This window comes from Gorilla gorilla, chromosome 14, assembly GCF_029281585.2.
Source record: "Gorilla gorilla gorilla isolate KB3781 chromosome 14, NHGRI_mGorGor1-v2.1_pri, whole genome shotgun sequence".
Lineage (NCBI taxonomy): Eukaryota > Metazoa > Chordata > Mammalia > Primates > Hominidae > Gorilla > Gorilla gorilla.
This window is the reverse complement of record NC_073238.2, coordinates 13,375,192-13,447,280: the sequence shown is the minus strand read 5'-3', so window position 1 is coordinate 13,447,280 and position 72,089 is coordinate 13,375,192.

Sequence of the window (72,089 nt, the reverse complement as noted above, 5' to 3'; positions counted from 1 at the left end):
ATCCATTCCATTCCGTTCCGTTCAACTCGGTTACATTCCATTCAATTACATTCCATTCCGTTCTACTCGGTTACATTCCATTCCATTCCATTCCATTCCATTCCAATCCATTCCATTCCATTCCATTCCGTTCTACTCGTGTACATTCCATTCCATTCCATTCCATTCCATTCCATTCCATTCCATTCCATTCCATTCCGTTCTACTTTGGTACATTCCATTCCATTCCATTCCATTCCATTCTATTCCATTGCATTCCATTCCGTTCTACTCAGGTTGATTCCATTCTATTCCATTCCATTCCATTCCATTCCATTCCATTCCATTCCATTCGATTCCATTCCATTCCATTCCATTGAATTCCATTCCATTCCATTCCATTCCATGGAATTCCATTCCATTCCATTCCATTCCATGGAATTCCATTCCATTCCATTCCATTCCATTCCATTCCATTGAATTCCATTCCGTTCCATTCCATTCCATTGAATTCCATTGAATTCCATTCCATTCCATTCCATTCCATTCCATTCCATTCCATTGAATTCCATTCCATTCCATTCCATTCCATTCCATTCCATCCCATTCCATTCCATTCCATTCCATTCCATTCCGTTCTACTCGGGTTGATTCCATTCTATTCCATTCCATTCCATTCGATCCCATTTGATTCCATTCGATTCCATTCAATTCCATTCGATTCCATTCCATTCCACTCCATTCCATTCCATTGAATTCCATTCCATTCCATTCCATTCCATTCCATTCCATTCCATGGAATTCCATTCCATTCCATTCCATTCCATTCCATGGAATTCCATTCCATTCCATTCCATTCCATTCCATAGAATTCCATTCCATTCCATTCCATTCCACTGAATTCCTTTCCATTCCATTCCATTCCGTTCCGTTCCGTTCCGTTCCGTTCCGTTGCGTTCCGTTCCGTTCCGTTGTGTTCCGTTCCGTTCTACTCGGGTTGATTCCATTCTATTCCATTCCATTCCAATCCATTCCGTTCCATTCCATTGAATTCCATTCCATTCCATTCAATTCCATTCCATTCCATTCCATTCCATTCCATTCCATGGAATTACGTTCCATTCCATTCCATTCCGTTCCGTTCCGTCCCGTTCAGTTCCGTTCCGTTCCGTTGCGTTCCGTTCCGTTCTACTCGGGTTGATTCCATTCTATTCCATTCCATTCCATTCGATTCCATTCGATTCCATTCGATTCCACTCCATTCCATTCCATAGAATTCCATTCCATTCCATTCCATTCCATGGAATTCCATTCCATTCCATTGAATTCCATTGAATTCCATTCCATTCCATTCCATTCCATTGAATTCCATTCCATTCCATTCCATTCCATTCCATTCCATTCCATTCCATTCTACTGTTGTCCATTCCATTCCATTCCATTCCATTCCATTCCATTCCTTTCCATTCCATTGCATTCCATTCCATTCCATTCCATTCCATTCCATTCCATTCCATTCCACTCCACTCCACTCCACTCCACTCCATTCCACTCCACTCCACTCCGGTACATTCCATTCCATTCCATTCCATTCCATTCCATTCCATTCCGTGCTTCTCGGGTACATTCCGTTCCGTTCCATTCCATTCCATTCCATTCCATTCCGTTCCAGTGCACTCTACTCCACTCCACTCCACTCCACTCCACTCCGGTACATTCCATTCCATTCCATTCCATTCCATTCCATTTCCATTCCCATTCCATTTCCATTCCCGTTCCATTTCCATTCCCGTTTCTTTTCCATTCCCATTCCATTTCCATTCCAGTTCCATTACCATTCCCGTTCCATTTCCATTCCCGATCCATTTCCATTCCCGTTCCTTTTCCATTCCCGTTCCATTTCCATTCCCGTTCCGTTACCATTCCCGTTCCACTTCCGTTCCCGTTCCATTTCCGTTCCCGTTCCATTTCCGTTCTCGTTCCGTTTCCGTTCCCGTTCCATTTCCATTCCCGTTCCATTTCCGTTCCCGTTCCATTTCCATTCCCGTTCCATTTCCATTCCCTTTCCATTTCCATTTCATTCCATTCCGTTCTGCTCGGGTACATTCCATTCCATTCCATTGCATTCCATTCCGTTCTGCTCCTGTCCATTCCATTCCATTCCATTCCGTTCCATTCCGTTCTACTCGGGTAGATTCCATTCCATTCCATTCCATTCCATTCCATTCCATTCCATTCCATTCCATTCTACTGGTGTCCATTCCATTCCATTCCATTCCATTCCATTCCATTCCATTGCATTCCATTCCATTCCATTCCATTCCGTTCCGTTCTACTCGGTTACATTCCATTCAATTCCATTCCATTCCGTTCTACTCGGGTAGATTCCATTCCATTCCATTCCATTCCTTTCCATTCCATTGCATTCCATTGCATTGCATTGCACTCAATTCCATTCCATTCCATTCCATTCCATTCCATTCCATTCCGTTCCGTTCAGCTCGGTTACATTCCATTCAATTACATTCCATTCCGTTCTACTCGGTTACATTCCATTCCATTCCATTCCATTCCATTCCAATCCATTCCATTCCATTCCATTCCGTTCTACTCGGGTACATTCCATTCCATTCCATTCCATTCCATTCCATTCCATTCCATTCCATTCCATTCCATTCCATTCCGTTCTACTTTGGTACATTCCATTCCATTCCATTCCATTCCATTCCATTCCATTCCATTCCATTCAACTGGTGTCCATTCCATTCCATTCCATTCCATTCCATTCCATTCCATTCCATTCCATTCCATTGCATTCCATTCCATTCCATTCCATTCCGTTCCGTTCTACTCGGTTACTTTCCATTCAATTCCATTCCATTCCGTTCTACTCGGGTAGATTCCATTCCATTCCATTCCATTCCTTTCCATTCCATTGCATTCCATTGCATTGCATTGCACTCAATTCCATTCCATTCCATTCCATTCCATTCCATTCCATTCCATTCCAATCCATTCCATTCCGTTCCGTTCAACTCGGTTACATTCCATTCAATTACATTCCACTCCGTTCTACTCGGTTACATTCCATTCCATTCCATTCCATTCCATTCCAATCCATTCCATTCCATTCCATTCCGTTCTACTCGGGTACCTTCCGTTCCATTCCATTCCATTCCATTCCATTCCATTCCTTTCCGTTCTACTTTGGTACATTCCATTCCATTCCATTCCGTTCCATTCCATTCCATTGAATTCCATTCCATTCCATTCCATTCCATTCCATTCCATTCCATTCCATTGAATTCCATTCCATTGAATTCCATTCCATTCCATTCCATTCCATTCCATTCCATCCCATTCCATTCCATTCCATTCCATTCCGTTCTACTCGGGTTGATTCCATTCTATTCCATTCCATTCCATTCGATCCCATTTGATTCCATTCGATTCCATTCAATTCCATTCGATTCCATTCCATTCCACTCCATTCCATTCCATTGAATTCCATTCCATTCCATTCCATTCCATTCCATTCCATTCCACTTAATTCCTTTCCATTCCATTCCATTCCGTTCCGTTCCGTTCCGTTCCATTCCGTTGCGTTCCGTTCCGTGCCGTTGTGTTCCGTTCCGTTCTACTCGGGTTGATTCCATTCTATTCCATTCCATTCCAATCCATTCCGTTCCATTCCATTGAATTCCATTCCATTCCATTCCATTCCATTCCATTCCATTCCATTCCATTCCATTCCATGGAATTACGTTCCATTCCATTCCATTCCGTTCCGTTCCGTCCCGTTCAGTTCCGTTCCGTTCCGTTGCGTTCCGTTCCGTTCTACTCGGGTTGATTCCATTCTATTCCATTCCATTCCATTCGATTCCATTCGATTCCATTCGATTCCACTCCATTCCATTCCATAGAATTCCATTCCATTCCATTCCATTCCATGGAATTCCATTCCATTCCATTCCATTCCATTGAATTCCATTCCATTCCATTCCATTCCATTGAATTCCATTCCATTCCATTCCATTCCATTCCATTCCATTCCATTCCATTCCCTTCCATTCCATTCTACTGTTGTCCATTCCATTCCATTCCATTCCATTCCATTCCATTCCTTTCCATTTCATTGCATTCCATTGCATTCCATTCCATTCCATTCCATTCCATTCCATTCCATTCCACTCCACTCCACTCCACTCCACTCCATTCCACTCCACTCCACTCCGGTACATTCCATTCCATTCCATTCCATTCCATTCCATTCCATTCCATTCCGTGCTTCTCGGGTACATTCCGTTCCGTTCCATTCCATTCCATTCCATTCCATTCCGTTCCAGTGCACTCTACTCCACTCCACTCCACTCCACTCCACTCCGGTACATTCCATTCCATTCCATTCCATTCCATTCCATTTCCATTCCCATTCCATTTCCATTCCCGTTCCATTTCCATTCCCGTTTCTTTTCCATTCCCGTTCCATTTCCATTCCAGTTCCATTACCATTCCCGTTCCATTTCCATTCCCGATCCATTTCCATTCCCGTTCCTTTTCCATTCCCGTTCCATTTCCATTCCCGTTCCGTTACCATTCCCGTTCCATTTCCGTTCCCGTTCCGTTTCCGTTGCCGTTCCATTTCCGTTCTCGTTCCGTTTCCGTTCCCGTTCCATTTCCATTCCCGTTCCATTTCCGTTCCCGTTCCATTTCCATTCCCGTTCCATTTCCATTCCCTTTCCATTTCCATTTCATTCCATTCCGTTCTGCTCGGGTACATTCCATTCCATTCCATTGCATTCCATTCCGTTCTGCTCCTGTCCATTCCATTCCATTCCAATCCGTTCCATTCCGTTCTACTCGGGTAGATTCCATTCCATTTCATTCCATTCCATTCCATTCCATTCCATTCCATTCCATTCCATTCCATTCCATTCCATTCCATTCTACTGGTGTCCATTCCATTCCATTCCATTCCATTCCATTCCATTCCATTGCATTCCATTCCATTCCATTCCATTCCGTTCCGTTCTACTCGGTTACATTCCGTTCAATTCCATTCCATTCCGTTCTACTCGGGTAGATTCCATTCCATTCCATTCCATTCCTTTCCATTCCATTGCATTCCATTGCATTGCATTGCACTCAATTCCATTCCATTCCATTCCATTCCATTCCATTCCATTCCATTCCATTCCATTCCGTTCCGTTCAACTCGGTTACATTCCATTCAATTACATTCCATTCCGTTCTACTCGGTTACATTCCATTCCATTCCATTCCATTCCACTCCAATACATTCCATTCCATTCCATTCCGTTCTACTCGGGTACCTTCCGTTCCATTCCATTCCATTCCATTCCATTCCTTTCCGTTCTACTTTGGTACATTCCATTCCATTCCATTCCATTCCATTCCATTCCATTCCATTCCATTTCATTCCATTCCATTCCATTCCGTTCTACTCAGGTTGATTCCATTCTATTCCATTCCATTCCATTCCATTCCATTCCATTCCATTCCATTCCATTCGATTCCATTCCATTCCATTCCATTGAATTCCATTCCATTCCATTCCATTCCATGGAATTCCATTCCATTCCATTCCATTCCATTCCATTCCATTCCATTCCATTCCATTCCATTGAATTCCATTCCATTCCATTCCATTCCATTCCATTGAATTCCATTCCGTTCCATTCCATTCCATTGAATTCCATTCCATTCCATTCCATTCCATTCCATTCCATTCCATTCCATTCCATTCCATTGAATTCCATTCCATTCCATTCCATTCCATTCCATTCCATCCCATTCCATTCCATTCCATTCCATTCCGTTCTACTCGGGTTGATTCCATTCTATTCCCTTCCATTCCATTCGATTCCATTCGATTCCATTCCATTCCATTCTATTCCATTCGATTCCATTCGATTCCATTCCATTCCATTCCATTGAATTCCATTCCATTCCATTCCATTCCATTTCATTCCATTCCATTCCATTGAATTCCATTGAATTCCATTCCATTTAATTCCATTCCATTCCATTCCATTCGATTCCATTGAATTCCATTCCACTCCATTCCATTCCATTCCATTCCATTCCATTCCATTCCATTCCATTCCATTGAATTCCATTGAATTCCATTCCATTTAATTCCATTCCATTCCATTCCATTCCATTCCATGGAATTCCATTCCACTCCATTCCATTCCATTCGATTCCATTGAATTCCATTCCATTCCATTCCATTCCATTGAATTCCGTTCCATTCCATTCCATTCCATTCCGTTCCATTCCGTTCCATTCCGTTCCATTCCGTTCCATTCCATTCCGTTCCGTTCCATTCCATTCCATTCCATTCCATTCCATTCCATTCCATTCTACTCGGGCTGATTCCATTGTATTCCATTCCATTCCATTCGAATCCATTCCATTCCATTCCATTCCATTCTACTCGGGTTCATTCCATTCCACTCCTTTCCGTTCCGTTCCGTTCCACTCCATTCCGTTCCGTTCCGTTCCGTTCCGTTCCGTTAAGTTCCGTTCCACTTGGGTTGATTCCATTCTATTCCATTCCATTCCATTCGATTCCATTCGATTCCATTCGATTCCATTCGTTTCCATTCCATTCCATTCGATTCAATTCCATTCCATTCCATTCGATTCCATTCCATTCCATTCCATTCAATTCCATTGAATTCCATGCCATTCCATTCCATTCCATTCCATTCCATTCCATTCCATTCCATTCCATTCCATTGAATTCCATTGAATTCCTTTCCATTGAATTCCATTCCATTCCATTCCATTCCATTCCATTCCATTCCATTCAATTGAATTCCATTCCATTCCATTCCATAGAATTCCGTTCTATTCCATTCCATTCCATTCCATTCCATTCCATTAGATCCCATTCGATTCCATTCGATTCCATTCGATTCCATTCTATTCCATTCCATTCCATTCCATTCCATTCCATTCCATTCCGTTCTAATCGGGTTGATTCCACTCTATTCCCTTCCATTCCGTTCCGTTCCGTTCCGTTCCGTTCCCTTCCGTTCTACTTGGGTTGTTTCCATTCTATTCCATTCCATTCCATTCGATTCAATTCGATTCCATTCGATTCCATTCGATTCCATTCCATTCCATTCAATTCCATTCCATTCCATTCCATTCCATTCCATTCCATTGAATTCCATTCCATTTAATTCCATTCCATTTTCCATTCCATTCCATTCGATTCCATTGAATTCCATTCCATTCCATTCCATTCCATTCGATTCCTTTGAATTCCATTCCATTCCATTCCATTCCATTGAATTCCATTCCATTTAATTCCATTCCATTCCATTCCATTCCATTCCATTGAATTCCGTTCCATTCCATTCCATTCCATTCCGTTCCATTCCGTTCCATTCCGTTCCATTCCGTTCCATTCCATTGAATTCCGTTCCATTCCTTTGAATTCCGTTCCATTCCGTTCCGTTCCGTTGCATTCCGTTCCGTTCCGTTCCATTCCATTCCATTCCATTCCATTCCATTCTACTCGGGTTGATTCCATTGTATTCCATTCCATTCCATTCGAATCCATTCCATTCCATTCCATTCCATTCCATTCCATTCCATTCTACTCGGGTTCATTCCATTCCATTCCTTTCCGTTCCGTTCCGTTCCATTCCATTCTGTTCCATTCCGTTCCATTCCATTCCATTCCATTCCATTCCGTTCTAATCGGGTTGATTCCACTCTATTCCCTTCCATTCCGTTCCGTTCCGTTCCGTTCCGTTCCCTTCCGTTCTACTTGGGTTGATTCCATTCTATTCCATTCCATTCCATTCGATTCAATTCGATTCCATTCGATTCCATTCGATTCCATTCGATTCCATTCCATTCCATTCAATTCCATTCCATTCCATTCCATTCCATTCCATTCCATTCCATTCCATTGAATTCCATTCCATTTAATTCCATTCCATTCCATTCCATTCGATTCCATTGAATTCCATTCCATTCCATTCCATTCCATTCGATTCCTTTGAATTCCATTCCATTCCATTCCATTCCATTGAATTCCATTCCATTCCATTCCATTCCATTGAATTCCGTTCCATTCCATTCCATTCCGTTCCGTTCCGTTCCGTTCTGTTCCGTTCCGTTCCGTTGCATTCCGTTCCGTTCTACTCAGGTTGATTCCACTCTATTCCATTCCATTCCATTCTATTCCATTCGATTCCATTCTATTCCATTCGATTCCATTCCATTCCATTCCATTGAATTCCATTCCATTCCATTCCATTCCATTCCATTCCATTCCATTCCATTCCATTCCATTCCATTGAATTCCATTGAATTCCATTCCATTTAATTCCATTCCATTCCATTCCATTCCATTCGATTCCATTGAATTCCATTCCACTCCATTCCATTCCATTCCATTCCATTCCACTCCATTCCATTCCATTCCATTCCATTCCATTGAATTCCATTGAATTCCATTCCATTGAATTCCATTCCATGGAATTCCATGGAATTCCATTCCATTCCATGGAATTCCATTCCATTCCATTCCATTCCATTCCATTCCATTCCATTCCATTCCATTCCATTGAATTCCATTCCATTCCATTCCATTCCATTCCATTCCATTGAATTCCATTTCATTCCATTCCATTCCATTGAATTCCGTTCCATTCCATTCCATTCCGTTCCGTTCCGTTCCTTTCCGTTCCGTTCCGTTGCATTCCATTCCGTTCTACTCGGGTTGATTCCATTCTATTCCATTCCATTCCATTCGATTCCATTCGATTCCATTCGATTCCATTAGATTCCATTCCATTCCATTCCATTGAATTCCATTCCATTCCATTGCATTCCATTCCATTCCATTCTATTCCATTCCATTCCATTCCATTCCATTGAATTCCATTGAATTCCATTCCATTTTATTCCATTCCATTGAATTCCGTTCCATTCCATTCCATTCCATTCCGTTCCATTCCGTTCAATTCCGTTCCATTCCGTTCCATTCCATTGAATTCCGTTCCATTCCTTTGAATTCCGTTCCATTCCGTTCTGTTCCGTTCCATTCGGTTCCGTTCCGTTCCATTCCATTCCATTCCATTCCATACCATTGCATTCGATTCCATTGAATTCCATTCCATTCCATTCAATTCCATTGAATTCCGTTCCATTCCATTCCATTCCATTCCGTTCCATTCCGCTCAATTCCGTTCCATTCCGTTCCATTCCATTGAATTCCGTTCCATTCCTTTGAATTCCGTTCCATTCCGTTCTGTTCCGTTCCATTCGGTTCCGTTCCATTCCATTCCATTCCATTCCATTCCATTCCATTCCATTCCATTCTACTCGGGTTGATTCCATTTTATTCCATTCCATTCCATTCAAATCCATTCCATTCCAATCCATTCCATTCCATTCCGTTCTACTCGGGTTCATTCCATTCCATTCCTTTCCGTTCCGTTCCGTTCCATTCCATTCTGTTCCATTCCGTTCCACTCGGGTTCATTCCATTCCATTCCTTTCCGTTCCGTTCCGTTCCATTCCATTCTGTTCCATTCCGTTCCATTCCGTTAAATTCCATTCCATTCCGTTCTAATCGGGTTGATTCCATTCTATTCCCTTCCATTCCGTTCCGTTCCGTTCCGTTCCATTCCGTTCCGTTCCCTTCCGTTCTACTGGGGTTGATTCCATTCTATGCCATTCCATTCCATTCGATTCCATTCGATTCCATTCGATTCGATTCCATTCCATTCCATTCCATTCCATTCCATTCCATTCCATTCCATTCCATTCCATTGAATTCCATTCCATTCCATACCATTCCATTGAATTCCGTTCCATTCCATTCCATTTCATTCCATTGAATTCCATTCCGTTCCGTTCCGTTCCATTCCGTTCCGTTCCGTTCCATTCCATTCCGTTCCATTCCATTGAATTCCGTTCCATTCCATTGAAATCCATTCCATTCCGTTCCATTCCATTGAATTCCGTTCCATTCCGTTCCATTCCTTTCCATTCCGTTCCATTCCGTTCTACTCAGGTTGACTCCATTCTATTCCATTCCATTCCATTCGATTCCATTCCATTCCATTCCATTCCATTCCATTCCATTCCATTCCATTCCATTCCGTTCTACTCGGGTTCATTCCATTCAATTCCGTTCCGTTCCGTTCCGTTCCATTCCGTTCTGTTCCATTCCGTTCCATTCAATTCCATTCCATTCCATTCCGTTCTACTCGGTTTGATTCCATTCTATTCCACTCCATTCCGTTTCGTTCTGTTCCGTTCCGTTCCGTTCCGTTCCGTTCCACTTGGGTTGATTCCATTCCATTCCATTCGATTCGATTCCATTCGATTCCATTCGATTCCATTCGTTTCCATTCCATTCCATTCGATTCCTTTCCATTCCATTCCATTCAATTCCATTGAATTCCATGCCATTCCATTCCATTCCATTCCATTCCATTCCATTGAATTCCATTGAATTCCTTTCCATTGAATTCCATTCGATTCCATTCCATTCCATTCCATTCCATTCCATTGAATTCCATTCCATTCCATAAAATTCCGTTCCATTCCATTCCATTCCATTCCATTCCATTCCATTCCATTAGATCCCATTCGCTTCCATTCGATTCCATTCGATTCCATTCTATTCCATTCCATTCCATTCCATTGAATTCCATTCCATTCCATTCCATTCCATTCCATTCCATTCCATTCCATTGAATTCCTTTCCATTCCATTCCATTCCATTCCATTCCATTTCATTCCATTCCGTTCTACTCGGGTTGATTCCATTCGATTCCATTCCATTCCATTCGATTCCATTCCATTGCAATCGATTCCATTCGATTCCATTCGATTCCATTCGATTCCATTCCATTCCATTCCATTGAATTCCATTCCATTCCATTCCGTTCCATTCCATTCCATTGAATTCCATTCCATTCCATTGAATTCCATTCCATTCCATTCCATTCCATTGAATTCCGTTCCATTCCATTCCGTTCCGTTGAATTCCATTCCATTCCATTCCATTCCATTCCATTCCATTCCATTCCATGGAATTCCATTCCATTCCATTCCATTCCATTCCATTGAATTCCATTGAATTCCATTCCATTGCATTACATTCCATTCCGTTCTACTCGGGTTGATTCCATTCTATTCCATTCCATTCCATTCGATTCCATTCGATTCCATTCGATTCCAATCGATTCCATTGCATTCCATTCCATTCTATTCCATTGAATTCCATTCCATTCCATTCCATTCCATTAAATTGAATTCCATTGAATTCCATTCCATTCCATTCCATTCCATTCCAATCCACTCCACTCCACTCCACTCCACTCCACTCCACTCCACTCCATTCCATTCCATTCCATTCCATTGAATTCCATTGAATTCCATTCCTTTGAATTCCATTCCGTTCCTTTCCGTTCCGTTCCGTTCCGTTCGGCTCTACTCGGGTTGATTCCATTCCATTCCATTCCATTCCATTCCATTCCATTGAATTCCATTCCATTCCATTGAATTCCATTCCATTCCATTCCATTCCATTCCATTCCATTCCATTGAATTCCATTTCATTCCATTCCATTCCATTGAATTCCGTTCCATTCCATTCCACTCCGTTCCGTTCCGTTCCGTTCCGTTCCGTTCCGTTCCGTTGCATTCCGTTCCGTTCTAATCGGGTTGATTCCATTCTATTCCATTCCATTCCATTCGATTCCATTCGAATCCATTCGATTCCATTAGATTCCATTCCATTCCATTCCATTGAATTCCATTCCATTCCATTGCATTCCATTCCATTCCATTCCATTCCATTCCATTCCATAGAATTCCATTGAATTCCATTCCATGTAATTCCATTCCATTGAATTCCGTTCCATTCCATTCCGTTCCATTCCGTTCCATTCCGTTCCATTCCGTTCCATTCCATTGAATTCCGTTACATTCCTTTGAATTCCGTTCCATTCCGTTCTGTTCCGTTCCATTCGGTTCCGTTCCGTTCCATTCCATTCCATTCCATTCCATTCCATTCCATTCCATTGAATTCCATTCCATTCCATTCCATTCCATTGAATTCCGTTCCATTCCATTCCATTCCATTCCGTTCCATTCCGTTCCATTCCGTTCCATTCCATTGAATTCCGTTCCATTCCTTTGAATTCCGTTCCATTGCGTTCTGTTCCGTTCCATTCGGTTCCGTTCCATTCCATTCCATTCCATTCCATTCCATTCTATTCCATTCCATTCTACTCGGGTTGATTCCATTGTATTCCATTCCATTCCATTCGAATCCATTCCATTCCAATCCATTCCATTCCATTCCGTTCTACTCGGGTTCATTCCATTCCATTCCTTTCCGTTCCGTTCCGTTCCATTCCATTCTGTTCCAATCCGTTCCATTCCATTAAATTCCATTCCATTCCGTTCTAATCGGGTTGATTCCATTCTATTCCCTTCCATTCCGTTCCGTTCCGTTCCGTTCCGTTCCGTTCCGTTCCCTTCCGTTCTACTGGGGTTGATTCCATTCTATGCCATTCCATTCCATTCGATTCCATTCGATTCCATTCGATTCCATTCGATTCCATTCGATTCCATTCCATTCCATTCCATTCCATTCCATTCCATTCCATTGAATTCCATTCCATTCCATACCATTCCATTGAATTCCGTTCCATTCCATTCCATTCCATTCCATTCCGTTCCATTCCATTCCATTCCATTGAATTCCATTCCATTGAATTCCATTCCATTCCATTCCATTCCATTCCATTCCATTTCATTCCATTGAATTCCATTCCGTTCCGTTCCGTTCCATTCCGTTTCGTTGCGTTCCATGCCATTCCGTTCCATTCCATTTAATTCCGTTCCATTCCATTGAAATCCATTCCATTCCGTTCCATTCCAATGAATTCCGTTCCATTCCGTTCCATTCCGTTCCATTCCGTTCCATTCCGTTCTACTCAGGTTGACTCCATTCTATTCCATTCCATTCCATTCGATTCCATTCCATTCCATTCCATTCCATTCCATTCCATTCCGTTCTACTCGGGTTCATTCCATTCCATTCCGTTCCGTTCCGTTCCGTTCCATTCCGTTCTGTTCCATTCCGTTCCATTCAATTCCATTCCATTCCATTCCGTTCTACTCGGTTTGATTCCATTCTATTCCACTCCATTCCGTTTCGTTCTGTTCCGTTCCGTTCTGTTCCGTTCCACTTGGGTTGATTCCATTCCATTCCATTCCATTCCATTCCATTCCATTCGATTCCATTCGATTCCATTCGTTTCCATTCCATTCCATTCGATTCCATTCCATTCCATTCCATTCAATTCCATTGAATTCCATGCCATTCCATTCCATTCCATTCCATTCCATTCCATTCCATTGAATTCCATTGAATTCCTTTCCATTGAATTCCATTCGATTCCATTCCATTCCATTCCATTGAATTCCATTCCATTCCATAAAATTCCGTTCCATTCCATTCCATTCCATTCCATTCCATTCCATTAGATCCCATTCGATTCCATTCGATTCCATTCGATTCCATTCTATTCCATTCCATTCCATTCCATTGAATTCCATTCCATTCCATTCCATTCCATTCCATTCCATTCCATTCCATTGAATTCCTTTCCATTCCATTCCATTCAATTCCATTTCATTCCATTCAGTTCTACTCGGGTTGATTCCATTCTATTCCATTCCATTCCATTCGATTCCATTCCATTCCAATCGATTCCATTCGATTCCATTCGATTCCATTTGATTCCATTCCATTCCATTCCATTGAATTCCATTCCATTCCATTCCATTCCATTCCATTCCATTCCATTCCATGGAATTCCATTCCATTCCATTCCGTTCCATTCCATTCCATGGAATTCCATTCCATTCCATTCGGTTCCGTTCCATTCCATTGAATTCCATTCCATTCCATTGAATTCCATTCCATTCCATTCCATTCCATTGAATTCCGTTCCATTCCGTTCCGTTCCGTTCCGTTCCGTTCCGTTCCATTCCTTTGCGTTCCGTTCCGTTCTACTCGGTTGATTCCATTCTATTCCATTCCATTCCATTCGATTCCATTCGATTCCATTCGATTCCATTCGATACCACTCCATTCCATTCCATTGAATTCCATTCCATTCCATTCCATTCCATTCCATTCCATTGAATTCCATTGCATTCCATTCCATTCCATTCCATTCCATTCCATTCCATTCCACTCCATTCCATTCCACTCCACTCCACTCCATTCCACTCCAATTCCCTCCACTCCACTCCATTCCATTCCATTCCATTCCATTGAATTCCATTGAATTCCATTCCATTCCATTACATTACATTCCGTTCTACTCGGGTTGATTCCATTCTATTCCATTCCATTCCATTCGATTCCATTCGATTCCATTCGATTCCTTTCGATTCCAATCGATTCCATTCCATTCCATTCCATTCTATTCATTGAATTCCATTGAATTCCATTCCATTCCATTCCATTCCATTCCATTCCATTCCGTTCCATTCCATTCCATTCCGTTCCGTTCCTTTCCGTTCCGTTCCTTTCCGTTGCGTTCCGTTTCGTTCCGTTGCGTTCCATTCCGTTCTACTCGGGTTGATTCCATTCTATTCCATTCCATTCCATTCCATTCCATTCCATTCCATTCCATTGAATTCCATTCCATTGAATTCCGTTCCATTCCATTCCATTCCGTTCCGTTCCGTCCCGTTCCATTCCGTTCCGTTCCGTTGCGTGCCGTTCCGTTCTACTCGGGTTGATTCCATTCTATTCCATTCCATTCCATTCGATTCCATTCGATTCCAATTGATTCCATTCGATTCCATTCGATTCCATTCCATTCCATTCCATTCCATTCCATTGAATTCCATTCCTTTCCATTCCATTCCATTCCATTCCATTCCATTGAATTCCATTCCATTCCATTCCCTTCCATTCCATAGAATTCCGTTCCCTTCCATTCCATAGAATTCCGTTCCATTCCATTCCATTCCATTCCATTCCATTCCATTGAATTCCATTCCATAGAATTCCATTCCATTCCATTCCATTCCATTCCGTTCCATTCCATTCCATTCCACTGAATTCCATTCCATTCCATTCCATTCTATTCCATTCCATTCCATTCCATTCCATGGAATACCATTCCATTCCAATCCATTCCATTCCATTCCATTCCATTGAATTCCATTCCATTCAATTCCATTCCATTCCATTCCATTCCATTCCATTCCATTCCATTGAATTCCATTCCATTCCATTCCATTCCATTCCATTCCATCGAATTCCATTCCATTCCATTCCATTCCATTCCATTCCATTCCATTCCATTCCATTCCATTCCATTCCATTCCATTCCATTCCATTGAATTCCATTCCCTTCCATTCCATAGAATTCCGTTCCCTTCCATTCCATAGAATTCCGTTCCGTTCCATTCCATTCCATTCCATTCCATTCCATTCCATTCCATTGAATTCCATTCCATAGAATTCCATTCCATTCCATTCCATTCCATTCCATTCCATTCCATTCTATTCCATTCCATTCCATTCCATTCCATGGAATTCCATTCCATTCCAATCCATTCCATTCCATTCCATTCCATTGAATTCCATTCCATTCCATTCCATTCCATTCCATTCCATTCCATTCCATTCCATTCCATTGAATTCCATTCCATTCCATTCCATTCCATTCCATTCCATTGAATTCCATTCCATTCCATTCCATTCCATTCCATTCCATTCCATTCCATTCCGTTCTACTCGGGTTGATTCCATTCTATTCCATTCCATTCCATTCGATCTCATTCGATTCCATTCGATTCCATTCGATTCCATTCGATTCCATTCGATTCCACTCCATTCCATTCCATGGAATTCCATTCCATTCCATACCATTCCATTCCATTCCATTCCAATCCATTGAATTCCATTCCATTCCATTCCATTCCATTCCATTCCATTCCGTTCCATTCCATTCCATTCCGTTCCATTCCATTCCATTCCATTCCATTGAATTCCGTTCCATTCCATTCCATTCCGTTCCGTTCCGTCCCGTTCCGTTCCGTTCCATTCCGTTGCGTTCCGTTCCGTTCTACTCGGGTTGATTCCATTCTATTCCATTCCATTCTATTCGATTCCATTCGATTCCAATCGATTCCATTCGATTCCATTCGATTCCATTCGATTCCATTCCATTCCATTCCATTGAATTCCATTCCATTCCATTCCATTCCATTCCATTCCATTCCATTCCATTCCATTCCATTGAATTCCATTCCATTCCATTCCATTCCATTCCATTCCATTCCATTGAATTCCATTCCATTCCATTCCATTCCATTCCATTCCATTGAATTCCATTCCATTCCATTCCATTCCATTCCATTCCATTCCATTCCATTCCATTCCATTCCCTTCCATTCCATAGAATTCCGTTCCCTTCCATTCCATAGAATTCCGTTCCATTCCATTCCATTCCATTCCATTCCATTCCATTGAATTCCATTCCATAGAATTCCATTCCATTCCATTCCATTCCATTCCATTCCATTCCATTCCACTGAATTCCATTCCATTCCATTCCATTCTATTCCATTCCATTCCATTCCATTCCATGGAATTCCATTCCATTCCAATCCATTCCATTCCATTCCATTCCATTGAATTCCATTCCATTCCATTCCATTCCATTCCATTCCATTCCATTCCATTCCATTCCATTGAATTCCATTCCATTCCATTCCATTCCATTCCATTCCATTGAATTCCATTCCATTCCAATCCATTCCATTCCATTCCATTCCATTCCATTCCATTCCATTGAATTCCATTCCCTTCCATTCCATAGAATTCCGTTCCCTTCCATTCCATAGAATTCCGTTCCATTCCATTCCATTCCATTCCATTCCATTCCATTCCATTCCATTCCATTGAATTCCATTCCATAGAATTCCATTCCATTCCATTCCATTCCATTCCATTCCATTCCATTCCATTGAATTCCATTCCATTCCATTCCATTCTATTCCATTCCATTCCATTCCATTCCATGGAATTCCATTCCATTCCAATCCATTCCATTCCATTCCATTCCATTGAATTCCATTCCATTCCATTCCATTCCATTCCATTCCATTCCATTCCATTCCATTCCATTGAATTCCATTCCATTCCATTCCATTCCATTCCATTCCATTCCATTCCATTCCATTCCATTGAATTACATTCCATTCCATTCCATTCCATTCCATTCCATTCCATTCCATTCCATTCCGTTCTACTCGGGTTGATTCCATTCTATTCCATTCCATTCCATTCGATCTCATTCGATTCCATTCGATTCCATTCGATTCCATTTGATTCCATTCCATTCCATTCCATTGAATTCCATTCCATTCCATTCCATTCCATTCCATTCCATTCCATTCCATGGAATTCCATTCCATTCCATTCCGTTCCATTCCATTCCATGGAATTCCATTCCATTCCATTCGGTTCCGTTCCATTCCATTGAATTCCATTCCATTCCATTGAATTCCATTCCATTCCATTCCATTCCATTGAATTCCGTTCCATTCCGTTCCGTTCCGTTCCGTTCCGTTCCGTTCCATTCCTTTGCGTTCCGTTCCGTTCTACTCGGTTGATTCCATTCTATTCCATTCCATTCCATTCGATTCCATTCGATTCCATTCGATTCCATTCGATACCACTCCATTCCATTCCATTGAATTCCATTCCATTCCATTCCATTCCATTCCATTCCATTGAATTCCATTGCATTCCATTCCATTCCATTCCATTCCATTCCATTCCACTCCATTCCATTCCACTCCACTCCACTCCATTCCACTCCAATTCCCTCCACTCCACTCCATTCCATTCCATTCCATTCCATTGAATTCCATTGAATTCCATTCCATTCCATTACATTACATTCCGTTCTACTCGGGTTGATTCCATTCTATTCCATTCCATTCCATTCGATTCCATTCGATTCCATTCGATTCCTTTCGATTCCAATCGATTCCATTCCATTCTATTCCATTCTATTCATTGAATTCCATTGAATTCCATTCCATTCCATTCCATTCCATTCCATTCCATTCCGTTCCATTCCATTCCATTCCGTTCCGTTCCTTTCCGTTCCGTTCCTTTCCGTTGCGTTCCGTTTCGTTCCGTTGCGTTCCATTCCGTTCTACTCGGGTTGATTCCATTCTATTCCATTCCATTCCATTCCATTCCATTCCATTCCATTCCATTGAATTCCATTCCATTGAATTCCGTTCCATTCCATTCCATTCCGTTCCGTTCCGTCCCGTTCCATTCCGTTCCGTTCCGTTGCGTGCCGTTCCGTTCTACTCGGGTTGATTCCATTCTATTCCATTCCATTCCATTCGATTCCATTCGATTCCAATTGATTCCATTCGATTCCATTCGATTCCATTCCATTCCATTCCATTCCATTCCATTGAATTCCATTCCTTTCCATTCCATTCCATTCCATTCCATTCCATTGAATTCCATTCCATTCCATTCCCTTCCATTCCATAGAATTCCGTTCCCTTCCATTCCATAGAATTCCGTTCCATTCCATTCCATTCCATTCCATTCCATTCCATTGAATTCCATTCCATAGAATTCCATTCCATTCCATTCCATTCCATTCCATTCCATTCCATTCCATTCCACTGAATTCCATTCCATTCCATTCCATTCTATTCCATTCCATTCCATTCCATTCCATGGAATACCATTCCATTCCAATCCATTCCATTCCATTCCATTCCATTGAATTCCATTCCATTCCATTCCATTCCATTCCATTCCATTCCATTCCATTCCATTGAATTCCATTCCATTCCATTCCATTCCATTCCATTCCATGGAATTCCATTCCATTCCATTCCATTCCATTCCATTCCATTCCATTCCATTCCATTCCATTGAATTCCATTCCATTCCATTCCATTCCATTCCATTCCATTCCATTCCATTCCATTCCATTCCATTGAATTCCATTCCATTCCATTCCATTCCATTCCATTCCATTCCATTCCATTCCATTCCATTCCATTCCATTCCGTTCTACTCGGGTTGATTCCATTCTATTCCATTCCATTCCATTCGATCTCATTCGATTCCATTCGATTCCATTCGATTCCATTCGATTCCATTCGATTCCACTACATTCCATTCCATGGAATTCCATTCCATTCCATACCATTCCATTCCATTCCATTCCAATCCATTGAATTCCATTCCATTCCATTCCATTCCATTCCATTCCATTCCGTTCCATTCCATTCCATTCCGTTCCATTCCATTCCATTCCATTCCATTGAATTCCGTTCCATTCCATTCCATTCCGTTCCGTTCCGTCCCGTTCCGTTCCGTTCCATTCCGTTGCGTTCCGTTCCGTTCTACTCGGGTTGATTCCATTCTATTCCATTCCATTCTATTCGATTCCATTCGATTCCAATCGATTCCATTCGATTCCATTCGATTCCATTCGATTCCATTCCATTCCATTCCATTGAATTCCATTCCATTCCATTCCATTCCATTCCATTCCATTCCATTCCATTCCATTCCATTGAATTCCATTCCATTCCATTCCATTCCATTCCATTCCATTCCATTGAATTCCATTCCATTCCATTCCATTCCATTCCATTCCATTGAATTCCATTCCATTCCATTCCATTCCATTCCATTCCATTCCATTCCCTTCCATTCCATAGAATTCCGTTCCCTTCCATTCCATAGAATTCCGTTCCATTCCATTCCATTCCATTCCATTCCATTCCATTGAATTCCATTCCATAGAATTCCATTCCATTCCATTCCATTCCATTCCGTTCCATTCCATTCCATTCCACTGAATTCCATTCCATTCCATTCCATTCTATTCCATTCCATTCCATTCCATTCCATGGAATACCATTCCATTCCAATCCATTCCATTCCATTCCATTCCATTGAATTCCATTCCATTCAATTCCATTCCATTCCATTCCATTCCATTCCATTCCATTCCATTGAATTCCATTCCATTCCATTCCATTCCATTCCATTCCATCGAATTCCATTCCATTCCATTCCATTCCATTCCATTCCATTGAATTCCATTCCATTCCATTCCATTCCATTCCATTCCATTCCATTCCATTCCATTGAATTCCATTCCCTTCCATTCCATAGAATTCCGTTCCCTTCCATTCCATAGAATTCCGTTCCATTCCATTCCATTCCATTCCATTCCATTCCATTCCATTCCATTCCATTGAATTCCATTCCATAGAATTCCATTCCATTCCATTCCATTCCATTCCATTCCATTCCATTCCATGGAATTCCATTCCATTCCATTCCATTCTATTCCATTCCATTCCATTCCATTCCATGGAATTCCATTCCATTCCAATCCATTCCATTCCATTCCATTCCATTGAATTCCATTCCATTCCATTCCATTCCATTCCATTCCATTCCATTCCATTCCATTCCATTGAATTCCATTCCATTCCATTCCATTCCATTCCATTCCATTGAATTCCATTCCATTCCATTCCATTCCATTCCATTCCATTCCATTCCATTCCGTTCTACTCGGGTTGATTCCATTCTATTCCATTCCATTCCATTCGATCTCATTCGATTCCATTCGATTCCATTCGATTCCATTCGATTCCATTCGATTCCACTCCATTCCATTCCATGGAATTCCATTCCATTCCATACCATTCCATTCCATTCCATTCCAATCCATTGAATTCCATTCCATTCCATTCCATTCCATTCCATTCCATTCCGTTCCATTCCATTCCATTCCGTTCCATTCCATTCCATTCCATTCCATTGAATTCCGTTCCATTCCATTCCATTCCGTTCCGTTCCGTCCCGTTCCGTTCCGTTCCATTCCGTTGCGTTCCGTTCCGTTCTACTCGGGTTGATTCCATTCTATTCCATTCCATTCTATTCGATTCCATTCGATTCCAATCGATTCCATTCGATTCCATTCGATTCCATTCGATTCCATTCCATTCCATTCCATTGAATTCCATTCCATTCCATTCCATTCCATTCCATTCCATTCCATTCCATTCCATTGAATTCCATTCCATTCCATTCCATTCCATTCCATTCCATTCCATTGAATTCCATTCCATTCCATTCCATGGAATTCCATTCCATTCCATTCCATTCCATTCCATTCCATTCCATTCCATTCCATTCCATTGAATTCCATTCCATTCCATTCCATTCCATTCCATTCCATTCCATTCCATTCCATTCCATTCCATTCCATTGAATTCCATTCCATTCCATTCCATTCCATTCCATTCCATTCCATTCCATTCCATTCCATTCCATTCCATTCCGTTCTACTCGGGTTGATTCCATTCTATTCCATTCCATTCCATTCGATCTCATTCGATTCCATTCGATTCCATTCGATTCCATTCGATTCCATTCGATTCCACTACATTCCATTCCATGGAATTCCATTCCATTCCATACCATTCCATTCCATTCCATTCCAATCCATTGAATTCCATTCCATTCCATTCCATTCCATTCCATTCCATTCCGTTCCATTCCATTCCATTCCGTTCCATTCCATTCCATTCCATTCCATTGAATTCCGTTCCATTCCATTCCATTCCGTTCCGTTCCGTCCCGTTCCGTTCCGTTCCATTCCGTTGCGTTCCGTTCCGTTCTACTCGGGTTGATTCCATTCTATTCCATTCCATTCTATTCGATTCCATTCGATTCCAATCGATTCCATTCGATTCCATTCGATTCCATTCGATTCCATTCCATTCCATTCCATTGAATTCCATTCCATTCCATTCCATTCCATTCCATTCCATTCCATTCCATTCCATTCCATTGAATTCCATTCCATTCCATTCCATTCCATTCCATTCCATTCCATTGAATTCCATTCCATTCCATTCCATTCCATTCCATTCCATTGAATTCCATTCCATTCCATTCCATTCCATTCCATTCCATTCCATTCCCTTCCATTCCATAGAATTCCGTTCCCTTCCATTCCATAGAATTCCGTTCCATTCCATTCCATTCCATTCCATTCCATTCCATTGAATTCCATTCCATAGAATTCCATTCCATTCCATTCCATTCCATTCCGTTCCATTCCATTCCATTCCACTGAATTCCATTCCATTCCATTCCATTCTATTCCATTCCATTCCATTCCATTCCATGGAATACCATTCCATTCCAATCCATTCCATTCCATTCCATTCCATTGAATTCCATTCCATTCAATTCCATTCCATTCCATTCCATTCCATTCCATTCCATTCCATTGAATTCCATTCCATTCCATTCCATTCCATTCCATTCCATCGAATTCCATTCCATTCCATTCCATTCCATTCCATTCCATTGAATTCCATTCCATTCCATTCCATTCCATTCCATTCCATTCCATTCCATTCCATTGAATTCCATTCCCTTCCATTCCATAGAATTCCGTTCCCTTCCATTCCATAGAATTCCGTTCCATTCCATTCCATTCCATTCCATTCCATTCCATTCCATTCCATTGAATTCCATTCCATAGAATTCCATTCCATTCCATTCCATTCCATTCCATTCCATTCCATTCCATGGAATTCCATTCCATTCCATTCCATTCTATTCCATTCCATTCCATTCCATTCCATGGAATTCCATTCCATTCCAATCCATTCCATTCCATTCCATTCCATTGAATTCCATTCCATTCCATTCCATTCCATTCCATTCCATTCCATTCCATTCCATTGAATTCCATTCCATTCCATTCCATTCCATTCCATTCCATTGAATTCCATTCCATTCCATTCCATTCCATTCCATTCCATTCCATTCCATTCCGTTCTACTCGGGTTGATTCCATTCTATTCCATTCCATTCCATTCGATCTCATTCGATTCCATTCGATTCCATTCGATTCCATTCGATTCCATTCGATTCCACTCCATTCCATTCCATGGAATTCCATTCCATTCCATACCATTCCATTCCATTCCATTCCAATCCATTGAATTCCATTCCATTCCATTCCATTCCATTCCATTCCATTCCGTTCCATTCCATTCCATTCCGTTCCATTCCATTCCATTCCATTCCATTGAATTCCGTTCCATTCCATTCCATTCCGTTCCGTTCCGTCCCGTTCCGTTCCGTTCCATTCCGTTGCGTTCCGTTCCGTTCTACTCGGGTTGATTCCATTCTATTCCATTCCATTCTATTCGATTCCATTCGATTCCAATCGATTCCATTCGATTCCATTCGATTCCATTCGATTCCATTCCATTCCATTCCATTGAATTCCATTCCATTCCATTCCATTCCATTCCATTCCATTCCATTCCATTCCATTGAATTCCATTCCATTCCATTCCATTCCATTCCATTCCATTCCATTGAATTCCATTCCATTCCATTCCATTCCATTCCATTCCATTGAATTCCATTCCATTCCATTCCATTCCATTCCATTCCATTCCATTCCATTCCATTCCATTCCATTCCATTCCCTTCCATTCCATAGAATTCCGTTCCCTTCCATTCCATAGAATTCCGTTCCATTCCATTCCATTCCATTCCATTCCATTGAATTCCATTCCATAGAATTCCATTCCATTCCATTCCATTCCATTCCATTCCATTCCATTCCACTGAATTCCATTCCATTCCATTCCATTCTATTCCATTCCATTCCATTCCATTCCATGGAATTCCATTCCATTCCAATCCATTCCATTCCATTCCATTCCATTGAATTCCATTCCATTCCATTCCATTCCATTCCATTCCATTCCATTCCATTCCATTCCATTGAATTCCATTCCATTCCATTCCATTCCATTCCATTCCATTGAATTCCATTCCATTCCAATCCATTCCATTCCATTCCATTCCATTCCATTCCATTCCATTGAATTCCATTCCCTTCCATTCCATAGAATTCCGTTCCCTTCCATTCCATAGAATTCCGTTCCATTCCATTCCATTCCATTCCATTCCATTCCATTCCATTCCATTCCATTGAATTCCATTCCATAGAATTCCATTCCATTCCATTCCATTCCATTCCATTCCATTCCATTCCATTCCATTGAATTCCATTCCATTCCATTCCATTCTATTCCATTCCATTCCATTCCATTCCATGGAATTCCATTCCATTCCAATCCATTCCATTCCATTCCATTCCATTGAATTCCATTCCATTCCATTCCATTCCATTCCATTCCATTCCATTCCATTCCATTCCATTGAATTCCATTCCATTCCATTCCATTCCATTCCATTCCATTCCATTCCATTCCATTCCATTGAATTACATTCCATTCCATTCCATTCCATTCCATTCCATTCCATTCCATTCCATTCCGTTCTACTCGGGTTGATTCCATTCTATTCCATTCCATTCCATTCGATCTCATTCGATTCCATTCGATTCCATTCGATTCCATTTGATTCCATTCCATTCCATTCCATTGAATTCCATTCCATTCCATTCCATTCCATTCCATTCCATTCCATTCCATGGAATTCCATTCCATTCCATTCCGTTCCATTCCATTCCATGGAATTCCATTCCATTCCATTCGGTTCCGTTCCATTCCATTGAATTCCATTCCATTCCATTGAATTCCATTCCATTCCATTCCATTCCATTGAATTCCGTTCCATTCCGTTCCGTTCCGTTCCGTTCCGTTCCGTTCCATTCCTTTGCGTTCCGTTCCGTTCTACTCGGTTGATTCCATTCTATTCCATTCCATTCCATTCGATTCCATTCGATTCCATTCGATTCCATTCGATACCACTCCATTCCATTCCATTGAATTCCATTCCATTCCATTCCATTCCATTCCATTCCATTGAATTCCATTGCATTCCATTCCATTCCATTCCATTCCATTCCACTCCATTCCATTCCACTCCACTCCACTCCATTCCACTCCAATTCCCTCCACTCCACTCCATTCCATTCCATTCCATTCCATTGAATTCCATTGAATTCCATTCCATTCCATTACATTACATTCCGTTCTACTCGGGTTGATTCCATTCTATTCCATTCCATTCCATTCGATTCCATTCGATTCCATTCGATTCCTTTCGATTCCAATCGATTCCATTCCATTCCATTCCATTCTATTCATTGAATTCCATTGAATTCCATTCCATTCCATTCCATTCCATTCCATTCCATTCCGTTCCATTCCATTCCATTCCGTTCCGTTCCTTTCCGTTCCGTTCCTTTCCGTTGCGTTCCGTTTCGTTCCGTTGCGTTCCATTCCGTTCTACTCGGGTTGATTCCATTCTATTCCATTCCATTCCATTCCATTCCATTCCATTCCATTCCATTGAATTCCATTCCATTGAATTCCGTTCCATTCCATTCCATTCCGTTCCGTTCCGTCCCGTTCCATTCCGTTCCGTTCCGTTGCGTGCCGTTCCGTTCTACTCGGGTTGATTCCATTCTATTCCATTCCATTCCATTCGATTCCATTCGATTCCAATTGATTCCATTCGATTCCATTCGATTCCATTCCATTCCATTCCATTCCATTCCATTGAATTCCATTCCTTTCCATTCCATTCCATTCCATTCCATTCCATTGAATTCCATTCCATTCCATTCCCTTCCATTCCATAGAATTCCGTTCCCTTCCATTCCATAGAATTCCGTTCCATTCCATTCCATTCCATTCCATTCCATTCCATTGAATTCCATTCCATAGAATTCCATTCCATTCCATTCCATTCCATTCCATTCCATTCCATTCCACTGAATTCCATTCCATTCCATTCCATTCTATTCCATTCCATTCCATTCCATTCCATGGAATACCATTCCATTCCAATCCATTCCATTCCATTCCATTCCATTGAATTCCATTCCATTCCATTCCATTCCATTCCATTCCATTCCATTCCATTCCATTCCATTCCATTGAATTCCATTCCATTCCATTCCATTCCATTCCATTCCATGGAATTCCATTCCATTCCATTCCATTCCATTCCATTCCATTCCATTCCATTCCATTCCATTCCATTGAATTCCATTCCATTCCATTCCATTCCATTCCATTCCATTCCATTCCATTCCATTCCATTCCATTCCATTGAATTCCATTCCATTCCATTCCATTCCATTCCATTCCATTCCATTCCATTCCATTCCATTCCATTCCATTCCGTTCTACTCGGGTTGATTCCATTCTATTCCATTCCATTCCATTCGATCTCATTCGATTCCATTCGATTCCATTCGATTCCATTCGATTCCACTACATTCCATTCCATGGAATTCCATTCCATTCCATACCATTCCATTCCATTCCATTCCAATCCATTGAATTCCATTCCATTCCATTCCATTCCATTCCATTCCATTCCGTTCCATTCCATTCCATTCCGTTCCATTCCATTCCATTCCATTCCATTGAATTCCGTTCCATTCCATTCCATTCCGTTCCGTTCCGTCCCGTTCCGTTCCGTTCCATTCCGTTGCGTTCCGTTCCGTTCTACTCGGGTTGATTCCATTCTATTCCATTCCATTCTATTCGATTCCATTCGATTCCAATCGATTCCATTCGATTCCATTCGATTCCATTCGATTCCATTCCATTCCATTCCATTGAATTCCATTCCATTCCATTCCATTCCATTCCATTCCATTCCATTCCATTCCATTCCATTGAATTCCATTCCATTCCATTCCATTCCATTCCATTCCATTCCATTCCATTGAATTCCATTCCATTCCATTCCATTCCATTCCATTCCATTGAATTCCATTCCATTCCATTCCATTCCATTCCATTCCATTCCATTCCATTCCCTTCCATTCCATAGAATTCCGTTCCCTTCCATTCCATAGAATTCCGTTCCATTCCATTCCATTCCATTCCATTCCATTCCATTGAATTCCATTCCATAGAATTCCATTCCATTCCATTCCATTCCATTCCATTCCATTCCATTCCATTCCACTGAATTCCATTCCATTCCATTCCATTCTATTCCATTCCATTCCATTCCATTCCATGGAATTCCATTCCATTCCAATCCATTCCATTCCATTCCATTCCATTGAATTCCATTCCATTCCATTCCATTCCATTCCATTCCATTCCATTCCATTCCATTCCATTGAATTCCATTCCATTCCATTCCATTCCATTCCATTCCATTCCATTGAATTCCATTCCATTCCAATCCATTCCATTCCATTCCATTCCATTCCATTCCATTCCATTGAATTCCATTCCCTTCCATTCCATAGAATTCCGTTCCCTTCCATTCCATAGAATTCCGTTCCATTCCATTCCATTCCATTCCATTCCATTCCATTCCATTCCATTGAATTCCATTCCATAGAATTCCATTCCATTCCATTCCATTCCATTCCATTCCATTCCATTCCATTCCATTGAATTCCATTCCATTCCATTCCATTCTATTCCATTCCATTCCATTCCATTCCATGGAATTCCATTCCATTCCAATCCATTCCATTCCATTCCATTCCATTGAATTCCATTCCATTCCATTCCATTCCATTCCATTCCATTCCATTCCATTCCATTGCATTGAATTCCATTCCATTCCATTCCATTCCATTCCATTCCATTCCATTCCATTCCATTCCATTGAATTACATTCCATTCCATACCATTCCATTCCATTCCATTCCATTCCATTCCATTCCGTTCTACTCGGGTTCATTCCATTCTATTCCATTCCATTCCATTCGATCTCATTCGATTCCATTCGATTCCATTCGATTCCATTTGATTCCATTCCATTCCATTCCATTGAATTCCATTCCATTCCATTCCATTCCATTCCATTCCATTCCATTCCATGGAATTCCATTCCATTCCATTCCGTTCCATTCCATTCCATGGAATTCCATTCCATTCCATTCGGTTCCGTTCCATTCCATTGAATTCCATTCCATTCCATTGAATTCCATTCCATTCCATTCCATTCCATTGAATTCCGTTCCATTCCGTTCCGTTCCGTTCCGTTCCGTTCCGTTCCATTCCTTTGCGTTCCGTTCCGTTCTACTCGGTTGATTCCATTCTATTCCATTCCATTCCATTCGATTCCATTCGATTCCATTCGATTCCATTCGATACCACTCCATTCCATTCCATTGAATTCCATTCCATTCCATTCCATTCCATTCCATTCCATTGAATTCCATTGCATTCCATTCCATTCCATTCCATTCCATTCCATTCCACTCCATTCCATTCCACTCCACTCCACTCCATTCCACTCCAATTCCCTCCACTCCACTCCATTCCATTCCATTCCATTCCATTGAATTCCATTGAATTCCATTCCATTCCATTACATTACATTCCGTTCTACTCGGGTTGATTCCATTCTATTCCATTCCATTCCATTCGATTCCATTCGATTCCATTCGATTCCTTTCGATTCCAATCGATTCCATTCCATTCCATTCCATTCTATTCATTGAATTCCATTGAATTCCATTCCATTCCATTCCATTCCATTCCATTCCATTCCGTTCCATTCCATTCCATTCCGTTCCGTTCCTTTCCGTTCCGTTCCTTTCCGTTGCGTTCCGTTTCGTTCCGTTGCGTTCCATTCCGTTCTACTCGGGTTGATTCCATTCTATTCCATTCCATTCCATTCCATTCCATTCCATTCCATTCCATTGAATTCCATTCCATTGAATTCCGTTCCATTCCATTCCATTCCGTTCCGTTCCGTCCCGTTCCATTCCGTTCCTTTCCGTTGCGTGCCGTTCCGTTCTACTCGGGTTGATTCCATTCTATTCCATTCCATTCCATTCGATTCCATTCGATTCCAATTGATTCCATTCGATTCCATTCGATTCCATTCCATTCCATTCCATTCCATTCCATTGAATTCCATTCCTTTCCATTCCATTCCATTCCATTCCATTCCATTGAATTCCATTCCATTCCATTCCCTTCCATTCCATAGAATTCCGTTCCCTTCCATTCCATAGAATTCCGTTCCATTCCATTCCATTCCATTCCATTCCATTCCATTGAATTCCATTCCATAGAATTCCATTCCATTCCATTCCATTCCATTCCATTCCATTCCATTCCATTCCATTCCATTCCACTGAATTCCATTCCATTCCATTCCATTCTATTCCATTCCATTCCATTCCATTCCATGGAATACCATTCCATTCCAATCCATTCCATTCCATTCCATTCCATTGAATTCCATTCCATTCCATTCCATTCCATTCCATTCCATTCCATTCCATTCCATTCCATTGAATTCCATTCCATTCCATTCCATTCCATTCCATTCCATTCCATTGAATTCCATTCCATTCCATTCCATTCCATTCCATTCCATTCCATTCCATTCCATTCCATTGAATTCCATTCCATTCCATTCCATTCCATTCCATTCCATTCCATTCCATTCCATTCCATTCCATTCCATTGAATTCCATTCCATTCCATTCCATTCCATTCCATTCCATTCCATTCCATTCCATTCCATTCCATTCCGTTCTACTCGGGTTGATTCCATTCTATTCCATTCCATTCCATTCGATCTCATTCGATTCCATTCGATTCCATTCGATTCCATTCGATTCCATTCGATTCCACTCCATTCCATTCCATGGAATTCCATTCCATTCCATACCATTCCATTCCATTCCATTCCAATCCATTGAATTCCATTCCATTCCATTCCATTCCATTCCATTCCATTCCGTTCCATTCCATTCCATTCCGTTCCATTCCATTCCATTCCATTCCATTGAATTCCGTTCCATTCCATTCCATTCCGTTCCGTTCCGTCCCGTTCCGTTCCGTTCCATTCCGTTGCGTTCCGTTCCGTTCTACTCGGGTTGATTCCATTCTATTCCATTCCATTCTATTCGATTCCATTCGATTCCATTCCATTGAATTCCATTCCATTCCATTCCATTCCATTCCATTCCATTCCATTCCATTGAATTCCATTCCATTCCATTCCATTCCATTCCATTCCATTCCATTGAATTCCATTCCATTCCATTCCATTCCATTCCATTCCATTGAATTCCATTCCATTCCATTCCATTCCATTCCATTCCATTCCATTCCATTCCCTTCCATTCCATAGAATTCCGTTCCCTTCCATTCCATAGAATTCCGTTCCATTCCATTCCATTCCATTCCATTCCATTCCATTGAATTCCATTCCATAGAATTCCATTCCATTCCATTCCATTCCATTCCATTCCATTCCATTCCATTCCACTGAATTCCATTCCATTCCATTCCATTCTATTCCATTCCATTCCATTCCATTCCATGGAATTCCATTCCATTCCAATCCATTCCATTCCATTCCATTCCATTGAATTCCATTCCATTCCATTCCATTCCATTCCATTCCATTCCATTCCATTCCATTCCATTCCATTGAATTCCATTCCATTCCATTCCATTCCATTCCATTCCATTGAATTCCATTCCATTCCAATCCATTCCATTCCATTCCATTCCATTCCATTCCATTCCATTGAATTCCATTCCCTTCCATTCCATAGAATTCCGTTCCCTTCCATTCCATAGAATTCCGTTCCATTCCATTCCATTCCATTCCATTCCATTCCATTCCATTCCATTCCATTGAATTCCATTCCATAGAATTCCATTCCATTCCATTCCATTCCATTGAATTCCATTCCATTCCATTCCATTCTATTCCATTCCATTCCATTCCATTCCATGGAATTCCATTCCATTCCAATCCATTCCATTCCATTCCATTCCATTGAATTCCATTCCATTCCATTCCATTCCATTCCATTCCATTCCATTCCATTCCATTCCATGGAATTCCGTTCCATTCCATTCCATTCCATTCCATTCCATTCCATTCCATTCCATTCCATTGAATTCCATTCCATTCCATTCCATTCCATTCCATTGAATTCCATTCCATTCCATTCCATTCCATTGAATTCCATTCCATTCCATGGAATTCCATTCCATTCCATTCCATTCCATTCCATTCCATTCTACTGGTGTCCATTCCATTCCATTCCATTCCATTGAATTCCATTCCATTCCATTCCATTCCATTGAATTCCATTCCATTCCATTCCATTCCATTCCATTGAATTCCATTCCATTCCATTCCATTCCATTCCTTTCCACTCCACTCCACTCCACTCCACTCCATTCCACTCCACTCCACTCCGGTACATTCCATTCCATTCCATTCCATTCCATTCCATTCCATTCCATTCCATTCCGTGCTTCTCGGGTACATTCCGTTCCGTTCCATTCCATTCCATTCCGTTCCAGTGCACTCTACTGCACTCCACTCCACTCCACTCCACTCCGGTACATTCCATTCCATTCCATTCAATTCTTTTCCATTCCCATTCCATTTCCATTCCCGTTCCATTTCCATTCCCGTTTCTTTTCCATTCCCGTTCCATTTCCATTCCAGTTCCATTACCATTCCCGTTCCATTTCCATTCCCGATCCATTTCAATTCCCGTTCCTTTTCCATTCCCGTTCCATTTCCATTCCTGTTCCATTACCATTCCCGTTCCTTTTCCGTTCCCGTTCCGTTTCCGTTCCCGTTCCATTTCCGTTCTCGTTCCGTTTCCGTTCCCGTTCCATTTCCATTCCCGTTCCATTTCCGTTCCCGTTCCATTTCCATTCCCGTTCCATTTCCATTCCCTTTCCATTTCCATTTCATTCCATTCCGTTCTGCTCGGGTACATTCCATTCCATTCCATTGCATTCCATTCCGTTCTGCTCCTGTCCATTCCATTCCATTCCAATCCGTTCCATTCCGTTCTACTCGGGTAGATTCCATTCCATTCCATTCCATTCCATTCCATTCCATTCCATTCCATTCCATTCCATTCCATTCCATTCCATTCCATTCCATTCTACTGGTGTCCATTCCATTCCATTCCATTCCATTCCATTCCATTCCATTCCATTCCATTCCATTGCATTCCATTCCATTCCATTCCTTTCCGTTCCGTTCTACTCGGTTACATTCCATTCAATTCCATTCCATTCCGTTCTACTCGGGTAGATTCCATTCCATTCCATTCCATTCCTTTCCATTCCATTGCATTCCATTGCATTGCATTGCACTCAATTCCATTCCATTCCATTCCATTCCATTCCATTCCATTCCATTCCATTCCATTCCATTCCATTCCGTTCAACTCGGTTACATTCCATTCAATTACATTCCATTCCGTTCTACTCGGTTACATTCCATTCCATTCCATTCCATTCCATTCCAATCCATTCCATTCCATTCCATTCCGTTCTACTCGGGTACCTTCCGTTCCATTCCATTCCTTTCCATTCCATTCCATTCCTTTCCGTTCTACTTTGGTACATTCCATTCCATTCCATTCCATTCCATTCCATTCCATTCCATTCCATTCCATTACATTACATTACATTACATTACATTCCGTTCTACTCAGGTTGATTCCATTCTATTCCATTCCATTCCATTCCATTCCATTCCATTCCATTCGATTCCATTCCATTCCATTCCATTGAATTCCATTCCATTCCATTCCATTCCATTCCATGGAATTCCATTCCATTCCATTCCATTCCATTCCATTCCATTCCATTCCATTGAATTCCATTCCATTCCATTCCATTCCATTCCATTGAATTCCATTCCGTTCCATTCCATTCCATTGAATTCCATTCCATTCCATTCCATTCCATTCCATTCCATTCCATTCCATTGAATTCCATTCCATTCCATTCCATTCCATTCCATTCCATCCCATTCCATTCCATTCCATTCCATTCCGTTCTACTCGGGTTGATTCCATTCTATTCCATTCCATTCCATTCGATCCCATTTGATTCCATTCGATTCCATTCAATTGCATTCGATTCCATTCCATTCCACTCCATTCCATTCCATTGAATTCCATTCCATTCCATTCCATTCCATTCCATTCCATTCCATTCCATGGAATTCCATTCCATTCCATTCCATTCCATTCCATTCCACTCCATTCCATTCCATTCCATTCCATTCCATTACATTCCATTCTATTCCATTCCATAGAATTTCATTCCATTCCATTCCATTCCACTGAATTCCGTTCCATTCCATTCCATTCCGTTCCGTTCCGTTCCGTTCCGTTCCGTTCCGTTGCGTTCTGTTCCGTTCCGTTGTGTTCCGTTCCGTTCTACTCGGGTTGATTCCATTCTATTCCATTCCATTCCAATCCATTCCGTTCCATTCCATTGAATTCCATTCCATTCCATTCCATTCCATTCCATTCCATTCCATTCCATTCCATGGAATTCCGTTCCATTCCATTCCATTCCGTTCCGTTCCGTCCCGTTCCGTTCCGTTCCGTTCCGTTGCGTTCCGTTCCGTTCTACTAGGGTTGATTCCATTCTATTCCATTCCATTCCATTCGATTCCATTCGATTCCATTCGATTCCACTCCATTCCATTCCATAGAATTCCATTCCATTCCTTTCCATTCCATTTCCATTCCCGTTCCATTTCCGTTCCCGTTCCATTTCCATTCCCGTTCCATTTCCATTCCCTTTCCATTTCCATTTCCTTCCATTCCGTTCTGCTCGGGTACATTCCATTCCATTCCATTGCATTCCATTCCGTTCTGCTCCTGTCCATTCCATTCCATTCCATTCCGTTCCATTCCGTTCTACTCGGGTAGATTCCATTCCATTCCATTCCATTCCATTCCATTCCATTCCATTCCATTCCATTCCATTCCATTCAACTGGTTTCCATTCCATTCCATTCCATTCCATTCCATTCCATTCCATTCCATTCCATTCCATTGCATTCCATTCCATTCCATTCCATTCCGTTCCGTTCTACTCGGTTACATTCCATTCAATTCCATTCCATTCCGTTCTACTCGGGTAGATTCCATTCCATTCCATTCCATTCCTTTCCATTCCATTGCATTCCATTGCATTGCATTGCACGCAATTCCATTCCATTCCATTCCATTCCATTCCATTCCAATCCATTCCATTCCATTCCATTCCGTTCTACTCGTGTACATTCCATTCCATTCCATTCCATTCCATTCCATTCCATTCCATTCCATTCCATTTCGTTCTACTTTGGTACATTCCATTCCATTCCATTCCATTCCATTCTATTCCATTCCATTCCATTCCGTTCTACTCAGGTTGATTCCATTCTATTCCATTCCATTCCATTCCATTCCATTCCATTCCATTCCATTCCATTCCATTCCATTCCATTCCATTCCATTGAATTCCATTCCATTCCATTCCATTCCATGGAATTCCATTCCATTCCATTCCATTCCATGGAATTCCATTCCATTCCATTCCATTCCATGGAATTCCATTCCATTCCATTCCATTCCATTCCATGGAATTCCATTCCATTCCATTCCATTCCATTCCGTTCCATTCCATTCCATTCCATTCCATTCCATTCCATTCCATTCCATTCCATTCCATTCTATTCCATTCCATTGAATTCCATTCCATTCCATTCCATTCCATGGAATTCCATTCCATTCCATTCCATGGAATTCCATTCCATTCCATTCCATTCCATGGAATTCCATTCCATTCCATTCCATTCCATGGAATTCCATTCCATTCCATTCCATTCCATTCCATGGAATTCCATTCCATTCCATTCCATTCCATTCCGTTCCATTCCATTCCATTCCATTCCATTCCATTCCATTCCATTCCATTCCATTCCATTCCATTCTATTCCATTCCATTGAATTCCATTCCATTCCATTCCATTCCATTGAATTCCATTCCATTCCATGGAATTCCATTCCATTCCATTCCATTCCATTCCATTCCATTCTACTGGTGTCCATTCCATTCCATTCCATTCCATTGAATTCCATTCCATTCCATTCCATTCCATTGAATTCCATTCCATTCCATTCCATTCCATTCCATTGAATTCCATTCCATTCCATTCCATTCCATTCCTTTCCACTCCACTCCACTCCACTCCACTCCATTCCACTCCACTCCACTCCGGTACATTCCATTCCATTCCATTCCATTCCATTCCATTCCATTCCATTCCATTCCGTGCTTCTCGGGTACATTCCGTTCCGTTCCATTCCATTCCATTCCGTTCCAGTGCACTCTACTGCACTCCACTCCACTCCACTCCACTCCACTCCGGTACATTCCATTCCATTCCATTCAATTCTTTTCCATTCCCATTCCATTTCCATTCCCGTTCCATTTCCATTCCCGTTTCTTTTCCATTCCCGTTCCATTTCCATTCCAGTTCCATTACCATTCCCGTTCCATTTCCATTCCCGATCCATTTCAATTCCCGTTCCTTTTCCATTCCCGTTCCATTTCCATTCCTGTTCCATTACCATTCCCGTTCCTTTTCCGTTCCCGTTCCGTTTCCGTTCCCGTTCCATTTCCGTTCTCGTTCCGTTTCCGTTCCCGTTCCATTTCCATTCCCGTTCCATTTCCGTTCCCGTTCCATTTCCATTCCCGTTCCATTTCCATTCCCTTTCCATTTCCATTTCATTCCATTCCGTTCTGCTCGGGTACATTCCATTCCATTCCATTGCATTCCATTCCGTTCTGCTCCTGTCCATTCCATTCCATTCCAATCCGTTCCATTCCGTTCTACTCGGGTAGATTCCATTCCATTCCATTCCATTCCATTCCATTCCATTCCATTCCATTCCATTCCATTCCATTCCATTCCATTCTACTGGTGTCCATTCCATTCCATTCCATTCCATTCCATTCCATTCCATTCCATTCCATTCCATTGCATTCCATTCCATTCCATTCCTTTCCGTTCCGTTCTACTCGGTTACATTCCATTCAATTCCATTCCATTCCGTTCTACTCGGGTAGATTCCATTCCATTCCATTCCATTCCTTTCCATTCCATTGCATTCCATTGCATTGCATTGCACTCAATTCCATTCCATTCCATTCCATTCCATTCCATTCCATTCCATTCCATTCCATTCCATTCCATTCCATTCCGTTCAACTCGGTTACATTCCATTCAATTACATTCCATTCCGTTCTACTCGGTTACATTCCATTCCATTCCATTCCATTCCATTCCAATCCATTCCATTCCATTCCATTCCGTTCTACTCGGGTACCTTCCGTTCCATTCCATTCCTTTCCATTCCATTCCATTCCTTTCCGTTCTACTTTGGTACATTCCATTCCATTCCATTCCATTCCATTCCATTCCATTCCATTCCATTACATTACATTACATTACATTACATTCCGTTCTACTCAGGTTGATTCCATTCTATTCCATTCCATTCCATTCCATTCCATTCCATTCCATTCCATTCGATTCCATTCCATTCCATTCCATTGAATTCCATTCCATTCCATTCCATTCCATTCCATGGAATTCCATTCCATTGAATTCCGTTCCATTCCATTCCATTCCATTCCATTCCGTTCCAGTGCACTCTACTCCACTCCACTCCACTCCACTCCACTCCGGTACATTCCATTCCATTCCATTCCATTCCATTCCATTCCATTCCATTTCCATTCCCATTCCATTTCCATTCCCGTTCCATTTCCGTTCCCGTTCCATTTCCATTCCCGTTCCATTTCCATTCCCTTTCCATTTCCATTTCCTTCCATTCCGTTCTGCTCGGGTACATTCCATTCCATTCCATTGCATTCCATTCCGTTCTGCTCCTGTCCATTCCATTCCATTCCATTCCGTTCCATTCCGTTCTACTCGGGTAGATTCCATTCCATTCCATTCCATTCCATTCCATTCCATTCCATTCCATTCCATTCCATTCCATTCAACTGGTTTCCATTCCATTCCATTCCATTCCATTCCATTCCATTCCATTCCATTCCATTCCATTGCATTCCATTCCATTCCATTCCATTCCGTTCCGTTCTACTCGGTTACATTCCATTCAATTCCATTCCATTCCGTTCTACTCGGGTAGATTCCATTCCATTCCATTCCATTCCTTTCCATTCCATTGCATTCCATTGCATTGCATTGCACGCAATTCCATTCCATTCCATTCCATTCCATTCCATTCCAATCCATTCCATTCCATTCCATTCCGTTCTACTCGTGTACATTCCATTCCATTCCATTCCATTCCATTCCATTCCATTCCATTCCATTCCATTTCGTTCTACTTTGGTACATTCCATTCCATTCCATTCCATTCCATTCTATTCCATTCCATTCCATTCCGTTCTACTCAGGTTGATTCCATTCTATTCCATTCCATTCCATTCCATTCCATTCCATTCCATTCCATTCCATTCCATTCCATTCCATTCCATTCCATTGAATTCCATTCCATTCCATTCCATTCCATGGAATTCCATTCCATTCCATTCCATTCCATGGAATTCCATTCCATTCCATTCCATTCCATGGAATTCCATTCCATTCCATTCCATTCCATTCCATGGAATTCCATTCCATTCCATTCCATTCCATTCCGTTCCATTCCATTCCATTCCATTCCATTCCATTCCATTCCATTCCATTCCATTCCATTCTATTCCATTCCATTGAATTCCATTCCATTCCATTCCATTCCATGGAATTCCATTCCATTCCATTCCATGGAATTCCATTCCATTCCATTCCATTCCATGGAATTCCATTCCATTCCATTCCATTCCATGGAATTCCATTCCATTCCATTCCATTCCATTCCATGGAATTCCATTCCATTCCATTCCATTCCATTCCGTTCCATTCCATTCCATTCCATTCCATTCCATTCCATTCCATTCCATTCCATTCCATTCCATTCTATTCCATTCCATTGAATTCCATTCCATTCCATTCCATTCCATTGAATTCCATTCCATTCCATGGAATTCCATTCCATTCCATTCCATTCCATTCCATTCCATTCTACTGGTGTCCATTCCATTCCATTCCATTCCATTGAATTCCATTCCATTCCATTCCATTCCATTGAATTCCATTCCATTCCATTCCATTCCATTCCATTGAATTCCATTCCATTCCATTCCATTCCATTCCTTTCCACTCCACTCCACTCCACTCCACTCCATTCCACTCCACTCCACTCCGGTACATTCCATTCCATTCCATTCCATTCCATTCCATTCCATTCCATTCCATTCCGTGCTTCTCGGGTACATTCCGTTCCGTTCCATTCCATTCCATTCCGTTCCAGTGCACTCTACTGCACTCCACTCCACTCCACTCCACTCCACTCCGGTACATTCCATTCCATTCCATTCAATTCTTTTCCATTCCCATTCCATTTCCATTCCCGTTCCATTTCCATTCCCGTTTCTTTTCCATTCCCGTTCCATTTCCATTCCAGTTCCATTACCATTCCCGTTCCATTTCCATTCCCGATCCATTTCAATTCCCGTTCCTTTTCCATTCCCGTTCCATTTCCATTCCTGTTCCATTACCATTCCCGTTCCTTTTCCGTTCCCGTTCCGTTTCCGTTCCCGTTCCATTTCCGTTCTCGTTCCGTTTCCGTTCCCGTTCCATTTCCATTCCCGTTCCATTTCCGTTCCCGTTCCATTTCCATTCCCGTTCCATTTCCATTCCCTTTCCATTTCCATTTCATTCCATTCCGTTCTGCTCGGGTACATTCCATTCCATTCCATTGCATTCCATTCCGTTCTGCTCCTGTCCATTCCATTCCATTCCAATCCGTTCCATTCCGTTCTACTCGGGTAGATTCCATTCCATTCCATTCCATTCCATTCCATTCCATTCCATTCCATTCCATTCCATTCCATTCCATTCCATTCTACTGGTGTCCATTCCATTCCATTCCATTCCATTCCATTCCATTCCATTCCATTCCATTCCATTGCATTCCATTCCATTCCATTCCTTTCCGTTCCGTTCTACTCGGTTACATTCCATTCAATTCCATTCCATTCCGTTCTACTCGGGTAGATTCCATTCCATTCCATTCCATTCCTTTCCATTCCATTGCATTCCATTGCATTGCATTGCACTCAATTCCATTCCATTCCATTCCATTCCATTCCATTCCATTCCATTCCATTCCATTCCATTCCATTCCGTTCAACTCGGTTACATTCCATTCAATTACATTCCATTCCGTTCTACTCGGTTACATTCCATTCCATTCCATTCCATTCCATTCCAATCCATTCCATTCCATTCCATTCCGTTCTACTCGGGTACCTTCCGTTCCATTCCATTCCTTTCCATTCCATTCCATTCCTTTCCGTTCTACTTTGGTACATTCCATTCCATTCCATTCCATTCCATTCCATTCCATTCCATTCCATTGAATTCCATTCCATTCCATTCCATTCCATTCCATTCCATTCCATTCCATGGAATTCCATTCCATTCCATTCCGTTCCATTCCATTCCATGGAATTCCATTCCATTCCATTCGGTTCCGTTCCATTCCATTGAATTCCATTCCATTCCATTGAATTCCATTCCATTCCATTCCATTCCATTGAATTCCGTTCCATTCCGTTCCGTTCCGTTCCGTTCCGTTCCGTTCCATTCCTTTGCGTTCCGTTCCGTTCTACTCGGTTGATTCCATTCTATTCCATTCCATTCCATTCGATTCCATTCGATTCCATTCGATTCCATTCGATACCACTCCATTCCATTCCATTGAATTCCATTCCATTCCATTCCATTCCATTCCATTCCATTGAATTCCATTGCATTCCATTCCATTCCATTCCATTCCATTCCATTCCACTCCATTCCATTCCACTCCACTCCACTCCATTCCACTCCAATTCCCTCCACTCCACTCCATTCCATTCCATTCCATTCCATTGAATTCCATTGAATTCCATTCCATTCCATTACATTACATTCCGTTCTACTCGGGTTGATTCCATTCTATTCCATTCCATTCCATTCGATTCCATTCGATTCCATTCGATTCCTTTCGATTCCAATCGATTCCATTCCATTCCATTCCATTCTATTCATTGAATTCCATTGAATTCCATTCCATTCCATTCCATTCCATTCCATTCCATTCCGTTCCATTCCATTCCATTCCGTTCCGTTCCTTTCCGTTCCGTTCCTTTCCGTTGCGTTCCGTTTCGTTCCGTTGCGTTCCATTCCGTTCTACTCGGGTTGATTCCATTCTATTCCATTCCATTCCATTCCATTCCATTCCATTCCATTCCATTGAATTCCATTCCATTGAATTCCGTTCCATTCCATTCCATTCCGTTCCGTTCCGTCCCGTTCCATTCCGTTCCTTTCCGTTGCGTGCCGTTCCGTTCTACTCGGGTTGATTCCATTCTATTCCATTCCATTCCATTCGATTCCATTCGATTCCAATTGATTCCATTCGATTCCATTCGATTCCATTCCATTCCATTCCATTCCATTCCATTGAATTCCATTCCTTTCCATTCCATTCCATTCCATTCCATTCCATTGAATTCCATTCCATTCCATTCCCTTCCATTCCATAGAATTCCGTTCCCTTCCATTCCATAGAATTCCGTTCCATTCCATTCCATTCCATTCCATTCCATTCCATTGAATTCCATTCCATAGAATTCCATTCCATTCCATTCCATTCCATTCCATTCCATTCCATTCCATTCCATTCCATTCCACTGAATTCCATTCCATTCCATTCCATTCTATTCCATTCCATTCCATTCCATTCCATGGAATACCATTCCATTCCAATCCATTCCATTCCATTCCATTCCATTGAATTCCATTCCATTCCATTCCATTCCATTCCATTCCATTCCATTCCATTCCATTCCATTGAATTCCATTCCATTCCATTCCATTCCATTCCATTCCATTCCATTGAATTCCATTCCATTCCATTCCATTCCATTCCATTCCATTCCATTCCATTCCATTCCATTGAATTCCATTCCATTCCATTCCATTCCATTCCATTCCATTCCATTCCATTCCATTCCATTCCATTCCATTGAATTCCATTCCATTCCATTCCATTCCATTCCATTCCATTCCATTCCATTCCATTCCATTCCATTCCGTTCTACTCGGGTTGATTCCATTCTATTCCATTCCATTCCATTCGATCTCATTCGATTCCATTCGATTCCATTCGATTCCATTCGATTCCATTCGATTCCACTCCATTCCATTCCATGGAATTCCATTCCATTCCATACCATTCCATTCCATTCCATTCCAATCCATTGAATTCCATTCCATTCCATTCCATTCCATTCCATTCCATTCCGTTCCATTCCATTCCATTCCGTTCCATTCCATTCCATTCCATTCCATTGAATTCCGTTCCATTCCATTCCATTCCGTTCCGTTCCGTCCCGTTCCGTTCCGTTCCATTCCGTTGCGTTCCGTTCCGTTCTACTCGGGTTGATTCCATTCTATTCCATTCCATTCTATTCGATTCCATTCGATTCCATTCCATTGAATTCCATTCCATTCCATTCCATTCCATTCCATTCCATTCCATTCCATTGAATTCCATTCCATTCCATTCCATTCCATTCCATTCCATTCCATTGAATTCCATTCCATTCCATTCCATTCCATTCCATTCCATTGAATTCCATTCCATTCCATTCCATTCCATTCCATTCCATTCCATTCCATTCCATTCCCTTTCATTCCATAGAATTCCGTTCCCTTCCATTCCATAGAATTCCGTTCCATTCCATTCCATTCCATTCCATTCCATTCCATTGAATTCCATTCCATAGAATTCCATTCCATTCCATTCCATTCCATTCCATTCCATTCCATTCCATTCCACTGAATTCCATTCCATTCCATTCCATTCTATTCCATTCCATTCCATTCCATTCCATGGAATTCCATTCCATTCCAATCCATTCCATTCCATTCCATTCCATTGAATTCCATTCCATTCCATTCCATTCCATTCCATTCCATTCCATTCCATTCCATTCCATTCCATTGAATTCCATTCCATTCCATTCCATTCCATTCCATTCCATTGAATTCCATTCCATTCCAATCCATTCCATTCCATTCCATTCCATTCCATTCCATTCCATTGAATTCCATTCCCTTCCATTCCATAGAATTCCGTTCCCTTCCATTCCATAGAATTCCGTTCCATTCCATTCCATTCCATTCCATTCCATTCCATTCCATTCCATTCCATTGAATTCCATTCCATAGAATTCCATTCCATTCCATTCCATTCCATTGAATTCCATTCCATTCCATTCCATTCTATTCCATTCCATTCCATTCCATTCCATGGAATTCCATTCCATTCCAATCCATTCCATTCCATTCCATTCCATTGAATTCCATTCCATTCCATTCCATTCCATTCCATTCCATTCCATTCCATTCCATTCCATGGAATTCCGTTCCATTCCATTCCATTCCATTCCATTCCATTCCATTCCATTCCATTCCATTGAATTCCATTCCATTCCATTCCATTCCATTCCATTGAATTCCATTCCATTCCATTCCATTCCATTGAATTCCATTCCATTCCATGGAATTCCATTCCATTCCATTCCATTCCATTCCATTCCATTCTACTGGTGTCCATTCCATTCCATTCCATTCCATTGAATTCCATTCCATTCCATTCCATTCCATTGAATTCCATTCCATTCCATTCCATTCCATTCCATTGAATTCCATTCCATTCCATTCCATTCCATTCCTTTCCACTCCACTCCACTCCACTCCACTCCATTCCACTCCACTCCACTCCGGTACATTCCATTCCATTCCATTCCATTCCATTCCATTCCATTCCATTCCATTCCGTGCTTCTCGGGTACATTCCGTTCCGTTCCATTCCATTCCATTCCGTTCCAGTGCACTCTACTGCACTCCACTCCACTCCACTCCACTCCGGTACATTCCATTCCATTCCATTCAATTCTTTTCCATTCCCATTCCATTTCCATTCCCGTTCCATTTCCATTCCCGTTTCTTTTCCATTCCCGTTCCATTTCCATTCCAGTTCCATTACCATTCCCGTTCCATTTCCATTCCCGATCCATTTCAATTCCCGTTCCTTTTCCATTCCCGTTCCATTTCCATTCCTGTTCCATTACCATTCCCGTTCCTTTTCCGTTCCCGTTCCGTTTCCGTTCCCGTTCCATTTCCGTTCTCGTTCCGTTTCCGTTCCCGTTCCATTTCCATTCCCGTTCCATTTCCGTTCCCGTTCCATTTCCATTCCCGTTCCATTTCCATTCCCTTTCCATTTCCATTTCATTCCATTCCGTTCTGCTCGGGTACATTCCATTCCATTCCATTGCATTCCATTCCGTTCTGCTCCTGTCCATTCCATTCCATTCCAATCCGTTCCATTCCGTTCTACTCGGGTAGATTCCATTCCATTCCATTCCATTCCATTCCATTCCATTCCATTCCATTCCATTCCATTCCATTCCATTCCATTCTACTGGTGTCCATTCCATTCCATTCCATTCCATTCCATTCCATTCCATTCCATTCCATTCCATTGCATTCCATTCCATTCCATTCCTTTCCGTTCCGTTCTACTCGGTTACATTCCATTCAATTCCATTCCATTCCGTTCTACTCGGGTAGATTCCATTCCATTCCATTCCATTCCTTTCCATTCCATTGCATTCCATTGCATTGCATTGCACTCAATTCCATTCCATTCCATTCCATTCCATTCCATTCCATTCCATTCCATTCCATTCCATTCCATTCCGTTCAACTCGGTTACATTCCATTCAATTACATTCCATTCCGTTCTACTCGGTTACATTCCATTCCATTCCATTCCATTCCATTCCAATCCATTCCATTCCATTCCATTCCGTTCTACTCGGGTACCTTCCGTTCCATTCCATTCCTTTCCATTCCATTCCATTCCTTTCCGTTCTACTTTGGTACATTCCATTCCATTCCATTCCATTCCATTCCATTCCATTCCATTCCATTCCATTACATTACATTACATTACATTACATTCCGTTCTACTCAGGTTGATTCCATTCTATTCCATTCCATTCCATTCCATTCCATTCCATTCCATTCCATTCGATTCCATTCCATTCCATTCCATTGAATTCCATTCCATTCCATTCCATTCCATTCCATGGAATTCCATTCCATTCCATTCCATTCCATTCCATTCCATTCCATTCCATTGAATTCCATTCCATTCCATTCCATTCCATTCCATTGAATTCCATTCCGTTCCATTCCATTCCATTGAATTCCATTCCATTCCATTCCATTCCATTCCATTCCATTCCATTCCATTGAATTCCATTCCATTCCATTCCATTCCATTCCATTCCATCCCATTCCATTCCATTCCATTCCATTCCGTTCTACTCGGGTTGATTCCATTCTATTCCATTCCATTCCATTCGATCCCATTTGATTCCATTCGATTCCATTCAATTGCATTCGATTCCATTCCATTCCACTCCATTCCATTCCATTGAATTCCATTCCATTCCATTCCATTCCATTCCATTCCATTCCATTCCATGGAATTCCATTCCATTCCATTCCATTCCATTCCATTCCACTCCATTCCATTCCATTCCATTCCATTCCATTACATTCCATTCTATTCCATTCCATAGAATTTCATTCCATTCCATTCCATTCCACTGAATTCCGTTCCATTCCATTCCATTCCGTTCCGTTCCGTTCCGTTCCGTTCCGTTCCGTTGCGTTCTGTTCCGTTCCGTTGTGTTCCGTTCCGTTCTACTCGGGTTGATTCCATTCTATTCCATTCCATTCCAATCCATTCCGTTCCATTCCATTGAATTCCATTCCATTCCATTCCATTCCATTCCATTCCATTCCATTCCATTCCATGGAATTCCGTTCCATTCCATTCCATTCCGTTCCGTTCCGTCCCGTTCCGTTCCGTTCCGTTCCGTTGCGTTCCGTTCCGTTCTACTAGGGTTGATTCCATTCTATTCCATTCCATTCCATTCGATTCCATTCGATTCCATTCGATTCCACTCCATTCCATTCCATAGAATTCCATTCCATTCCTTTCCATTCCATTGAATTCCATTCCATTCCATTCCATTCCATAGAATTCCATTCCATTCCATTCCATTCCATTGAATTCCATTCCATTCCATTCCATTCCATTCCATTCCATTGCATTCCATTCCATTCCATTCCATTCCATTCCATTACATTCCACTCCACTCCACTCCACTCCACTCCATTCCACTCCACTCCACTCCGGTACATTCCATTCCATTCCATTCCATTCCATTCCATTCCATTCCATTCCATTCCGTGCTTCTCGGGTACATTCCGTTCCGTTCCATTCCATTCCATTCCATTCCATTCCGTTCCAGTGCACTCTACTCCACTCCACTCCACTCCACTCCACTCCGGTACATTCCATTCCATTCCATTCCATTCCATTCCATTCCATTCCATTTCCATTCCCATTCCATTTCCATTCCCGTTCCATTTCCGTTCCCGTTCCATTTCCATTCCCGTTCCATTTCCATTCCCTTTCCATTTCCATTTCCTTCCATTCCGTTCTGCTCGGGTACATTCCATTCCATTCCATTGCATTCCATTCCGTTCTGCTCCTGTCCATTCCATTCCATTCCATTCCGTTCCATTCCGTTCTACTCGGGTAGATTCCATTCCATTCCATTCCATTCCATTCCATTCCATTCCATTCCATTCCATTCCATTCCATTCAACTGGTTTCCATTCCATTCCATTCCATTCCATTCCATTCCATTCCATTCCATTCCATTCCATTGCATTCCATTCCATTCCATTCCATTCCGTTCCGTTCTACTCGGTTACATTCCATTCAATTCCATTCCATTCCGTTCTACTCGGGTAGATTCCATTCCATTCCATTCCATTCCTTTCCATTCCATTGCATTCCATTGCATTGCATTGCACGCAATTCCATTCCATTCCATTCCATTCCATTCCATTCCAATCCATTCCATTCCATTCCATTCCGTTCTACTCGTGTACATTCCATTCCATTCCATTCCATTCCATTCCATTCCATTCCATTCCATTCCATTTCGTTCTACTTTGGTACATTCCATTCCATTCCATTCCATTCCATTCTATTCCATTCCATTCCATTCCGTTCTACTCAGGTTGATTCCATTCTATTCCATTCCATTCCATTCCATTCCATTCCATTCCATTCCATTCCATTCCATTCCATTCCATTCCATTCCATTGAATTCCATTCCATTCCATTCCATTCCATGGAATTCCATTCCATTCCATTCCATTCCATGGAATTCCATTCCATTCCATTCCATTCCATGGAATTCCATTCCATTCCATTCCATTCCATTCCATGGAATTCCATTCCATTCCATTCCATTCCATTCCGTTCCATTCCATTCCATTCCATTCCATTCCATTCCATTCCATTCCATTCCATTCCATTCTATTCCATTCCATTGAATTCCATTCCATTCCATTCCATTCCATGGAATTCCATTCCATTCCATTCCATTCCATTCCATGGAATTCCATTCCATTCCATTCCATTCCATTCCGTTCCATTCCATTCCATTCCATTCCATTCCATTCCATTCCATTCCATTCCATTCCATTCCATTCTATTCCATTCCATTGAATTCCATTCCATTCCATTCCATTCCATTGAATTCCATTCCATTCCATGGAATTCCATTCCATTCCATTCCATTCCATTCCATTCCATTCTACTGGTGTCCATTCCATTCCATTCCATTCCATTGAATTCCATTCCATTCCATTCCATTCCATTGAATTCCATTCCATTCCATTCCATTCCATTCCATTGAATTCCATTCCATTCCATTCCATTCCATTCCTTTCCACTCCACTCCACTCCACTCCACTCCATTCCACTCCACTCCACTCCGGTACATTCCATTCCATTCCATTCCATTCCATTCCATTCCATTCCATTCCATTCCGTGCTTCTCGGGTACATTCCGTTCCGTTCCATTCCATTCCATTCCGTTCCAGTGCACTCTACTGCACTCCACTCCACTCCACTCCACTCCACTCCGGTACATTCCATTCCATTCCATTCAATTCTTTTCCATTCCCATTCCATTTCCATTCCCGTTCCATTTCCATTCCCGTTTCTTTTCCATTCCCGTTCCATTTCCATTCCAGTTCCATTACCATTCCCGTTCCATTTCCATTCCCGATCCATTTCAATTCCCGTTCCTTTTCCATTCCCGTTCCATTTCCATTCCTGTTCCATTACCATTCCCGTTCCTTTTCCGTTCCCGTTCCGTTTCCGTTCCCGTTCCATTTCCGTTCTCGTTCCGTTTCCGTTCCCGTTCCATTTCCATTCCCGTTCCATTTCCGTTCCCGTTCCATTTCCATTCCCGTTCCATTTCCATTCCCTTTCCATTTCCATTTCATTCCATTCCGTTCTGCTCGGGTACATTCCATTCCATTCCATTGCATTCCATTCCGTTCTGCTCCTGTCCATTCCATTCCATTCCAATCCGTTCCATTCCGTTCTACTCGGGTAGATTCCATTCCATTCCATTCCATTCCATTCCATTCCATTCCATTCCATTCCATTCCATTCCATTCCATTCCATTCTACTGGTGTCCATTCCATTCCATTCCATTCCATTCCATTCCATTCCATTCCATTCCATTCCATTGCATTCCATTCCATTCCATTCCTTTCCGTTCCGTTCTACTCGGTTACATTCCATTCAATTCCATTCCATTCCGTTCTACTCGGGTAGATTCCATTCCATTCCATTCCATTCCTTTCCATTCCATTGCATTCCATTGCATTGCATTGCACTCAATTCCATTCCATTCCATTCCATTCCATTCCATTCCATTCCATTCCATTCCATTCCATTCCATTCCGTTCAACTCGGTTACATTCCATTCAATTACATTCCATTCCGTTCTACTCGGTTACATTCCATTCCATTCCATTCCATTCCATTCCAATCCATTCCATTCCATTCCATTCCGTTCTACTCGGGTACCTTCCGTTCCATTCCATTCCTTTCCATTCCATTCCATTCCTTTCCGTTCTACTTTGGTACATTCCATTCCATTCCATTCCATTCCATTCCATTCCATTCCATTCCATTACATTACATTACATTACATTACATTCCGTTCTACTCAGGTTGATTCCATTCTATTCCATTCCATTCCATTCCATTCCATTCCATTCCATTCCATTCGATTCCATTCCATTCCATTCCATTGAATTCCATTCCATTCCATTCCATTCCATTCCATGGAATTCCATTCCATTCCATTCCATTCCATTCCATTCCATTCCATTCCATTGAATTCCATTCCATTCCATTCCATTCCATTCCATTGAATTCCATTCCGTTCCATTCCATTCCATTGAATTCCATTCCATTCCATTCCATTCCATTCCATTCCATTCCATTCCATTGAATTCCATTCCATTCCATTCCATTCCATTCCATTCCATCCCATTCCATTCCATTCCATTCCATTCCGTTCTACTCGGGTTGATTCCATTCTATTCCATTCCATTCCATTCGATCCCATTTGATTCCATTCGATTCCATTCAATTGCATTCGATTCCATTCCATTCCACTCCATTCCATTCCATTGAATTCCATTCCATTCCATTCCATTCCATTCCATTCCATTCCATTCCATGGAATTCCATTCCATTCCATTCCATTCCATTCCATTCCACTCCATTCCATTCCATTCCATTCCATTCCATTACATTCCATTCTATTCCATTCCATAGAATTTCATTCCATTCCATTCCATTCCACTGAATTCCGTTCCATTCCATTCCATTCCGTTCCGTTCCGTTCCGTTCCGTTCCGTTCCGTTGCGTTCTGTTCCGTTCCGTTGTGTTCCGTTCCGTTCTACTCGGGTTGATTCCATTCTATTCCATTCCATTCCAATCCATTCCGTTCCATTCCATTGAATTCCATTCCATTCCATTCCATTCCATTCCATTCCATTCCATTCCATTCCATGGAATTCCGTTCCATTCCATTCCATTCCGTTCCGTTCCGTCCCGTTCCGTTCCGTTCCGTTCCGTTGCGTTCCGTTCCGTTCTACTAGGGTTGATTCCATTCTATTCCATTCCATTCCATTCGATTCCATTCGATTCCATTCGATTCCACTCCATTCCATTCCATAGAATTCCATTCCATTCCTTTCCATTCCATTGAATTCCATTCCATTCCATTCCATTCCATAGAATTCCATTCCATTCCATTCCATTCCATTGAATTCCATTCCATTCCATTCCATTCCATTCCATTCCATTGCATTCCATTCCATTCCATTCCATTCCATTCCATTACATTCCACTCCACTCCACTCCACTCCACTCCATTCCACTCCACTCCACTCCGGTACATTCCATTCCATTCCATTCCATTCCATTCCATTCCATTCCATTCCATTCCGTGCTTCTCGGGTACATTCCGTTCCGTTCCATTCCATTCCATTCCATTCCATTCCGTTCCAGTGCACTCTACTCCACTCCACTCCACTCCACTCCACTCCGGTACATTCCATTCCATTCCATTCCATTCCATTCCATTCCATTCCATTTCCATTCCCATTCCATTTCCATTCCCGTTCCATTTCCGTTCCCGTTCCATTTCCATTCCCGTTCCATTTCCATTCCCTTTCCATTTCCATTTCCTTCCATTCCGTTCTGCTCGGGTACATTCCATTCCATTCCATTGCATTCCATTCCGTTCTGCTCCTGTCCATTCCATTCCATTCCATTCCGTTCCATTCCGTTCTACTCGGGTAGATTCCATTCCATTCCATTCCATTCCATTCCATTCCATTCCATTCCATTCCATTCCATTCCATTCAACTGGTTTCCATTCCATTCCATTCCATTCCATTCCATTCCATTCCATTCCATTCCATTCCATTGCATTCCATTCCATTCCATTCCATTCCGTTCCGTTCTACTCGGTTACATTCCATTCAATTCCATTCCATTCCGTTCTACTCGGGTAGATTCCATTCCATTCCATTCCATTCCTTTCCATTCCATTGCATTCCATTGCATTGCATTGCACGCAATTCCATTCCATTCCATTCCATTCCATTCCATTCCAATCCATTCCATTCCATTCCATTCCGTTCTACTCGTGTACATTCCATTCCATTCCATTCCATTCCATTCCATTCCATTCCATTCCATTCCATTTCGTTCTACTTTGGTACATTCCATTCCATTCCATTCCATTCCATTCTATTCCATTCCATTCCATTCCGTTCTACTCAGGTTGATTCCATTCTATTCCATTCCATTCCATTCCATTCCATTCCATTCCATTCCATTCCATTCCATTCCATTCCATTCCATTCCATTGAATTCCATTCCATTCCATTCCATTCCATGGAATTCCATTCCATTCCATTCCATTCCATGGAATTCCATTCCATTCCATTCCATTCCATGGAATTCCATTCCATTCCATTCCATTCCATTCCATGGAATTCCATTCCATTCCATTCCATTCCATTCCGTTCCATTCCATTCCATTCCATTCCATTCCATTCCATTCCATTCCATTCCATTCCATTCTATTCCATTCCATTGAATTCCATTCCATTCCATTCCATTCCATGGAATTCCATTCCATTCCATTCCATGGAATTCCATTCCATTCCATTCCATTCCATGGAATTCCATTCCATTCCATTCCATTCCATGGAATTCCATTCCATTCCATTCCATTCCATTCCATGGAATTCCATTCCATTCCATTCCATTCCATTCCGTTCCATTCCATTCCATTCCATTCCATTCCATTCCATTCCATTCCATTCCATTCCATTCCATTCTATTCCATTCCATTGAATTCCATTCCATTCCATTCCATTCCATTCCATTCCATCCCATTCCATTCCATTCCATTCCATTCCGTTCTACTCGGGTTGATTCCATTCCATTCCATTCCATTCCATTCCATTCCATTCCATTCCATTCTATTCCATTCCATGGAATTCCATTCCATTCCATTCCATTCCATTCCATTCCATCCCATTCCATTCCATTCCATTCCATTCCGTTCTACTCGGGTTGATTCCATTCTATTCCATTCCATTCCATTCGATCCCATTTGATTCCATTCGATTCCATTCAATTCCATTCGATTCCATTCCATTCCACTCCATTCCATTCCATTGAATTCCATTCCATTCCATTCGATTCCATTCCATTCCATTCCATGGAATTCCATTCCATTCCATGGAATTCCATTCCATTCCATTCCATTCCATTCCATAGAATTCCATTCCATTCCATTCCATTCCACTGAATTCCTTTCCATTCCATTCCATTCCGTTCCGTTCCGTTCCGTTCCGTTCCGTTGCGTTCCGTTCCGTTCCGTTGTGTTCCGTTCCGTTCTACTCGGGTTGATTCCATTCTATTCCATTCCATTCCAATCCATTCCGTTCCATTCCATTGAATTCCATTCCATTCCATTCCATTCCATTCCATTCCATTCCATTCCATTCCATTCCATGGAATTACGTTCCATTCCATTCCATTCCGTTCCGTTCCGTCCCGTTCCGTTCCGTTCCGTTCCGTTGCGTTCCGTTCCGTTCTACTCGGGTTGATTCCATTCTATTCCATTCCATTCCATTCGATTCCATTCGATTCCATTCGATTCCACTCCATTCCATTCCATAGAATTCCATTCCATTCCATTCCATGGAATTCCATTCCATTCCATTCCATGGAATTCCATTCCATTCCATTCCATTCCATTGAATTCCATTCCATTCCATTCCATTCCATTGAATTCAATTCCATTCCATTCCATTCCATTCCATTCCATTCCATTCCATTCCATTCTACTGTTGTCCATTCCATTCCATTCCATTCCATTCCATTCCATTCCATTCCATTCCATTCCGTTCCATTCCATTGCATTCCATTGCATTCCATTCCATTCCATTCCATTACATTCCATTCCATTACACTCCACTCCACTCCACTCCACTCCATTCCACTCCACTCCACTCCGGTACATTCCATTCCATTCCATTCCATTCCATTCCATTCCATTCCGTGCTTCTCGGGTACATTCCGTTCCGTTCCATTCCATTCCATTCCATTCCATTCCGTTCCAGTGCACTCTACTCCACTCCACTCCACTCCACTCCACTCCGGTACATTCCATTCCATTCCATTCCATTCCATTCCATTCCATTCCATTCCATTGAATTCCATTCCATTCCATTCCATTCCATTGAATTCCATTCCATTCCATTTCATTCCATTCCATTCCATTCCATTCCATTCTACTGCTGTCCATTCCATTCCATTCCATTCCATTCCATTCCATTCCATTCCATTCCATTCCATTCCTTTCCATTCCATTGCATTCCATTGCATTCCATTCCATTCCATTCCATTCCATTCCATTCCATTCCATTCCACTCCACTCCACTCCACTCCACTCCATTCCACTCCACTCCACTCCGGTACATTCCATTCCATTCCATTCCATTCCATTCCATTCCATTCCGTGCTTCTCGGGTACATTCAGTTCCGTTCCATTCCATTCCATTCCATTCCATTCCGTTCCAGTGCACTCTACTCCACTCCACTCCACTCCACTCCACTCCGGTACATTCCATTCCATTCCATTCCATTCCATTCCATTCCATTCCATTCCATTCCATTTCCATTCCCATTCCATTTCCATTCCCGTTCCATTTCCATTCCCGTTTCTTTTCCATTCCCGTTCCATTTCCATTCCAGTTCCATTACCATTCCCGTTCCATTTCCATTCCCGATCCATTTCCATCCCCGTTCCATTTCCATTCCCGTTCCATTTCCATTCCCGTTCCATTACCATTCCCGTTCCATTTCCGTTCCCGTTCCGTTTCCGTTCCCGTTCCATTTCCGTTCTCGTTCCGTTTCCGTTCCCGTTCCATTTCCATTCCCGTTCCGTTTCCGTTCCCGTTCCATTTCCATTCCCGTTCCATTTCCATTCCCTTTCCATTTCCATTTCATTCCATTCCGTTCTGCTCGGGTACATTCCATTCCATTCCATTGCATTCCATTCCGTTCTGCTCCTGTCCATTCCATTCCATTCCATTCCGTTCCATTCCGTTCTACTCGGGTAGATTCCATTCCATTCCATTCCATTCCATTCCATTCCATTCCATTCCATTCCATTCCATTCAACTGGTGTCCATTCCATTCCATTCCATTCCATTCCATTCCATTCCATTCCATTGCATTCCATTCCATTCCATTCCATTCCGTTCCGTTCTACTCGGTTACATTCCATTCAATTCCATTCCATTCCGTTCTACTCGGGTAGATTCCATTCCATTCTATTCCATTCCTTTCCATTCCATTGCATTCCATTGCATTGCATTGCACTCAATTCCATTCCATTCCATTCCATTCCATTCCATTCCATTCCATTCCAATCCATTCCATTCCGTTCCGTTCAACTCGGTTACATTCCATTCAATTACATTCCATTCCGTTCTACTCGGTTACATTCCATTCCATTCCATTCCATTCCATTCCAATCCATTCCATTCCATTCCATTCCGTTCTACTCGTGTACATTCCATTCCATTCCATTCCATTCCATTCCATTCCATTCCATTCCATTCCGTTCTACTTTGGTACATTCCATTCCATTCCATTCCATTCCATTCTATTCCATTGCATTCCATTCCGTTCTACTCAGGTTGATTCCATTCTATTCCATTCCATTCCATTCCATTCCATTCCATTCCATTCCATACGATTCCATTCCATTCCATTCCATTGAATTCCATTCCATTCCATTCCATTCCATGGAATTCCATTCCATTCCATTCCATTCCATGGAATTCCATTCCATTCCATTCCATTCCATTCCATTCCATTCCATTGAATTCCATTCCGTTCCATTCCATTCCATTGAATTCCATTCCATTCCATTCCATTCCATTCCATTCCATTCCATTCCATTCCATTCCATTGAATTCCATTCCATTCCATTCCATTCCATTCCATTCCATCCCATTCCATTCCATTAAATTCCATTCCATTCCGTTCTACTCGGGTTGATTCCATTCTATTCCATTCCATTCCATTCGATCCCATTTGATTCCATTCGATTCCATTCAATTCCATTCGATTCCATTCCATTCCACTCCATTCCATTCCATTGAATTCCATTCCATTCCATTCCATTCCATTCCATTCCATTCCATGGAATTCCATTCCATTCCATTCCATTCCATTCCATAGAATTCCATTCCATTCCATTCCATTCCACTGAATTCCTTTCCATTCCATTCCATTCCGTTCCGTTCCGTTCCGTTCCGTTCCGTTGCGTTCCGTTCCGTTCCGTTGTGTTCCGTTCCGTTCTACTCGGGTTGATTCCATTCTATTCCATTCCATTCCAATCCATTCCGTTCCATTCCATTGAATTCCATTCCATTCCATTCCATTCCATTCCATTCCATTCCATTCCATTCCATTCCATGGAATTACGTTCCATTCCATTCCATTCCGTTCCGTTCCGTCCCGTTCAGTTCCGTTCCGTTCCGTTGCGTTCCGTTCCGTTCTACTCGGGTTGATTCCATTCTATTCCATTCCATTCCATTCGATTCCATTCGATTCCATTCGATTCCACTCCATTCCATTCCGTAGAATTCCATTCCATTCCATTCCATTCCATGGAATTCCATTCCATTCCATTGAATTCCATTGAATTCCATTCCATTCCATTCCATTCCATTGAATTCCATTCCATTCCATTCCATTCCATTCCATTCCATTCCATTCCATTCTACTGTTGTCCATTCCATTCCATTCCATTCCATTCCATTCCATTCCTTTCCATTCCATTGCATTCCATTCCATTCCATTCCATTCCATTCCATTCCATTCCATTCCATTCCACTCCACTCCACTCCACTCCACTCCATTCCACTCCACTCCACTCCGGTACATTCCATTCCATTCCATTCCATTCCATTCCATTCCATTCCATTCCGTGCTTCTCGGGTACATTCCGTTCCGTTCCATTCCATTCCATTCCATTCCATTCCGTTCCAGTGCACTCTACTCCACTCCACTCCACTCCACTCCACTCCGGTACATTCCATTCCATTCCATTCCATTCCATTCCATTTCCATTCCCATTCCATTTCCATTCCCGTTCCATTTCCATTCCCGTTTCTTTTCCATTCCCGTTCCATTTCCATTCCAGTTCCATTACCATTCCCGTTCCATTTCCATTCCCGATCCATTTCAATTCCCGTTCCTTTTCCATTCCCGTTCCATTTCCATTCCCGTTCCGTTACCATTCCCGTTCCATTTCCGTTCCCGTTCCATTTCCGTTCCCGTTCCATTTCCGTTCTCGTTCCGTTTCCGTTCCCGTTCCATTTCCATTCCCGTTCCATTTCCGTTCCCGTTCCATTTCCATTCCCGTTCCATTTCCATTCCCTTTCCATTTCCATTTCATTCCATTCCGTTCTGCTCGGGTACATTCCATTCCATTCCATTGCATTCCATTCCGTTCTGCTCCTGTCCATTCCATTCCATTCCATTCCGTTCCATTCCGTTCTACTCGGGTAGATTCCATTCCATTCCATTCCATTCCATTCCATTCCATTCCATTCCATTCCATTCTACTGGTGTCCATTCCATTCCATTCCATTCCATTCCATTCCATTCCATTCCATTGCATTCCATTCCATTCCATTCCATTCCGTTCCGTTCTACTCGGTTACATTCCATTCAATTCCATTCCATTCCGTTCTACTCGGGTAGATTCCATTCCATTCCATTCCATTCCTTTCCATTCCATTGCATTCCATTGCATTGCATTGCACTCAATTCCATTCCATTCCATTCCATTCCATTCCATTCCATTCCGTTCCGTTCAGCTCGGTTACATTCCATTCAATTACATTCCATTCCGTTCTACTCGGTTACATTCCATTCCATTCCATTCCATTCCATTCCAATCCATTCCATTCCATTCCATTCCGTTCTACTCGGGTACATTCCATTCCATTCCATTCCATTCCATTCCATTCCATTCCATTCCATTCCATTCCATTCCGTTCTACTTTGGTACATTCCATTCCATTCCATTCCATTCCATTCCATTCCATTCCATTCCATTCAACTGGTGTCCATTCCATTCCATTCCATTCCATTCCATTCCATTCCATTCCATTCCATTCCATTGCATTCCATTCCATTCCATTCCATTCCGTTCCGTTCTACTCGGTTACTTTCCATTCAATTCCATTCCATTCCGTTCTACTCGGGTAGATTCCATTCCATTCCATTCCATTCCTTTCCATTCCATTGCATTCCATTGCATTGCATTGCACTCAATTCCATTCCATTCCATTCCATTCCATTCCATTCCATTCCATTCCAATCCATTCCATTCCGTTCCGTTCAACTCGGTTACATTCCATTCAATTACATTCCACTCCGTTCTACTCGGTTACATTCCATTCCATTCCATTCCATTCCATTCCAATCCATTCCATTCCATTCCATTCCGTTCTACTCGTGTACATTCCATTCCATTCCATTCCATTCCATTCCATTCCATTCCATTCCATTCCATTCCATTCCATTCCATTCCGTTCTACTTTGGTACATTCCATTCCATTCCATTCCATTCCATTCTATTCCATTGCATTCCATTCCGTTCTACTCAGGTTGATTCCATTCTATTCCATTCCATTCCATTCCATTCCATTCCATTCCATTCCATTCGATTCCATTCCATTCCATTCCATTGAATTCCATTCCATTCCATTCCATTCCATGGAATTCCATTCCATTCCTTTCCATTCCATGGAATTCCATTCCATTCCATTCCATTCCATTCCATTCCATTCCATTCCATTCCATTCCATTGAATTCCATTCCGTTCCATTCCATTCCATTGAATTCCATTCCATTCCATTCCATTCCATTCCATTCCATTCCATTCCATTCCATTGAATTCCATTCCATTCCATTCCATTCCATTCCATTCCATCCCATTCCATTCCATTCCATTCCATTCCGTTCTACTCGGGTTGATTCCATTCTATTCCATTCCATTCCATTCGATCCCATTTGATTCCATTCGATTCCATTCAATTCCATTCGATTCCATTCCATTCCACTCCATTCCATTCCATTGAATTCCATTCCATTCCATTCCATTCCATTCCATTCCATTCCACTTAATTCCTTTCCATTCCATTCCATTCCGTTCCGTTCCGTTCCGTTCCGTTCCGTTGCGTTCCGTTCCGTTCCGTTGTGTTCCGTTCCGTTCTACTCGGGTTGATTCCATTCTATTCCATTCCATTCCAATCCATTCCGTTCCATTCCATTGAATTCCATTCCATTCCATTCCATTCCATTCCATTCCATTCCATTCCATTCCATTCCATGGAATTACGTTCCATTCCATTCCATTCCGTTCCGTTCCGTCCCGTTCAGTTCCGTTCCGTTCCGTTGCGTTCCGTTCCGTTCTACTCGGGTTGATTCCATTCTATTCCATTCCATTCCATTCGATTCCATTCGATTCCATTCGATTCCACTCCATTCCATTCCATAGAATTCCATTCCATTCCATTCCATTCCATGGAATTCCATTCCATTCCATTCCATTCCATTGAATTCCATTCCATTCCATTCCATTCCATTGAATTCCATTCCATTCCATTCCATTCCATTCCATTCCATTCCATTCCATTCCATTCCATTCTACTGTTGTCCATTCCATTCCATTCCATTCCATTCCATTCCATTCCTTTCCATTTCATTGCATTCCATTGCATTCCATTCCATTCCATTCCATTCCATTCCATTCCATTCCACTCCACTCCACTCCACTCCACTCCATTCCACTCCACTCCACTCCGGTACATTCCATTCCATTCCATTCCATTCCATTCCATTCCATTCCATTCCGTGCTTCTCGGGTACATTCCGTTCCGTTCCATTCCATTCCATTCCATTCCATTCCGTTCCAGTGCACTCTACTCCACTCCACTCCACTCCACTCCACTCCGGTACATTCCATTCCATTCCATTCCATTCCATTCCATTTCCATTCCCATTCCATTTCCATTCCCGTTCCATTTCCATTCCCGTTTCTTTTCCATTCCCGTTCCATTTCCATTCCAGTTCCATTACCATTCCCGTTCCATTTCCATTCCCGATCCATTTCCATTCCCGTTCCTTTTCCATTCCCGTTCCATTTCCATTCCCGTTCCGTTACCATTCCCGTTCCATTTCCGTTCCCGTTCCGTTTCCGTTGCCGTTCCATTTCCGTTCTCGTTCCGTTTCCGTTCCCGTTCCATTTCCATTCCCGTTCCATTTCCGTTCCCGTTCCATTTCCATTCCCGTTCCATTTCCATTCCCTTTCCATTTCCATTTCATTCCATTCCGTTCTGCTCGGGTACATTCCATTCCATTCCATTGCATTCCATTCCGTTCTGCTCCTGTCCATTCCATTCCATTCCAATCCGTTCCATTCCGTTCTACTCGGGTAGATTCCATTCCATTTCATTCCATTCCATTCCATTCCATTCCATTCCATTCCATTCCATTCCATTCCATTCCATTCTACTGGTGTCCATTCCATTCCATTCCATTCCATTCCATTCCATTCCATTGCATTCCATTCCATTCCATTCCATTCCGTTCCGTTCTACTCGGTTACATTCCGTTCAATTCCATTCCATTCCGTTCTACTCGGGTAGATTCCATTCCATTCCATTCCATTCCTTTCCATTCCATTGCATTCCATTGCATTGCATTGCACTCAATTCCATTCCATTCCATTCCATTCCATTCCATTCCATTCCATTCCATTCCATTCCATTCCGTTCCGTTCAACTCGGTTACATTCCATTCAATTACATTCCATTCCGTTCTACTCGGTTACATTCCATTCCATTCCATTCCATTCCACTCCAATACATTCCATTCCATTCCATTCCGTTCTACTCGGGTACCTTCCGTTCCATTCCATTCCATTCCATTCCATTCCTTTCCGTTCTACTTTGGTACATTCCATTCCATTCCATTCCATTCCATTCCATTCCATTCCATTCCATTGAATTCCATTCCATTCCATTCCATTCCATTCCATTGAATTCCATTCCGTTCCATTCCATTCCATTGAATTCCATTCCATTCCATTCCATTCCATTCCATTCCATTCCATTCCATTCCATTGAATTCCATTCCATTCCATTCCATTCCATTCCATTCCATCCCATTCCATTCCATTCCATTCCATTCCGTTCTACTCGGGTTGATTCCATTCTATTCCCTTCCATTCCATTCGATTCCATTCGATTCCATTCCATTCCATTCTATTCCATTCGATTCCATTCGATTCCATTCCATTCCATTCCATTGAATTCCATTCCATTCCATTCCATTCCATTTCATTCCATTCCATTCCATTGAATTCCATTGAATTCCATTCCATTTAATTCCATTCCATTCCATTCCATTCGATTCCATTGAATTCCATTCCACTCCATTCCATTCCATTCCATTCCATTCCATTCCATTCCATTCCATTCCATTGAATTCCATTCCATTCCATTCCATTCCATTTCATTCCATTCCATTCCATTGAATTCCATTGAATTCCATTCCATTTAATTCCATTCCATTCCATTCCATTCGATTCCATTGAATTCCATTCCACTCCATTCCATTCCATTCCATTCCATTCCATTCCATTCCATTCCATTCCATTGAATTCCATTGAATTCCATTCCATTTAATTCCATTCCATTCCATTCCATGGAATTCCATTCCACTCCATTCCATTCCATTCGATTCCATTGAATTCCATTCCATTCCATTCCATTCCATTGAATTCCGTTCCATTCCATTCCATTCCATTCCGTTCCATTCCGTTCCATTCCGTTCCATTCCGTTCCATTCCATTCCGTTCCGTTCCATTCCATTCCATTCCATTCCATTCCATTCCATTCCATTCTACTCGGGTTGATTCCATTGTATTCCATTCCATTCCATTCGAATCCATTCCATTCCATTCCATTCCATTCTACTCGGGTTCATTCCATTCCACTCCTTTCCGTTCCGTTCCGTTCCACTCCATTCCGTTCCGTTCCGTTCCGTTCCGTTCCGTTAAGTTCCGTTCCACTTGGGTTGATTCCATTCTATTCCATTCCATTCCATTCGATTCCATTCGATTCCATTCGATTCCATTCGTTTCCATTCCATTCCATTCGATTCCATTCCATTCCATTCCATTCAATTCCATTGAATTCCATGCCATTCCATTCCATTCCATTCCATTCCATTCCATTCCATTCCATTCCATTGAATTCCATTGAATTCCTTTCCATTGAATTCCATTCCATTGAATTCCATTCCATTCCATTCCATTCCATTCCATTCCATTCCATTCAATTGAATTCCATTCCATTCCATTCCATAGAATTCCGTTCTATTCCATTCCATTCCATTCCATTCCATTCCATTAGATCCCATTCGATTCCATTCGATTCCATTCGATTCCATTCTATTCCATTCCATTCCATTCCATTCCATTCCATTCCATTCCGTTCTAATCGGGTTGATTCCACTCTATTCCCTTCCATTCCGTTCCGTTCCGTTCCGTTCCGTTCCCTTCCGTTCTACTTGGGTTGTTTCCATTCTATTCCATTCCATTCCATTCGATTCAATTCGATTCCATTCGATTCCATTCGATTCCATTCCATTCCATTCAATTCCATTCCATTCCATTCCATTCCATTCCATTGAATTCCATTCCATTTAATTCCATTCCATTCCATTCCATTCGATTCCATTGAATTCCATTCCATTCCATTCCATTCCATTCGATTCCTTTGAATTCCATTCCATTCCATTCCATTCCATTGAATTCCATTCCATTTAATTCCATTCCATTCCATTCCATTCCATTCCATTGAATTCCGTTCCATTCCATTCCATTCCATTCCGTTCCATTCCGTTCCATTCCGTTCCATTCCGTTCCATTCCATTGAATTCCGTTCCATTCCTTTGAATTCCGTTCCATTCCGTTCCGTTCCGTTGCATTCCGTTCCGTTCCGTTCCATTCCATTCCATTCCATTCCATTCCATTCTACTCGGGTTGATTCCATTGTATTCCATTCCATTCCATTCGAATCCATTCCATTCCATTCCATTCCATTCCATTCCATTCCATTCTACTCGGGTTCATTCCATTCCATTCCTTTCCGTTCCGTTCCGTTCCATTCCATTCTGTTCCATTCCGTTCCATTCCATTCCATTCCATTCCATTCCGTTCTAATCGGGTTGATTCCACTCTATTCCCTTCCATTCCGTTCCGTTCCGTTCCGTTCCGTTCCCTTCCGTTCTACTTGGGTTGATTCCATTCTATTCCATTCCATTCCATTCGATTCAATTCGATTCCATTCGATTCCATTCGATTCCATTCGATTCCATTCCATTCCATTCAATTCCATTCCATTCCATTCCATTCCATTCCATTCCATTCCATTCCATTGAATTCCATTCCATTTAATTCCATTCCATTCCATTCCATTCGATTCCATTGAATTCCATTCCATTCCATTCCATTCCATTCGATTCCTTTGAATTCCATTCCATTCCATTCCATTCCATTGAATTCCATTCCATTCCATTCCATTCCATTGAATTCCGTTCCATTCCATTCCATTCCGTTCCGTTCCGTTCCGTTCTGTTCCGTTCCGTTCCGTTGCATTCCGTTCCGTTCTACTCAGGTTGATTCCACTCTATTCCATTCCATTCCATTCTATTCCATTCGATTCCATTCTATTCCATTCGATTCCATTCCATTCCATTCCATTGAATTCCATTCCATTCCATTCCATTCCATTCCATTCCATTCCATTCCATTCCATTCCATTCCATTGAATTCCATTGAATTCCATTCCATTTAATTCCATTCCATTCCATTCCATTCCATTCGATTCCATTGAATTCCATTCCACTCCATTCCATTCCATTCCATTCCATTCCACTCCATTCCATTCCATTCCATTCCATTCCATTGAATTCCTTTGAATTCCATTCCATTCCATTCCATTGAATGCCATTCCATTCCATTCCATTCCATTCCATTCCATTCCATTCCATTCCATTGAATTCCATTCCATTCCATTCCACTCCATTCCTTTCCATTCCATTCCATTCCATTCCATGGAATTCCATTTCATTCCATTCCATTCCATTGAATTCCGTTCCATTCCATTCCATTCCGTTCCGTTCCGTTCCGTTCTGTTCCGTTCCGTTCCGTTGCATTCTGTTCCGTTCTACTCGGGTTGATTCCACTCTATTCCATTCCATTCCATTCTATTCCATTCGATTCCATTCGATTCCATTCGATTCCATTCCATTCCATTCCATTGAATTCCATTGAATTCCATTCCATTGCATTCCATTGCATTCCATTCCATTCCATTCCATTCCATTGAATTCCATTCCATTTAATTCCATTCCATTCCATTCCATTCGATTCCATTGAATTCCATTCCACTCCATTCCATTCCATTCTATTCCATTCCATTCCATTCCATTCCATTGAATTCCATTGAATTCCATTCCATTTAATTCCATTCCATTCCATTCCATTCCATTCCATTGAATTCCATTCCATTCCATTCCTTTCCATTCCATTCCGTTCCATTCCGTTCCATTCCGTTCTATTCCGTTCCATTCCATTGAATTCCGTTCCATTCCATTGAATTCCGTTCCATTCCGTTCCGTTCCGTTCCATTCCGTTCCGTTCCGTTCCATTCCATTCCATTCCATTCCATTCCATTCCATTGCATTCCATTCCATTCTACTCGGGTTGATTCCATTCTATTCCCTTCCATTCCATTCGATTCCATTGGATTCCATTCCATTCCATTCCAATCCGTTCTACTCGGGTTCATTCCATTGCATTCCTTTCCGTTCCGTTCCGTTCCATTCCATTCTGTTCCATTCCGTTCCATTCCATTCCATTCCGTTCTACTCGAGTTGATTCCATTCTATTCTATTCCATTCCGTTCCGTTCCGTTCCGTTCCGTTCCGCTCTACTCGGGTTGATTCCATTCTATTCCATTCCATTCCATTCGATTCCATTCGATTCCATTCGATCTCATTCGATTCCATTCCATTCCATTCCATTGCATTCCATTCCATTCCATTCTATTCTATTGAATTCCATTCCATTCCATTCCGCTCCGCTAGGCTCCGCTCCGCTCCGTTCCGTTCCTTTCCGTTCCTTTCTCCTCGGGTTCATTCCATTCCGTTCCGTTCCGTTCCGTTCCGTTCCGTTCTACTCGGGTTGATTCCATTCTATTCCATTCCATTCCATTCCATTCCATTCCATTCCACTCGGCTTGATCATTCCATTCCGTTCCGTTTCGTTCCGTTCCGTTCCGTTCCGTTCCGTTCTACTCGGGTTGATGCCATTCCATTCCATTCCATTCCATTCCATTCCTTTGAATTCCATTCCATTTAATTCCATTCCATTCCATTCCATTCGATTCCATTGAATTCCATTCCACTCCATTCCATTCCATTCGATTCCATTGAATTCCATTCCATTCCATTCCATTCCATTCCATTCCATTCCATTCCATTCCATTCCATTCCATTCCGTTCTACTCGGGTTGATTCCATTCTATTCCATTCTATTCCATTCCATTCCATTCGATTCCAATCGATTCCATTCGATTCCATTCGATTCCATTCCATTCCATTGCATTCCATTCTATTCTATTGAATTCCATTCCATTTAATTCCATTCCATTCCATTCCATTCGATTCCATTGAATTCCATTCCATTCCATTCCATTCCTTTCCATTCCATTCCATTCCATTCCATGGAATTCCATTCCATTCCATTCCATTCCATTCCATTCCATGGAATTCCATTCCATTTCATTCCATTCCATTCCATTCCATTCCACTCCATTCCATTCCACTCCACTCCACACCACTCTACTCCACTCCACTCCACTCCACTCCACTCCATTCCATTCCATTCCATTGAATTTCATTGAATTCCATTCCATTGAATTCCATTCCGTTCCGTTCCGTTCCGTTCAGTTCCGTTCCGCTCTACTCGGGTTGATTCCATTCTATTCCATTCCATTCCATTCCATTCGATTCCATTCGATTCCATTCGATCTCATTCGATTCCATTCAATTCCATTCCATTCCATTGCATTCCATTCTATTCTATTGAATTCCATTCCATTCCATTCCATTCCATTCCGCTTCGTTAGGCTCCGCTCTGCTCCGTTCCGTTCCTTTCCGTTCCTTTCTCCTCAGGTTCATTCCATTCCGTTCCGTTCCGTTCCGTTCCGTTCCGTTCTACTCGGGTTGATTCCATTCTATTCCATTCCATTCCATTCTATTCCATTCCATTCCACTCCGGTTGATCATTCCATTCCGTCCCGTTTCGTTCCGTTCCGTTCCGTTCCGTTCCGTTCTACTCGGGTTGATTCCATTGAATTCCATTCCATTCCATTCCAATGAATTCCATTCCATTCCATTCCATTCCATTCCATTCCATTCCATTAAATTCCATTCCATTCCATTCCATTCCTTTCCATTCCATTCCATTCCATTCCATTCCATGGAATTCCATTTCATTCCATTCCATTCCTTTCCATTCCATTCCATTCCATTCCATTCCATGGAATTATATTTCATTCCATTCCATTCCTTTCCATTCCATTCCATTCCATTCCATTCCATTGAATTCCGTTCCATTCCATTCCATTCCGTTCCGTTCCGTTCCGTTCTGTTCCGTTCCATTCCGTTGCATTCCGTTACGTTCTACTCGGGTTGATTCCACTCTATTCCATTCCATTCCATTCCATTCCATTCCATTCCATTGAATTCCATTCCATTCCATTCCATTCCATTTCATTCCATTCCATTCCATTGAATTCCATTGAATTCCATTCCATTTAATTCCATTCCATTCCATTCCATTCGATTCCATTGAATTCCATTCCACTCCATTCCATTCCATTCCATTCCATTCCATTCCATTCCATTCCATTGAATTCCATTGAATTCCATTCCATTTAATTCCATTCCATTCCATTCCATTCCATTCCATTGAATTCCATTCCACTCCATTCCATTCCATTCGATTCCATTGAATTCCATTCCATTCCATTCCATTCCATTGAATTCCGTTCCATTCCATTCCATTCCATTCCGTTCCATTCCGTTCCATTCCGTTCCATTCCATTCCATTCCGTTCCGTTCCGTTCCATTCCATTCCATTCCATTCCATTCCATTCCATTCTACTCGGGTTGATTCCATTGTATTCCATTCCATTCCATTCGAATCCATTCCATTCCATTCCATTCCATTCCATTCTACTCGGGTTCATTCCATTCCATTCCTTTCCGTTCCGTTCCGTTCCATTCCATTCTGTTCCAATCCGTTCCATTCCATTCCATTCCGTTCTAATCGGGTTGATTCCACTCTATTCCCTTCCATTCCATACCGTTCCGTTCCGTTCCGTTCCCTTCCGTTCTACTTGGGTTGATTCCATTGTATTCCATTCCATTCCATTCGATTCAATTCGATTCCATTCGATTCCATTCGATTCCATTCGATTCCATTCCATTCCATTCAATTACATTCCATTCCATTCCATTCCATTGAATTCCATTCCATTCCATACCATTCCATTGAATTCCGTTCCATTCCATTGCATTCCATTCCATTCCATTCCATTCCATTCCATTCCGTTCCGTTCCATTGAATTCCATTCCATTGAATTCCATTCCATTGAATTCCATTCCATTCCATTCCATTCCATTGAATTCCATTCCGTTCCGTTCCGTTCCATTCCGTTCCGTTCCGTTCCATTCCATTCCGTTCCATTCCATTGAATTCCGTTCCATTCCATTGAAATCCATTCCATTCCGTTCCATTCCATTGAATTCCGTTCCATTCCGTTCCATTCCGTTCCATTCCGTTCCTTTCCGTTCTACTCAGGTTGACTCCATTCTATTCCATTCCATTCCATTCCATTCCATTCCATTCCACTCCATTCCATTCCGTTCTACTCGGGTTCATTCCATTCCATTCCTTTCCGTTCCGTTCCGTTCCATTCCATTCTGTTCCAATCCGTTCCATTCCATTCCATTCCGTTCTAATCGGGTTGATTCCACTCTATTCCCTTCCATTCCATACCGTTCCGTTCCGTTCCGTTCCCTTCCGTTCTACTTGGGTTGATTCCATTGTATTCCATTCCATTCCATTTGATTCAATTCGATTCCATTCGATTCCATTCGATTCCATTCGATTCCATTCCATTCCATTCAATTACATTCCATTCCATTCCATTCCATTGAATTCCATACCATTCCATTGAATTCCGTTCCATTCCATTCCATTCCATTCCATTCCATTCCATTCCATTCCATTCCATTCCGTTCCGTTCCATTGAATTCCATTCCATTGAATTCCATTCCATTGAATTCCATTCCATTCCATTCCATTCCATTGAATTCCATTCCGTTCCGTTCCGTTCCATTCCGTTCCGTTCCGTTCCATTCCATTCCGTTCCATTCCATTGAATTCCGTTCCATTCCATTGAAATCCATTCCATTCCGTTCCATTCCATTGAATTCCGTTCCATTCCGTTCCATTCCGTTCCATTCCGTTCCTTTCCGTTCTACTCAGGTTGACTTCATTCTATTCCATTCCGTTCCATTCCATTCCATTCCATTCCATTCCATTCCATTCCATTCCGTTCTACTCGGGTTCATTCCATTCCATTCCGTTCCGTTCCGTTCCGTTCCATTCCGTTCTGTTCCATTCCGTTCCATTCAATTCCATTCCATTCCATTCCGTTCTACTCGGTTTGATTCCATTCTATTCCACTCCATTCCGTTCCGTTCCATTCCGTTCCGTTCCGTTAAGTTCCGTTCCACTTGGGTTGATTCCATTCTATTCCATTCCATTCCATTCGATTCCATTCGATTCCATTCGTTTCCATTCCATTCCATTCGATTCCGTTCCATTCCATTCCATTCAATTCCATTGAATTCCATGCCATTCCATTCCATTCCATTCCATTCCATTCCATTCCATTCCATTCCATTCCATTGAATTCCATTGAATTCCTTTCCATTGAATTCCATTCCATTCCATTCCATTCCATTCCATTCCATTCAATTGAATTCCATTCCATTCCATTCCATAGAATTCCGTTCTATTCCATTCCATTCCATTCCATTCCATTCCATTAGATCCCATTCGATTCCATTCGATTCCATTCGATTCCATTCTATTCCATTCCATTCCATTCCATTCCATTCCATTCCAATCCATTCCATTACGTTCTAATCGGGTTGATTCCACTCTATTCCCTTCCATTCCGTTCCGTTCCGTTCCGTTCCGTTCCCTTCCGTTCTACTTGGGTTGATTCCATTCTATTCCATTCCATTCCATTCGATTCAATTCGATTCCATTCGATTTCATTCGATTCCATTCCATTCCATTCCATTCCATTCCATTCCATTGAATTCCATTCCATTTAATTCCATTCCATTCCATTCCATTCGATTCCATTCCATTCCATTCAATTCCATTCCATTCCATTCCATTCCATTGAATTCCATTCCATTCCATACCATTCCATTGAATTCCGTTCCATTCCATTCCATTCCATTCCATTCCATTCCATTCCATTCCGTTCCATTCCATTCCATTCCATTGAATTCCATTCCATTGAATTCCATTCCATTGAATTCCATTCCATTCCATTCCATTCCATTGAATTCCATTCCGTTCCGTTCCATTCCGTTCCGTTCCGTTCCATTCCATTCCGTTCCATTCCATTGAATTCCGTTCCATTCCATTGAAATCCATTCCTTTCCGTTCCATTCCATTGAATTCCGTTCCATTCCGTTCCATTCCGTTCCATTCCGTTCCTTTCCGTTCTACTCAGGTTGACTCCATTCTATTCCATTCCATTCCATTCCATTCCATTCCGTTCTACTCGGGTTCATTCCATTCCATTCCGTTCCGTTCCGTTCCGTTCCATTCCGTTCTGTTCCATTCCGTTCCATTCAATTCCATTCCATTGCATTCCGTTCTACTCGGTTTGATTCCATTCTATTCCACTCCATTCCGTTCCGTTCCGTTCCGTTCCGTTCCGTTAAGTTCCGTTCCACTTGGGTTGATTCCATTCTATTCCATTCCATTCCATTCGATTCCATTCGATTCCATTCGATTCCATTCGTTTCCATTCCATTCCATTCGATTCCATTCCATTCCATTCCATTCAATTCCATTGAATTCCATGCCATTCCATTCCATTCCATTCCATTCCATTCCATTCCATTCCATTGAATTCCATTGAATTCCTTTCCATTGAATTCCATTCCATTCCATTCCATTCCATTCCATTCCATTCCATTCCATTCCATTCCATTCCATTGAATTCCATTCCATTCCATACCATTCCATTGAATTCCGTTCCATTCCATTCCATTCCATTCCGTTCCATTCCATTCCATTCCATTGAATTCCATTCCATTGAATTCCATTCCATTCCATTCCATTCCATTCCATTCCATTTCATTCCATTGAATTCCATTCCGTTCCGTTCCGTTCCATTCCGTTTCATTGCGTTCCATGCCATTCCGTTCCATTCCATTTAATTCCGTTCCATTCCATTGAAATCCATTCCATTCCGTTCCATTCCATTGAATTCCGTTCCATTCCGTTCCATTCCGTTCCATTCCGTTCCATTCCGTTTTACTTAGGTTGACTCCATTCTATTCCATTCCATTCCATTCCATTCCATTCCATTCCATTCCATTCCATTCCATTCCATTGCATTCCGTTCTACTCGGGTTCATTCCATTCCATTCCGTTCCGTTCCGTTCCGTTCCATTCCGTTCTGTTCCATTCCGTTCCATTCAATTCCATTCCATTCCATTCCGTTCTACTCGGTTTGATTCCATTCTATTCCACTCCATTCCGTTTCGTTCGGTTCCGTTCCGTTCTGTTCCGTTCCACTTGGGTTGATTCCATTCCATTCCATTCCATTCCATTCCATTCCATTCGATTCCATTCGATTCCATTCGTTTCCATTCCATTCCATTCGATTCCATTCCATTCCATTCCATTCAATTCCATTGAATTCCATGCCATTCCATTCCATTCCATTCCATTCCATTCCATTGAATTCCATTGAATTCCTTTCCATTGAATTCCATTCGATTCCATTCCATTCCATTCCATTGAATTCCATTCCATTCCATAAAATTCCGTTCCATTCCATTCCATTCCATTCCATTCCATTCCATTAGATCCCATTCGATTCCATTCGATTCCATTCTATTCCATTCCATTCCATTCCATTGAATTCCATTCCATTCCATTCCATTCCATTCCATTCCATTGAATTCCTTTCCATTCCATTCCATTCCATTCCATTTCATTCCATTCCGTTCTACTCGGGTTGATTCCATTCTATTCCATTCCATTCCATTCGATTCCATTCCATTCCAATCGATTCCATTCGATTCCATTCGATTCCATTCGATTCCATTCCATTCCATTCCATGGAATTCCATTCCATTCCATTCCATTCCATTCCATTCCATTCCATTCCATTCCATTCCATGGAATTCCATTCCATTCCATTCCGTTCCATGGAATTCCATTCCATTCCATTCCGTTCCATTCCATTCCATTGAATTCCATTCCATTCCATTGAATTCCATTCCATTCCATTCCATTCCATTGAATTCCGTTCCATTCCATTCCGTTCCGTTCCGTTCCATTCCGTTCCATTCCGTTGCGTTCCGTTCCATTCTACTCGGTTGATTCCATTCTATTCCATTCCATTCCATTCGATTCCATTCGATTCCATTCGATTCCATTCGATACCATTCCATTCCATTCCATTGAATTCCATTCCATTCCATTCCATTCCATTCCATTCCATTGAATTCCATTGCATTCCATTCCATTCCATTCCATTCCATTCCATTCCATTCCACTCCATTCCATTCCACTCCACTCCACTCCATTCCACTCCAATTCCCTCCACTCCACTCCATTCCATTCCATTCCATTCCATTGAATTCCATTGAATTCCATTCCATTCCATTACATTCCATTCCGTTCTACTCGGGTTGATTCCTTTCTATTCCATTCCATTCCATTCGATTCCATTCGATTCCATTCGATTCCATTCGATTCCAATCGATTCCATTCCATTCCATTCCATTCTATTCCATTGAATTCCATTGTATTCCATTCGATTCCATTCCATTCAATTGAATTCCATTGAATTCCATTCCATTCCATTCCATTCCATTCCAATCCACTCCACTCCACTCCACTCCACTCCACTCCACTCCACTCCACTCCACTCCACTCCATTCTATTCCATTCCATTCCATTGAATTCCATTGAATTCCATTCCATTGAATTCCATTCCGTTCCGTTCCGTTCCGTTCCGTTCCGTTCCGTTCGGCTCTACTCGGGTTGATTCCATTCTATTCCATTCCATTCCATTCCATTCCATTAGATCCCATTCGATTCCATTCGGTTCCATTCGATTCCATTCGATTCCATTCGATTCCATTCGATTCCATTCCATTCCATTCCATTCTATTCCATTGAATTCCATTGCATTCCATTCCATTCCATTCCATTCCATTCCTTTGAATTCCATTCCATTCCATTCCATTCCATTCCATTCCATTCCATTCCACTCCACTCCACTCCACTCCACTCCTCTCCACTCCACTCCACTCCATTCCAGTCCATTCCATTCCATTGAATTCCATTGAATTCCATTCCATTGAATTCCATTCCGTTCCGTTCCGTTCCGTTCCGTTCCGTTCCGCTCTACTCGGGTTGATTCCATTCTATTCCATTCCATTCCATTCGATTCCATTCGATTCCATTCGATTCCATTCGATTCCATTCGATTCCATTCCATTCCATTCCACTCCATTCCATTCCACTCCACTCCACTCCACTCCACTCCACTCCACTCCAATCCACTCCACTCCACTCCATTCCATTCCATTCCATTCCGTTGAATTCCATTGAATTCCATTCCATTCCATTCCATTCCATTCCATTCCATTTCATTCCATTCCATTCCGTTCTACTCGGGTTGATTCCATTCTATTCCATTCCTTTCCATTCGATTCCATTCGATTCCATTCGATTCCATTTGATTCCATTGCATTCCATTCCATTCTATTCCATTGAATTCCATTCCATTCCATTCCATTCCATTCCTTTCCATTCCATTCCATTCCATTCCATTCCATTCCTTTCCATTCCATTCCATTCCATTGAATTCCATTCCATTCCATTCCTTTCCATTCCACTGCATTCCAATGCATTCCACTGCATTCCATTTCTTTCCATTCCATTGCATTCCATTCTATTCCGTTCCATTCCGTTCCGTTCCGTTCCGTTCCATTCCATTCCACTCCATTCCATTCCATTGCATTCTACTCGGGTACATTCCATTCCATTCCATTCCATTCCATTCCATTCCATTCCATTCCATTCCCATTACACTCCCATTCCATTTCCACTCCGATTCCATTTCCACTCCCATTCCATTTCCACACCCATTCCATTTCCACTCCCATTCCAATTCCACTCCCATTCCATTTCCACTCCCATTCCATTTCCACTCCCATTCCATTTCCACTCCCATTCCATTTCCACTCGCATTCCATTTCCACTCCCATTCCATTTCCATTCACATTCCATTTCCACTCCCATTCCATTTCCACAACGATTCTATTTCCATTCCATTCCATTCTAGTCAGGTAGATGCCATTCCATTCCATTACATTCCATTCCATTCCGTTCTACTCGGGTTCATTCCATTCCATTCCGTTCCGTTCCATTCCGTTCCATTCCGTTCCGTTCCATTCCGTTCCAT